At 43.1% G+C, this 72,089-nt stretch overlaps 1 protein-coding gene, 1 long non-coding RNA gene and 1 pseudogene across 3 annotated transcripts; 1 reads left to right on the top strand and 2 right to left on the bottom strand.

Moving 5' to 3' along the window:
• Nucleotides 1-24,025: 24,025 nt before the first annotated feature.
• On the bottom strand, nucleotides 24,026-25,675 carry PCBP1 (poly(rC) binding protein 1). Its single transcript, XM_082852286.1, has one exon. It carries the CDS (start codon nucleotides 25,462-25,464, stop codon nucleotides 24,394-24,396), a length of 1,071 nt encoding a protein of 356 aa, XP_082708412.1. The 5' UTR covers nucleotides 25,465-25,675; the 3' UTR covers nucleotides 24,026-24,393.
• Nucleotides 25,676-26,992: 1,317 nt separating this feature from the next.
• Nucleotides 26,993-47,480, top strand: LOC309969932. Its single transcript, XR_014326659.1, has 3 exons — nucleotides 26,993-27,679; nucleotides 32,973-33,086; nucleotides 47,416-47,480. It is a non-coding gene; the product is annotated as an uncharacterized lncRNA (long non-coding RNA).
• Nucleotides 44,430-44,848, bottom strand: LOC309970158 (histone H3.3-like; annotated as a pseudogene). The gene has a single exon. The product of its transcript is annotated as a histone H3.3-like (transcript).
• Nucleotides 47,481-72,089: the final 24,609 nt, after the last annotated feature.

The raw sequence follows: 72,089 nt of genomic DNA, 5'->3' as shown, positions 1-72,089 counted from the left end.
GTGAGAGGAACCGCTTTGCCCTTGCAAGGCCGCAGTTGGTAGCACTTTATCTGTATCTCATCAATGGCACTGACCACTCTGCTTTGTACAGTTGTGCCATACCTGTCCTTCTTCTACTGCTGTCTACCTCTCCCCCCCGACCCCCAGCATAATACTTTGTATATTGTAGAGGATATGGTTTTAGGAGTCCCAAGACCTGGACCCAAGTCTCAGCTCTGACACTCAATAATTGTTATCTTCAACAGGTCACATAGCGTTTCCGAGCGTCAATTTCTCCAAATGTAAAGTGGGAGTAACAACCTGTTTCATAGTGTTGGTGCGTCGATTAGATGACGTGTGAAAAAGTGCTTTGTGAACCGTAAAGCTATATACAGATCTAAATAATAATAGTAAAGATAATATTACTCAGATGCTGGCAAGAGTGATTGCCTTTCTAAAGCAGAAAAAATAAAGTGGGGAAATCTTTGGAAAATGAAAGAGCTTCGTTGCAGTCTGCTCTTGGTTGCAGTCTCAAAATTTGGGGACAGCATTCTAATTCTTCCTTTTAGATCAAATATATGGTATTAAATATTGTAGTAAAAGCTAGAAATAATATAAATTTAAGAAATTTAAGAAATTTAAGAAATAATATAAATTTAAAATTTATAATAAATATAAATTTTATTTATTTCTTTTTCATTTATTTTTTATTTCCCCCCCTCCCAGAATAATCTAAATTTTAAACAATGGAGGAATGACTAAAGGATGGTTAGGTAGTGGGAATAATATGTAGTCATCAAAATTACATTTCTGAAGAATGTTTAATGACATGGGAAACTAGTCATAATTTGACATGAAAGTTTAAAAAGCAGGATACTAAATAGTGCATGTGGAGAAGAGGTGTAAGAGGGTAAGAGGCTTTCCCTACCTCTTTTCTTAGCCTTTTACTAGGCCTCCAAATTGGGTGCCTGGTGCCGGAGAACTTGGGATACATTCCAGGGCCAGAGTCTTACACAAATAGCTCACTCCCTGCCTCCCCAGAGTTAGGGATTCAGGACAGATGAACCTGGAGCCAAGTGCCTCAGGGGAGGCCACAGCCTGTCCCAGATCCAGGGCCGGCCTTCAGCCTGCCTGTGTCCCCCTGCTGATATTCCAGGTCATCTCTCCACCACTTCTTCCAGTTGGATTGTGGCCTTCAGACAAATAGAACCCCTCAGGGCCTGCTTTCACAGCTTCCAGACTGGGTTTACAAGACCACTCCCTCTAGCCAAAACGCAGACTCCCGCGCACAAACACTAGTGAACTAAGCTCCAAGAGGAAGGGCCACGGGCCACAGGAATGGGCAAAATGTAGCCGTCACAGGGGATTGGGGAAGCTCAAGGGACTCTAGAGAGAAGGGAGCATTTATGTTGGTCGTGGAAGGGTGGTAGGAATTTGGCAAATGGAGATATCATTAAAATAAAGCCCTATGGTTGTTATTTGACCCACATTTTATATCCCAGAGTGGGGCAAGAGAGATGTTTTGTTTAAAATATCTTACCCCCTTATTACAACTTTTATTGTAGAAAATAAAGATTAAAAAAGAACAAAAGTCTCCTATTACCTATACCAACTTAGAGCAGTGGTTTTCAACCCTGGTTAGAATCTCCTGGGGAACTTTCAGGAAATATCATGAACTGTCTGCATGCAGACGATCTGATTCACTTGAGATGAGGGGGGGTCCCAATGTAGACACACACACGCACACACAGACACACATAAGCCCACATGTCTCACCCCATCCATTAGCAAATCCTGCCAGTCTACCTTCAAAATATATCTAGGATATGAATACTTCTTACCACCTCCGCTGCCATCACCCTGGTCCAAGCCACTGCCTTCTGCCTGGGTTATTGCTGTAGCCTCCTAACTAGTTTTCAGCTTCTATCTTTAGCCCTCACACCTGACCCCTAAGTCTATTATCTACATTGTATTCTCTAGAGCGATCCTTTAAAAGCGTAAGTCAGGTCATGACCCTTCTCTACCCAAAATCCCACCGTAGCTCCCCAACTCACTCAGAGTAAAAGGCAAATCCTTAGAATAGCTACAATGTCCTACTCTCTCACTCTCCCCTTGGCTCACTGCACTCCAGCCATACTGCCTCTTTGCTGGTCCTCAAACACAGCAAGTGTGTTGCTGCCTCAGGGACTTTGCACTTGCTGTTCCCTCTGCCTAGACTCCTTTGGTAGTTCTCACCTTTCCTTCAGGTCTCTGACAAATGTCAATCCATTAGAGGGGTCTTCCCTGACCACCCTAAATAAACCTGCAAAGTCCCGCATCGCCCATACTCCCTATACTCTCTTATCTGCTTTACTTTTTTCCAGAAGAGTTTTCACCACCACACCTATGATATCTTTTTCGTTCATCCCAGGAAACAGTTTAAAGTCTCACAAAGTCCCTCATGAAAACAGCTTTTCTGCTTCTGTCTCAAATCTCTCTTTCCATTGATATTCAACAGTCCCATTGTCTGCCTTTCCTGGTCCCCAATCCTGTGTTCCCCAAACTCCTCCTTCCTCCTGCCTTCACCTGTCAGCTCAGGAAAATGAACTCCCAGAGGAGTTACCAGCCTTCCAGCCCCACAAATGGCCCAAACTCTAAGCCCAGGCTGGGCTTAGCTAGGAGTCTCTGCTATGTGTGTATTTATTTATTTATTTATTCAATTTTTACACAAGGGAGATCATAACATTCCTATTATTGGATAGTTAGGGTGTTTTCCCAGTTTTTACTATTGTCGGTAACCTTGAACACACCCATGATTGTTTCCTTGAGATAAATTATTTGAAGAGGAATTATTGAGTCAAAGGGTACACGATTTTGAAGGCTTCTGTTGTGGATTGCCAATTTTTCCTCCGGTTTATCTAATTATAGTCCCACCAGCTGTATGTGATGCCTTTTATCTTCTTACATCTTTGACAAAACTGGCTATTTAAAAAACACTGGGAGGTGAAAAAATGATATTTTGTTTTAATTAACATTATTGGTGAAGTTGTACATATTTTCATTTATTTCCCTTTTTTAAATGATTTGCCTCTGCCCTTTTTCCTTCTATTGGGTATTTAGACTTTTTTTTTTGATTTATAATCATTTTTAAACATTTATTTTATTGAAGTATAGTTGATTTGCAATGTTGTGTTAGTATAGTCATTTTTATATTAAGAACATTTACTCTGAAATTTGTGTGCAAGTATTTTTTTTTCAGTTTGTTTTTTACCTTTCAATTCTGTTTTACACCTTTTAATGTAGAAAATTTAGAAATATTTTCAAAACCAAGTTTCTAAACCTTTTCTTTGCAGCTTTTGGTTTTGGTTTCATGCTTCTAGGTGGCAGATTTTAAATAGCCCCCATGATGTTCCCTGACAGCTGAGACCTGGTATTAAGTGGAGAGGATTATAAACCTAGGCATTCCAGCTCAGTCCGCCTAGCCAGTGGCTTTCAAACTTTTTTTTTTAACCGTGACTCGTAAAAAATAAATTTTACATTGCAAGCCACTACCCACAAAAATGTTTATTTTAAAAAATTATTTTAGTGAATTCCCTGACAGTCCAGTGGTTAGGACTTGGTGCTTTCACTGCTAGGGCCCAGGTTGGATCCCTGGTCGGCGAACTAAGATCCCACAAGCCGCAAGCCACAGCCAAAAAAAAAAACTTAATTAATTTAAAAAAAAATTGGTTTTTAAAAAAAGTATATATTTTAAAATGTTTCATGAAACATTACTTACCCTGACTACATGTGATATAGTCTATTTCCTGTTTGACTAATTCTATTCTATTTCATTTAAAAAAGGTGTCGGTCTTGACTCAGTAAATTGACTTAATCCATCAGTGGAGCCTGACCTAGAGTTTGCAAAACACAGACCAGAACCATGAAGAGGCTGATTTTCACTCTCCCCAAATCTTACCGACTTCCATGCCACTTTCACTCATCTCCCACACCCAGGGGTGATGGAGAGGCCAGACAATCATCAATCCATAGAGAACACTGAAGACCTTGTATTTAAGCACTGAAGCTGAACTAAGCTTTGATTGACATCTAACAGGCAAAAGCAAAAACTGGTTTTGGATTTCAATCCTGAGGTTTAGAATAAAGTTCTTTCTAGTTCCATGGTCCTGAAATCCTCACCCTAACGATACTCACTTTAGTCCTAGAAAACTCCTCTTGTCTACAGTGTAATCCGGGATTTGGCAACAAATGGTCAACAGGATCTGCTCCAGCTCAGCTGTTCTTGCAATTAGAGCCCAAGAAAAGGGTGACACTATTTTCTTGGGCAGAGAAACTAATCCAATGCATTCTTTAAAGGTACACTGGCATGGAGAAGCCAGTCCCTCTGTGTTAAGGTGAAGAATCATTAGGTAACATACTCTGGTGTTAGAAGACCTGAATTCAAGTCCTCAGTCTATCTGGGGTTCCCCAATACGCTGTTCTAGGGCCAAGTCAAAACTCCTCTGTGCCTCCTCATTTTTCTCATCCATAAATAGTTGTAATAATAGCTTTCTCAGGATTGCAGAGACATGAAATTGAACTAGCAGTAAGGTGCTGTGCAATGGTAGTTGCTGCTGCTGTGTATTCACATACAGGCCTTCCTGACTTTGAAAGTCTGGCTGAACTACTGGCCATTTAATGTGGTTACTGGTTTGTGCCTATAAGCTGAACTTGAGTTAGAGCTAATGGTTTTAATAGCCTTAAATGAGTTTTAGAATTTAGGCCAGGCTTGGTTATTGCTTGATGAGACTGTCTGTGTGGGGCAGGTTTCTATGCAATGAGCCCAAACACACAGTTAAATGGAGTCAGAAGCATGACATACATATTAATTGTCTTTTTTAGAGAGCCCTCAGGGGGTCCTGGAGAGTGAGCACAGCCTGCCACCCAGGCAGCTCTGAGCTTTCTGGATTGTAGACCTTCATTTCTTCCTGCCCTGAACAGCTCTCTGACCCACTAAACCCCCTACGGTTACTTTGGAAGGCAAGCTCCAGAACAGCCACCTTGGCACAGGTAAGATGAATTTTAACACTTTAAATCCGCTGAGGTCAAAATTGCAGATATGCTGCCAAAGTCTGTAACTCCGGATAATGATGAAACTGTGAATGGAATGATATGCAAAGCTTAGGCTAAATGTATAGCTCAGAGCATTTCCACAGGGGCCTCTCGGGGTGCCAGGGTACTCCTGTTGCCTTCTTACCTCCCCCAGGAAATTTCCTTCTGAAGACACACCTCGGGGTCTGCCTGGCCCACAGGGACTCCCCCCGTTCTCTGAGAAGAGCCAATACCCAGGATGAGCCCCAGTGGCCAAGACTGGTGTCCAGTCCTCCACTTCCCTGGGCAGAGCTGATTAATAGGGCTGTAGACACCTAACCCAGGCAGGCAAACCGATTCTCCCTCCTGGGAATTTGAAACCTGAACAGAGAGTCTCTGAGCCCGGCAAGCTCAGGTGTGTGTCACATGAACTGCCACATTCTAGAGAGAAGGTCCCCCAGCTGCCCGGTTCCTGCCAGTCTGGCCCCGTTTGCTAACTGTTCCTTCAGTTCTCTGAGCCCACAGTCTCCTTCCAATAAAGTCCCATTTGGAGCAGGTAGTCAAAGTTATTTTGGGAGGACTCAAAACAAAAACAAAAATAAAAACCACACAAACTCCTATGTATAAAATAAATAAGCTACAAGGATATATTGTACAGGGAATGTAGCCAATATTTTATAATAACTTAATTTATTTATTTTATTTTTGGCTGCGTTGGGTCTTCGTTGCTGCACGCGGGCTTTCTCTAGTTACTGCGAACGGGGGCTGCTCTTTGTTGCGGTGCGCGGGCTTCTCATTTCCGTGGCTTCTCTTCTTCCCGGACCAGGGATCGAACCCATGTCCCATGAATTGGCAAGTGGATTCTTAACCACTGCGCCACCAGGGAAGTCCTTATGATAAGTTTAAATGGAATATAATTGGCAAACATTTTGAATCACTATGTTGTACACGTGAAACTAATATAATATTGTAAATCAACTATATCTCAATAAAAACGACACAAAACAAAACAAAAACCAAACCAAGCGAAACAAGAAAGACATTATAAATATTATAGCATCCAAGAAGTAGAGGCATGGTGAAGTGGAAAGAGCATGAACTTGGGGTTTTTTTCTTTTTAAAATCTTTCCACATCCAGAGTAGTCTTGAATCATGGTTCTTCAACTGGCCAGCTGTATAAATGTAGGCAAGTTACCCTTTCTAAGCCCCAATTTCCTTGATCATGAAGTGGAGATCATCACCTACCTCATAAAATCGGTTCTTTAATTAGTCTAGTGACATTTACTGTGGCCGCTCAGACGCTATTTTTGCTTATTTCTTAGTCCTGGGCCCCGTGATAGATAGTTGAAGCTTCTGGAAATGTGTGATATTAGGGTACTTTGAGTATCACTGTATTTGAACATTTTATTAAACCAGGAATCCTCTCTTTCTCCATTTTCGTTAAGAATAAAAGTTTTAATACCTTTCCTACTCAAAGGGGTTTTTGTTTGATCACCTTGAAATCTCACTAGACAGAAGGGCTAGGGGCATTGTGGTAGAAACTGAACATTCAGAGAGGTCCTTTTTAAAAGTGGTGGTGAAAAACACGTAACATAAAGTTTACTGTCTTAACCATTTTTAGTAGAGTTCAGTGGCATTAAGTACTTTCACGTTGTTATGCAACCATAGGACTTACTAAAAATTTTTATGATTTACTAAAAATAAACAAAAACTTTTAAACCCTTTGTCAGACCACTTGTCTCTATTTTTCTGGATTGGAAACTGCAGTGACCGTTATTGAGCTCGGCCCCGAGGAACAGTTCTCAGAAGCTAGTGCCAGAAGAGAATTCAGGAATTGTCCAGTACAAGGGCCTTAATTTACATGGTTGCTCATTTAGTTGGTCATTCAGGCATCAAACCTTAACTGAGCCCATGTCCCAGGAACTGGGATGGGTGCTGGAGGATGGACATGGCCAGAGGGCCCAGCCACTGCCCTTCCTGGTGGAGCTCATGGCTGTACAGAGGCGGATATGACACACAGGATGGTAGGGCAACAGGTTCAGTGGTCTGGAGAGCAGGAGGAAGGGCGCAGATCTGCAGATGAGATAAAAAATGCATCCTGGGACCGGATTTTGAAGGGCTTCAAAGGACATAGAGAAGAGTTTAGATTTTTTTTTCCTACTGGTCATGGAGGCCGCAGGGTAGGAGTCGAGCTGGAGACTGATCCTAAACTAGGGAGGAACATGGTCAGATGTGCATTTCAGAGCAAGCACTGGCAGCCGTGCAGACAGATGGTGGGCTGGAGGGACTCAGGGGCTCAGTGAGAGACCTGTTGCAGTTAGTAGCTTGGAAACTTGAAATGTCTTTTTTTAATGATACAGTGAGAGAGCCAAGTCCATAGCCCAGTCCCAGGTTCTTCCTGAGTGACTGATGTAAAGGATTTTTTAAATCTTTGCATATCAGAACTCGCTGATGTTTCCTTTCAAAGAAGACTCCCTCCTACCCTGTCCTTGTTCTTCCGTACATTCCATCACCAGGTTCCCCAGGGCCTTGCTCAAGCAGGAAGGTCCCTTCTCTGAGAATACAGTAGCAGTGAAACTTGCTAGAAGAATGTGAAGCATTCCGAACCATGCCACCTCCACACCAGCATCAGGCTTTGCAATGCTATCTTTGTGCCTTCAGATAAAGAGATCAAAGTTTCTCCAAGATCTGATTCCCCAGGCTGATTTACATGAGGAGGGTGGGAGTGGGGAGGGTGGGAATAAGCAAGATAGGATGCAGAAGAAAATTTCTTTTTCAAAAGTTAAATCTCGGGGCTTCCCTGGTGGCGCAGTGGTTTAGAGTCCGCCTGCCGACGCAGGGGACGCGGGTTCGTGCCCGGGTCCGGGAAGATCCCAGATGCCGCGGAGCATCTGGGCCCGTGAGCCATGGCCGCTGAGCCTGCGCGTCCGGAGCCTGTGCTCCACAACGGGAGAGGCCACAACAGTGAGAGACCTACCGCAAAAAAGAAATAATAATAATAATAAAAAAACAAAATAAAATATGCTCAGCCTTTAAGAAGCTCTATGATCTTGTCCCCTTCCTTGTACTGAGCTCTGTTCACCCCAGCAGCCCCTCGTAATGAGTTCGGGACATGAGCACACCTTCAGAAGAGAGCAAATGAGGGAGTCTGGGGTTGGGGGATCCAATCTCCATATGGACCAAAACACTTCAATGATTCTCATCCATGACTGCACATTAGAACCACCCCCTCCCTGGTTTAAAAATCCCCAAACCCAGGCCCCAAACCAGACTAATTACATCAGAATCTCTAAGGATGGGGCCCAGACGTCAGCATTTCCCCAAGCTCCCCAGCTGATTACGCTGGGTAGCCGAGGTGGAGAACCACTGTTCTCTCCCCAGGTCACATCCTGAACCTCAGAGAAACTGACCAGCATGTCAAAAAAGTTTGGCAATCTTTGTAAAAAACATTGGGAAAGAGAATGCAGATAGATGGCTGTGTGTTTCAATCATGTTAAAAAAACATTTAAAGTGTATGTGTTCCTGAGGGTTGGTTTTTAACTTGGGTGTTCTCGGCTTCACAGAGCCCTTCTATTATGTTGGGGCAGGCATCTGTGATGCACCCCAACTATACCCCAAGGTCTTTGCCACCAGGAAGGCAGTTTGGCCAATTGGTTAATAATGGGGATTTGGGAAGCCAGTGTACTTTCTTAACTAGGGCAAGTTACTAAATCAGTGCAAAGTGCCTGGCAAGTAGTCAGCCTGATAAAAACTGGAGCCATTATTAATATTATATGGCTTCCTTGGGCAAAGTGGGTGTCCAATAAAAGTTCACTGGGTGAAGGGCATATGGCAACACTGTCCAACAGAAATATCATGGAAGCCACAGATGTGATTTCAACTTTTCTAATAGCAACAATTTAAAAAGTAAAATGAAACAGATGAAATTAATTTTAATAAAAGAGGTTACTTCATACGTTCAAGTATTATAATTTCAATGTGTAGTCAGTATAAAAAAAAGTATCAATACGTTATTAATGAGCTATTTTACACTTTTTTCTCCCCCTGTATTATATCTTTGAAATCTGTTGTGCTTTTTACATCTAATTCAGACCAGTCACGTTTCACGTGCTCAACAGCCACACGTGGCAAGGGGCTCTGTGTTGAGCAGTTTCCTTCATGTCCCAAAACCTGCACATTGAAAATGTCCATTAAATGTGCTCCTCTAGGGACTTCCCTGGTGGCGCAGTGGTTAAGAATCCGCCTGTCAATGCCGGGGACACGGGTTTGATCCATGGACTGGGAAGATCCCACATGCCGCGGAGCAACTAAGCCCGTGCGCCACAACTACTGAGCCTGAGCTCTAGAGCCCATGAGCCATAGCTACTGAGCCCACGTGCCACAACTACTGAAGCCTGTGCACCTCGAGCCCGTGCTCCGCAACAAGGGAAGCCACTGCAATGAGAAGCCCGTGCACGGCAATGAAGAGTAGCCTCTACTCGCCGCAACTAGAGAAAGCCCGTGCACAGCAATGAAGACCCAACGCAGCCAAAAATAAATAAATAAACAAATTTATTTTTTTTTAAAAAAAGGACTCCTCTGGGCCATTTCTACCTCCTGACCCCTCCTCACAGGGGCATCCATGCCCTGCAGCCCTTCTCTTGTTCCAACCTGAGCCTGTTTTGAAAAGGTCACAGTTTTCGGCCTGATATTGTAAACCCGACCCTTGTGCGAACATCCCAGGGCTTTGCAAGATCACTGGCCTCACCCTTGCTTCAGCTTGTCTGCTTGCACCAGAAATTTGTGGCCATAAGCAGAAAGTTACATCTTCTGTCTTAGTTTTTACAAAAATATTTGCTTGACCCAAAAGGCAGCCTGCCCAGGGGCAGGGTGGAAAGTTCACAGGAACTGCTGTATCTGCTGCTCTTCCCACCCAGGCCCCACCCCACTGGGAGTGGCAGCCTCCTGGTCTTTGCAGCCAAGCAGCATGACTCATCCTGGTCACTTGTTCAACCTCCCCTCCAGTCTCAGAGCCGCTTTTGTATTTCAGTTGAATAGGACGCCTGAAACACAGACACACATACAGGCACACACACTAGCAGTGAGCCTGGCCGAGGGCTTGGTTCTTAAGTGGGAAAGCGTATTGTTTGCCATAATTACCGTCATATTCCTCAACCTGGCCCTCCACTGCCATTCCAGGGCTCCCTGGGTCTCTCTGTCAGGGAAACTTTCTGTGGTTTAACTTCAGGCAAGAGGTTGGAGAGGAATTCAGATCCTGACCAAAGGGCAGAACAAGTCAGGAATCTGTCCTCTTGTGACTGGGGGGATGCCCGCAGCCCCACAGGACATTGAGGCTTCAGCCAGGGTAGCTGAGCCTCTCCTTGTCCTCCCTGCTAGGTTTGGAGTCTCTATATGCACAAAGGTACATTTTTGCCATGCCGCGTGGCTTGCAGGATCTTAGTTCCCAGACTAGGTATTGAACCCTTGCCCCCTGCAATGGAAGTGCAGACTCCTAACCACTGGACTGACAGGGAATTCCCACAAATGTACTTTTTGACCCCAGCGTTTCTCAACCATGGTTGCATGTTAAAATCATTGGAGCAGCTTTTCATTTTTAAGTTATTATTTTTCTTTTATTTATAAATTTTTAATTTTTATTCTATTGAAGTATAGTTGATTTACAATGTGCTACTTTCTGCTGTTCGGCAAAGTGACTCAATTATATATATATATATATATATATATATATATATATATATATATATATATATAATTTAAATTTTTAAAAAAATTTATTTTTGTCTGCATTGGGTCTTCGTTGCTGCGCACGGGCTTTCTCTAGTTGCAGCAAGCGGGGGCTACTCTTTGCTGTGGTGTGCAGGCTTCTCATTGCGGTGGCTTCTCTTGTTGCAGAGCACAGGCTCTAGGCACGCAGGCTTCAGTAGTTGTGGTGCTCGGGCTCAGTAGTTATGGCTCGCGGGCTTTAGAGCACAGGCTCAGTAGTTGTGGCACATGGGCTCAGTATTTGTGGTTCATGGGCTCTAGAGCACAGGCTTAGTAGCTGTGGTGCACGGGCTTAGTTGTCCCGTGGCATGTGGGATCTTTCCGGGCCAGGGATCGAACCCATGTCCCCTGAATTGGCAGGCAGATTCTTAACCACTGCGCCACCAGGGAAGTCTCTATACTTTCTTTTTTATATTGTTTTCCATTATGGTTTATCTCAGGATATTGAATATAGCTCCCTGTGCCTCTTTATGTATTTTTTGGCCGTGCCGCACAGCATGTGGGATCTTAGTTCCCTGACCAGGGATCGAACCCGTGCCCCCTGCATTGGAAGGGCAGAGTCTTAACCACTGGATGGCCAGGGAAGTCCCTCTAACCCAGATTTCTTTTTTTTTTTTTTAATTTTTAAATTTTTTTGGCTGCGTTGGATCTTTGTTGCTGCATGTGGGCTTTCTCTAGTTGCGGTGAGCTGGGGCTACTCTTCGTTGTGGTACGTGGGCTTCTCATTGCGGTGGCTTCTCTCGTTGCAGAGCATGGGCCCTAGAATGTGCGGACTTCCATAGTTGTGGCACGTGGGCTCAGTAGTTGTGGTGCGCGGGCTGTAAGGCATGTGGGCTTCAGTAGTTGTGGCACACGGGTTTAGCTGCTCTGCAGCATGTGGGATATTCCCAGATCAGGGACCGAACCTGTGTCCCCTGCATTGGCAGACAGATTCTTAACCACTGCACCACTAGGGAAGTCCCTAGCCCAGATTTCTTTTCTTCTTCTTTTTTTTTTTCTTTTGCGGTGCACGGGCCTCTCACTGTTGTGGCCTCTCCCGTTGCGGAGCACAGGCTCCGGATGCGCAGGTTCAGCAGCCGTGGCTCACGGGCCCAGCAGCTCCACGGCATGTGGGATCTTCCCGGACCGGGGCATGAACCTGCATCCCCTGCATTGGCAGGAGGACTCTCAACCACCGCGCCACCAGGGAAGCCCCCAGATTTCTTATATGTCCAGCTGTCTACTGGGCATCTCCACACTAATACACCTCTGAACACGTCCAGAATGGGACTCATTATATTCTTTCCATCAAATTTGCTTTTACTCTAGTAGTCATACTTAACAGTGAAATACTAGAAGTATTACCATAAAAGTTAGGAACACAAAAAAAGGTGCCCACCGCCATCACTATTATTTAGTATTGTTCTGAAAGAACAATAGAAACCTGAATAGAAAGATCTATTCAGTTCAATAAGTCTTAGAAGAAAAGTCAATAAGAACAATACAGGTTGGAAAGAAAACAATTATCAATATTTGCAAATGTGGAAAATTCCAGAGAATCACTTGGAAAACAAAGCTAATCAATAATTCAGCAAAGTTCCTGTTACAAATTAATGACACACTAAGACAATAGCATTGCTTTATGTTCACTTACTTAGAAACGTATAGAGCCTTCAATGTGGAGCCACTGTTTCTTAAGCTGTAGCGCTACAGTTATGAATGAAAGATATGTAGTCTCTGCTCCCATGAAGTTTTCATTCAGGTAATAAGAAGTTAGATATTGTATTAGAAAAAAGGTCTGACCACAAATCTAAAATATCTAGGAATAAACTTAATCAGTAATGTGTAGGACTTAGAATAAAACTATTCAGAAACATAAAGGGAGTCTTTAAAAATGGAATGAAATACTATGTATCTAGATTGGAAAATCTAACATGAATTTTAAGTTTTAATTAATTTATTTTGGAGGTACTTTGATTCAATAAACTTACAAGTTTAAAGGAGAGAAAATATTCAAGAATGTGTTGCAAAGGGTGTAAGCCTTGTGCTACCAGTTATTACCATTTAGTGCATAGAAGTAATAAGCAAAGAGGGTGGAGAAGGCACAGGAAAAGACAGGCATATAGATAAGGCAGAAAGGAAAGTCTAGAATAAAAAAGAATGTATTTTCTAATAAAGGCCTCTCGCATCAATGGGGAAGAGGAAGGATTAGTCTAGAGAATGATAGAGTTTCATCTTGATACCAAATGTCACAGGTAGGAGTAGGAGGTGGCTGCCTGAAGTTCTAGGAGGGCTGTGAGGCCTAGTCTAGGCTTAGCCAGGAGTTCTGCGTTTGATTAGAAATGTCTTCCAGGGGCCCAGGAACAGAAGACTACACTCAGGCCACATATTTGTCATTCCTGGATTATTCAAGAAATATCATTGGGACAACTAGCCAGCAATTTTGGGGAAAAAAATCGTTAGCTTTTCCTACCATATATACCAAAATAAATTTCAGATGGATTAGATTTAAATGTAAAAAATGAAAACATAAAATACTAGAAGAAAAAAGAGGATTTTTTTTTTTATAATTGTGGTGAGGAAAGGACTTCCGAAGCGTGACGCTAAAGACAGAAACCATAAAGTTAAAGATTGACAGATTTAGCTTCTTAGTCATTAGGAACTTCTGCAGAGCAGAAGCTGAAAGGAAACTGACAAACTGAGGGAAAAAATGCAGTATATATGATGAAGTGTTAATATTTTACTATATAATGAGCTCCTCAGTCAATAAGAAAAATACGAACACCCCAACAGAAAAAGGTGAAAAATGTGTTTAATAGGTAATTCACCAAAGGAGAAATGCAAACAGCTGAGAAATGTATAATTTTTTTTTTTTTTTTACTCACCAGTAATCTAAGGAATGAAAATTAACACAATGCCATGACCTTTGTTTTCACCTGCCAGATTGGCAAAGAAAAATCTCTAGTGTGCTTAAGAACATGGGAAACAATCCTGGGAAAATCCCTGCTCACTGGGCTTAGTCATCTTGGATGCAAAAATCCACTTTGTAATGGTTTCTGATTACTTTTTTCAGAGAGCAGTCAAGCTCTAGAAGGTAGCATTTACTGGAGAGATTTGCAAAAAGTTGCGAAAGGAGATCTCTGTAGCTAAGCTATAATTCTGTAAATTTGTGGTTAGCTAGAATATCCTGTCAGACTGTTAAGTTCTAGTTTCCTTTTCTTATTTTCAAATGGCTCTTCCTAAGAAATGGGTCATGAGTGCTTTGGCTATTGTCCCCTAATAAAGCTTTAACTTCTGGAGACCCAAATCCCTTGCTAAATTTTTGGGTATAAATTGGCCCCATCTCAGGTACGTTGAGACAGCCCCCTGCTGGGCACCACAGCGTTGGCATGAGGCCAGGAGCCCACCCAGATGGGCCACCTCCTCCCCTGGGAGGAACAGGAGACTCACAAGTCTCCAGACTTCTGAGCAGGTGAGACCCACCTTATTAGACACGCAAACAATAAAACTTATTTCTGTCACCTTGTTCTGGGTGAGCAGGAATTTTCTCCCCAAGGACACTTGGTTGGGAGATGTCCTGGCATGATGACATCAAAGGTCATCTTCATTCTGGCTCAAATGTGATTTCACGTTCATTGTGTAATACCCACATAATCAATAGAATAAAAATAAGAAGATGCTATTAATACTATAAAAGTGCTAATCTGGTACTTCCTGATGCCTTCCTAGGCCAAACAGGCACATTCACACTGCTGGTGGGAAATTAAATTAGAGGATAATTTATTTGACTTTAGGTAGGGCAAAAGGAGAGGACAAAACCATGAAAAATACTGGTAAGTTTGCCTATATAAAACAAAACAAAACAAAACAAAACTCAGGCACATCAAAAACACTTCCAACTTTCATGACAAGGGGCTAATATCCTAAATATATAGAATGCTCTTACAATCATTAAGATAGAAGATGTTCATCTCAGGAAGAAAACGTGCAAAGGATATGAAAAGGCAATCTATAAAAGAAAAATATAAATTATAAAAATCATGAAAAGAGTTTCAACATTATGAGAAATTACAGAGTGCAAATTCAAATCATAAAGACAGCCTGCTTTTTGCTTAACAAATTAGCAAATGTTAAAAAAAAATGTGTAAAACAATTATACTCCAGTAAAGATATTTTAAAAAATGATGTAAAATAGATAACTAACGAGGACCTACTGTATAGCACAAGGAACTCTACTCAATATTCTGTAATACCCTAAATGGGAAAAGGATTTGAAAAAGAATAGATACATGTGTGTGCATAACTGCATCACTCTGCTGTACACCTGAAACTAACACACAAAATAAAAATTAAAAAAAGAATAAATAAAAAAAAAAAGTGATGATGCCCACTGTTGGTGGAGGTGCAGGGAAAAGGGTACAGTCATAAGAATATACTTGGTAAAATCTTTCCACAGAGCAGCATTTCTCAAAGAGTGGTCAGAGACACCTAGCACTCCTTGAGACTCTTTAGGGATCTAAGAGGTCAAAACTATTTTTATGATATTACTGAGATATTATTTGCCCTTTTCATTATCATTCTCTCATTAGTGTGGAGTGCAGTTTTCCAGAGGCTAGATGATGTGTGATATCTCAGCCAGCCTGAGGCAGAAACAGATAATGAGACTCCAGCATATTCTATTAAACCGTTTGCACAAATGTCAAACAGCCGCTTTTCTCACTAAATGTTTTTTGTTGTGGAAAATACTATTTTTAATTAAAAAAGTATCATTTATGTTAGCACTTAATGGGTTCATGATAGTTATTTTGAAATGAATATATAAATGTTTAAATCTGTTTAATGTTTTAATTTCTAAGACAGTTAATATGAATAGAATAACACACACAAACAAAAGCCTGTTGGGAAACGCAATAATCTTTGAGTGTAAAGGGATCCCCAGACCAAAAAGTTTGAGAACTGCTGCTCTAAAGTAAGGTGATGGTATGCATCTAAAGCCTTGAAAATAAAGCTGCCCTTTAATCCAGCCTTTCCTCTTTTGAATAATTTATCCTAAGAAAATAATCAGAGATGTATCTCAAGATACTTTTCTAAGTATATTCACCACTTTATTTAAGACAGTAAAATGTAAAAACAACTTAAATGTCTGTAAATAAGAGATTAGTTAAATAAATTACATGAGTGTAATGGAGCACATATGGCTAATAAAAAAATGCTGCTACAAAATAGTATTTATTGATTTATCACAGTGGAAAATATGCACAGTTTATTAAGTTAAAAAATAGGATATAATGAAAAAGTTTTTCAACCAGTGGTGCTGGGACAACTGGATATCCATACACAAAAGAATGAATTTGGATCCCTACTCAGACCATAAATAAGAATTAGTTCAAAATGGATCAAAGGCTTAAATCTAAGGTCATGAAGATTTATACTTATGTTCTAAGAGTTTTATAGTGTAAGAGGTAGAACTATAAAACTCTTAGAAGAAAACATTAGTATAATTCTTTATGACCTTAGATTAAGCAATGGTTTCTTAGATATGACACCCAAAAGCACAACAAAGAAAAAAATAAACTGGACTTCATCAAAATTAAAAACGTTTTGGGAATTCCCTGGAGGTCCAGTGGTTAGGACTCGGAGTTTTCACTGCCAGGGCCTGGGTTCGAGCCCTGGAACTAAGATCCCACAAGCCATGTGAGGTGCGGCCTAAAAAAAAAAATTAAACAAAATTAAAAACTTTTATGTTTCAAAGGACACTATCAAGAAAGTTAAGAGACAACCCACAGAATGGGAGAAAATATTTGTGGTCATCTATGAGATAAGAACCTAGTATATAAAATATATAAAGAACTCTTACCGGACATCCCTGGTGGTGCAGTGGTTAAGAATCTGCCTGCCAATGCAGGGGGCACGGGTTTGTGCCCCGGTCCGGGAAGATCCCACATGCTGTGGAGCAACTAAGCCCGAACACTGCAACTACTGAGCCTGTGCTTTAGAGCCCGCGAGCCACAACTACGGAAGCCCGTGTGCCACAACTACTGAAGCCTGCACGCCTAGAGCCCGTGCTCAGCAACAAGAGAAGACACCGTAGTGAGAAGCCCGTGCACCACAATGAAGAGTAGCCCCCGCTCACCGCAACTAGCGAAAAAGCCCGCACACAGCAACAAAGACCCAACACAGCCAAAAAAAAAAAAGAAATCTTACAACTCAACAAGAAGATAACCTAACTTTTTAAATGCACAAAGTATTTGAATAAACATTTCTCCAAAGAAGATATTCAAATGACTGATAAGCACAAGAAAAAATTCTCAGTGAAGGAAATGCAAATCATTAAGGAAATCCAAACCAAAATCACAATGAGGTATCACTTCATGTCCACTAGGATGACTCAAAAAAAAAAAAATGAAACTAACAAGCATTAGCAAGAAGGTAGAAAAACTGGAACCCTCATACACTGCTGGCGGGAACGTAAAATGGTGCAGCCCCCATGGAAAACTATTTGGCAGTGCCTCAAAAAGTTAAACAGATTTACCACATAACCCACCAGTTCTACTCCTAGGTATATACTCAAGAGGAATGAAAACCTATGTCCACACAAAAACTTATACAGGAATGTTCATGACAGCATTATTAATAATAGCCAAAAAGTGGAAACAACTCAAATGCCTATCAACTGATGAATGGATAAACAACTTGTGCTATAGCCATACAGTGGAATATATTCAGTCATAAAAAGGAACAAAGTTTTTTTTTTTTTTTTTTCCGGTACGCGGGCCTCTCACTGCTGTGGCCTCTCCTGCTGCGGAGCACAGGCTCCGGACGCGCAGGCTCAGCGGCCACGGCTCATGGGCCCAGCTGCTACGCGGCACGCGGGATCCTGCCGGAACCGGGGCACGAACACATGTCCTCTGCATAGGCAGGCGGACTCTCCACCACTGCGCCACCAGGGAAGCCCAGGAACAAAGTATTGATATGTGTGACAACATGGACGAAGCTTGAAATCATCATGCTAAGTGAAAGAAGCTAGACACAAAAGGTCACATATTATATAATTCTATCTATATGAAATGTCCAGAATAAGCAAATCCACAGAGTCAGAAAGTAGATTACTGGTTGCCCGGGAATGGGGTAGATGGGGTGTGTGAGGAATGAGGAGTGTCTGGTAACAGGTATGGGTTTCTTTTTGAGGTGGTGAGACGTCTGGCATGAGATAGTGGTGATGAATGCACAGCCTTGTGAACATACTAAAACCCACGAAACCGTACACTTTAAAATGGTGAATTTTATGGTATACGAATGATATCTCAATTTAATAAAAAGGAAAATAGCATACAAGTTAGTGTGTAGAGTATATCCATTTTTAAAAGGGTAGTATATATATGCTACTTTATTTTTTTTATTTTTTAAATAAATTTATTTTATTTATTTTTTGGCTGCGTTGGGTCGTCACTGCTGTGCGCGGGCTTTCTCTGATTGAGGTGAGCGGGCTTATTGCGGTGGCTTCTCTTGTTGCGGAGCACAGGCTCTAGGCGCACGGGCTTCAGTAGCTGTGGTTCACAGGCTCTAGAGCGCAGGCTCAGTAGTTGTGGCGTACGGGCTTAGTTGCCCTATGGCATGTGGGATCTTCCTGGACTGGGGCTTGAACCTGTGTCCCCTGCATTGGCAGGCGGATTCTTAACCACTGAGCCACCAGGGAAACCCTATATTTGCTACTTTAAAAGAGTAGTATGTAAAACAAAAGACTACAGGATGGTAACTTCTAGTTAGCAATATGTAACAATATGGATTTTCATATGTACTATCTATTTATGTATGTTCTACAAAAATATGTATTGCTGTGTTAACTGAAAGATTGGGCAATAAAAGTTATTAAAGACAAAATGAAACAATTAGGTTCTCCCAGGGCAGTTTTTCTGGCCTAGTGGGACAGTCCAGAATGGTGGTTAGAAAGCAGCTTGGGAGCTACATTACTCATGCTCAAATACTGTCTCTGCCTCCCACTGGCTCTGTAAGCTCGGACAAGTCACCTCACTGCAGTGTGCCTGTTTTCTCACCTGTAAAATGGCATCAGAATAACTGTACCTCATAGGGCCCTGTGGATTCAAGGAGTTAATTCATTTAAAGTGCTTAGAACGGTGCTTTGCGCATAGCAAGCTCTTGATAAATGTTAGCCAGTCCTGGAGATGTTGCTCGAGTGGCTCAGGTTGCAGGCTGTGGAATGACCACATCTGACCTCCCTGACGTCCTGTCAGGAGCCAGTGGGAGAAGGTTCTCTTAAGGGCTCACTGAGCAAGCCCTGAAAATGTTTTCTGAAATAGAAGTAAACTAACAAATGAAGGCCCGGGTTTTCATCTACATGGAGGCAGGTTTAAGAAAGTTCATCTGTCTCCTTGCTATGGTCGAATGGCTCAGGGAGTAAGCAATTTGGTCTTCCACCACCTGAGTGACTAATTGGGGAATGTGTTTGCTGTCACTGAAGCAGAGTTAGTTGCCTCAACTCCCTACCAGGGTGGACTCAGCCTCGTGGCAGATGTCTGGAGTCTTAATTGGCTGCTGGGAGGAGAAGGGGGCAGCTATAGTTACCCTCTCCCTACTTTAGTGGACATGGGTCCAGGGGGCACTCAGGGGAGCCAGAGCCATCTCACAGAGCCCTCACTGTTAGGGCCTAAGAGCAGGGGAAGGAGGGGGACGGGGCCTGGGTCTGCTTGGAGGCCTAGCTCCGCCTGCCCGCATGTAACCTTCTCTGGCATGCCCCCTTCGCCTTTTCCTCTACTGCCCTCTCCTCTTCCCCAGAAAGTCTAAAGCGGACAGCACCTTCAGGGATATTCATAGCAAATCTCTCTGGTAGTTCCTTTCTGCTTCTTCCTCAATCAAGCCCTGGTTGAATAGTTACCCAAAATGCCAAGCTGGGGTTTGCTGCGCCAGTTTTTTGTTAACTTCCGTTTTTCTCTCTTAGAGTGTTTACAGAGGGCCTGTGTGTCAAAAGTCAGCCCTGTCGCAGGAGGCAGAAGCAGGGTTGGGTGCCCACGAAGGCAGTATTTCCCAAGCAGCCATGGATATTATCTTACCCAGTTAGCTCCGAGGGAAGACTGTGACCCGGGAAGGGGGAGCAATTTGTCCCCGGTCACTTAGAGCCAGGACTAGAACTCAGGTCTCTGAACCAAGAACCAGCAGAGTATAACTTTCCTTGCAGAATTTTGATGCTCAAGAGCAGGAACCCCAGAACCCCAGGCAGGTAATGAAGAAGAGGACAGCCAGGGTCAGAATTACGAAGAAACAATGATTTCTCAAATGCAAGGATGCCCAAACAGAATGACTTTGGGGAACTGCAAGAGACTAGCAGTCTTTGCACTCGTGAGGCTGGTGGGAACAGATCCTGAAGGGTCTGGAAACTCTGCTGAGAAGTTTGGATTTTCTTTTGTAGACCACGGGTAGAGGTGAGACTTGATGGCCTTTGAGCAGGGGAGTGATGTGATCAGATTGGAATCCTCAGGTGGCCAGGCCAAGCAAGGTGGCCAGAGGACTCAGCAGTGGACAGCTTCTCCGGTGGTGACTGCCTATGTATATGTTTGGCTGGGTGCTGCCTTTTCGCAGATAACAGGCCCAGCGATGCTGGACCGTATGTGGTTCACTACTTGGGGTAGCCAAGAGAAAGGGGAGGAGTCTTGAAGTGCAAGTCCCCATAAGAGAGGGGACAAAGTGAATTTAACTCTAGTAGTCAAACTGGCCTGGCAACTGATAGTCACTGCTCCAATGCCCTCTTCTATTTACAGTCTTCTTAAACCTGTAGCTTTTATTTTTAGCTTTCTATTGCTTCCTTATTACTCTGCCTTTAGTGAGATTCCTTTCAAAAACAACAAAACAACAAAAAACCTTTCCCCCAGTTCTCCCCCAAAGTCACTGTCCTGTTTCTTTCTCTCCTTTGTACCACGTATTTGAGCCATCTATACTCCTGTCTCCATTCCTCAGCCCCCAGGCCCTCCCCTCCTGCTGCAGTCCGGCTTCTCCCCATATTTCTGAAATTCTGCTCCCTAAGGATACTCAGGACGTTGAAATTGTCTTCTCCGGTATCCCCTTTAATCTCTAAAATGAATGGGGGGAAAGGGAGTAAAAAAAAAACTATTAGAAATTAGATTTCAGTTTGTTTTTATCTTAACTGTTAACATTTAAGTTTTAAGTTGTTTATGTTCTCTAATATACATAATATTTAGAATTATGCTTTATATTATGTATATAGTTTATAAAAAAGCATGACTATAGACATATGCGTAATTTATAAATAAATTAGCATGTAATAAGGGTATATGCTAAAGACTTTTTACAGAAGGGGTACACTTTAAGAAAATGTTTGGAGACGACTGGTTTTCAAGATAAAGCTCAAACCCTTATTTTGGCATTCAAAGCTGTTTATAATTTAGCCTCAAATGATTCTGCGGCTTCCTCCCCCTCCCCTTCCCTCCCTTTACCAAGTAACATGCTCTAACTACAATGGACTATTACACATCTCCCAACTGTACCAAAACTTCAAGTTTTAGTTCAAATCTATGTTTGCACATAGATGTTCAATCAAACCTGTTAAATCTCACAATTGCTGCATTATTGTCATTCCACTGGCCTTGAAACTTTCCTCCTTGACTACTCTCAAGGGTGCTATCCTGGTTTTTCTTCTGCTGCTTTGACTATTCCTTCTTCATTGGCTGCTTCCTCTATATTTATTCCACAAATACTTATTGAGCCCCTGCTGTATGCCAGGTATGGTGACAGGCACTAGAGATACAGTGAACAATTTGACTAGGTCCCTTTACCCCCAGCTTATACCCCAAAGCTCAATCTCTAGCCCTCTCCTCTTGTTACCTGTCTCCCTGTAGCTCTGATTTCTCTTCAGAGTTTGTCTCCTATTTCAAGCTACTTGTTGAATATTTCTGCCTGCAAATACTCCAGTCACCATGTCTGAATTCACTGCTCCCCTTCCTTACAGCTCTTTCTCTGGCCTCCTCATGCAGTTTCAATCTCTCTTGCATTGGTCCCTTTCTATATGCATTTCTATTGATACCGCTTCCCAACCAATATTAGAACCTACTTACCTGAGGTAGTTTTCTAACTGCTGTTCCTGCCTTTATTCTCTCCAAGTTGCCATTCTTCCCATCCTATCCTATCCATCCTTGCTGCCTAAATCATTATTTTACATACTATTGCCGGCTTTGCCTTTTAAGGGGTGGGGATGGGGTTTGAGGAAAATTTGAGGCCTACTTTTTTTTTTGCGGTACGCAGGCCTCTCACTGTTGTGGCCTATCCTGTTGCAGAGCACAGGATCCGGACGCGCAGGCCCAGCCGCTCCGCGGCATGTGGGATCTTCCCAGACCAGGGCACGAACCCGTGTCCCCTGCATCGGCAGGCGGACTCTGAACCACTGCTCCACCAGGGAAGCCCTGAGGCCTACTTTTTATAGGGTATTGGAACCCCTTCCCCCAGCAAGTTTCAAGGATATCTCACAAACCATTCAACGTGGTGTTTGAGGGTCCAACCTAATTATCCCCTCCTGCTCTACTCTACACAAACTTATTTGTGCTCATTATTTCCAGAAGACATCAAACCCATTGCTGGGTCTTCACTAGTGTCTCCCTTACCTATCCTGGCTCCTCAAGACAACTGTCTTCTCTCAGCTTATCATTTAGTACACATTGCTTTCTTTCAATATTTCTCTGCCCGAAGACATTGGGGGCAGAAATGGGCCTTTGGCTTTTTGCAATCTAAAGTATATTGAAGTTTACTGTGTTATAAGCACTGTTCTGTTTTACACATGCTTTTTTTTTCTTTCACAAGCCCAGATGTGTACTTCAACACCTCCATTTTATACAGAACTTAATTTGCCCAAGGCCACAGTGGCAGGATTCAAATTTAAATTCAGGTTTAACTCCAGGACTTGGGCTCCCTTCAGGGACTAACTGCCTGACTCTGCAGTGGGTATAAAGCACATGGTAAACGCCAATCTTACCTCCAGGGACCCTTGGAACTAGGTCTGTACCTCCAAAAAAAGGAGCAGATGCCCTGTGGAGAAGAAACCTCAACAAATATTTATGGTGGCTAATACTCCCCTCCCACAGGAATTTCTGCTGTTGGTGATCTCCCACAGTGCCTGGTTTGAACAACACACTCTGGCACCTAATCGTCTATTGTCCTAATCTGCTGTTTCTAGTGTTTTTGCCTAATGGTGGAAAAATTTTCTTCTCTCATCAGTTTCAGCCTAGACCCACTGGCTGACATGAGGCTGCTAGGCCTTTACAGCAAGATCTTCCTACTCCACTGGTGAAGAGAATCAGTGGCACTCACATCTAAGGACCTTTTGGAGTTTTGCTGAAAATGCAGTCTTCTGATTAGATTTGGGGTGGGACCCAGGAATCTGCATTTTTTAACACTGAGGTCATTCTTAGGCGGTTGTCAATGATCAGCCTACATTCCTGCCTGTGTGGACTGCCCCGTTTAGGCAGAATTATTTCCTGGCACAATGATTTCTCTAAACATTGCACACAGCAGGAGAATTAGAAGCTGGCCTCCTTTGTTTCTGGGTAGCCACTTGGCAGGTGTAATAACATCCTCTTGACAGGCCGCTTGCCACAGGTGCATGCGCGACACATGCGCCCCGCTGCTACCATCCCCCATTCAGTCTTGCTGCCCAACCAAGCCCCCTATCCCTACCACCACCCTGTGGCAGCTACCCTCTCCCAAGCCCTTAGACCCACCCAGCCCCTTTCCCTTCCCCTTCCCCCACCTCAGCCCCTCCCTTCCCCCCCAGCCCAGCCCTTCCCTCCCCCACCTCTTCTCTGGGTCCCCCAGGCTCCTCCCACCTCAGAACCTTTTTTGTTCCTGGCTAAGAGTTTTGCACGTGAGATTGAGGGCGGGGCGGGTGGGACTAGAGGACACACTGCCATTCATCAGAGGTCCTACCGAGTGGGCATACTTTTCCCATCTGAGAAACCCCTTATGTTTTCTACCAGAGAAATGGGCAGAGGCCTCTCTCTGGAACCTGGCTGGAGGGATGTCACTCTCCAAGAGACCCCCACTGTCTCTGCAAACGTCCCAAAGCAGGCCCAGCCTGCCGTGTTCCTTTGTTGGGATGGAAAGGGAATGGAATCTTACCAGTAAGGTGAAAAGGGCTGGAGAAAATACCAGGGACGGGCCCACCCTTCTCCCTACAAAAGCCTAACACTAGAAGGGAAGAAAAGAAATGCACCAACAAAGAGTTTAAGATAGTAGTTCCCAGCTTTTTCAAATATGAAGCATTTTTTAACCAATCCACTTTTTAATTTTTAAATTCTTGACATTACAGAACTAAACTGAAATTTATTAACATTCCACTCTTACATTTCTTATCGACAAACAGAAATAAAATTCATGACCCAAAAACCCAAAACTAAAAACAGGGAAAAGCTTATAAAACTAAATATGGATCCCAGCATTAACAGCTGAACAGAGAATGTGATTTTTAAATTCTTAGCGGATGATAAAGTTGTGTAGAAACCGAACACTTACAAATTATTTAAAACCTGGAATCACTGACCAGAAATTACACAGTTGGATCATGGGAAAACAGCAGAAAGGGGTTATGAGGGAACCTACACTGTTCTAGCTGCACCCCATGCCCTTCTCAGAGGAAAGCCTGGCATTGATTAGATATTGGGCCAGACTAATACTGGCAGCAGAACCAGTGATAGTAACCTGCCTACCAGAAGAGCCTTCCACTGGGTTAGCAATTTTGATCTGGGCCCCGGACATCTGGCGGATCTCATTAATGTTGGCGCCTTGGCGCCCGATTATGCAGCCAATTAAGTTATTTGGAATGGTGAGTTCATGGGTAGTTTGAGTAGATGCATCCAAACTTGCCCAATAGCCTTTCACCTCTGGAGAGCTGGAGTCAATTCCGGCGAATCCGGTCCCGCCGTGCATCATGGCAAAGTGAGACTGTTGTCTTGCCACCTGGTTCAGCTTGGCCAGATCGAGCGGAGAAATGGTGTGTTGTCCTTGAATCGAGTAGGCATCTAGAGGTGGTCCCTCCAGGTCATGGGTGGCGTGAGGGTAGCCAGCAGCGTCGCTGCACCGATCTTGACCGCCCGCGCAGATCACTGGAGAGCTGGCCGGCATGGGCTGGTACGGAATGGTCATGACTCTCCCTTGCGGAGACTGGGAGAGCGTCTCCAGCATGACCAGGCAGATCTGCTTGACACACTCGGTGACAGACTGCGGCACGCCAGCAATGGTGATGGCCCGCTCGGTGGAGTTGGGCAGCATATCCCCCGCCACCTGGACCTGGGCCCCGGTACTCTCGCGGATCTCTTTGATCTTACACCCGCCTTTCCCAATCAGGGAGCCGCACTGGGTGGCCGGCACCACCAGCCTCAGGGTGACCGGGGGCCTGCTGGCCGCCGTGCTGTTGGTCATGGAGCTGTTGATATCTTCTTCCAGCTTGTCGATAATCATAGCGAAGGCCTTAAAGATGGCATTGGTGGGGCCGGTCAGAGTGATGATTCTCTCCGGGCAATTCCCCTCCGAGATGTTGATCCGCGCGCCACTCTCCTCGCGGATCCTCTTAACCGACTCCCCTTTCTTCCCAATGATGCTTCCTACTTCCTTTCCGTGCATAAGCAGCCGAATGGTGAGAGTCACATTTAGTCCACTTTCAGTCACACCGGCATCCATGGCGAGCGGCGGGCGGCGTTCGGGGGAGTTGGGCTCGTTACGTGGTCAAGTCTTTGGTGGCTGGCTGGGGGAGGGGAGGTGTAGGCCCAAAACTGCCGGTGCGAGGCGAGCGAGGGCCGCGGGAGCGAGCGGGCGAGGGCGGGAGGCCGCGGCGTCGTCGCAGGGGCGGGCGGCGGCGGCGGAGGGGGCGAGCGGGGCCGGGAGCGGCGGGCGGGCGGGTGGGCGAGGGCGCGGCGGTGGCGACTCCGGCGGCAGCCTCGGCGGTCTGGGCGGGGCGGGAAGCCCGCTTTCAACCCCGCGTACCCTCTGACCCCGGAAGTGCTTGCTGCGCAGGACCCCTTGAAAAAAAATGAGGACCCATCCTTTTTAGGTCACAAGATTGCGCCAACCCCCATAGAGTAGTTTTTAAAATACACTTTTAACAGTCTAGCATTGAAAAGAAAGCCCCGGCAGGCAGAAGCTGTGAGTCCGGCAAAGTTTTTAAATGAACATGTATTTTATTAACCCCAGAGGCGCCGGCAGATGTTTGGAAACGGTAGTGTTCTGCGCGGAGGCGACACATTATTTTCCCGCCCTACAAAAGCGGTTTAAGCGCGGAGCGACACGGGCAGCCCCGGCGATAACTGCAGGCGGATGCTAGGACGCCGCGGATTTAAAACATGCGCTCGAGGCGGCCAGAGCGCGTGCGTGAGGGTGTGGGGAGGACGGGAGGGGCTGCCGCGGTCTTCCGGGGGGGAGGGGCGGCGAGGCGAGGCTTGCGGGCGGGCGCCCGCCCGGGCGGGCACGTGGGGCCCCTTCATGTTCGGCGTCGGGGCGCCCCACGCCAGCCCCCACCCCCGCCTCGGCCCCGTGGCGGTGGTCGGTTGGGAGAAAGACCAAAACCCACCACGCGCCGCTGTCAAAGTCACGGCTCTGCTCATGGTTTCTGGGAAGTGCTAGAAACATGGCCATAAAGAGAATGGCGTCCATTTACATAATGCTTTGTCTGCATTTTGCAACTCTTTCGTTAAACCTGCAGAACCCCCACCTCCTGCGCGGTGTCGTTTTAGTCGCTGCCGCCTCGTCAGACATTTAACACAATGGCGTGCATTTTGGGGGACCGCATTTACCCCTGCTCTGGGGAGCTCCTGCGGTTTTCCCTGCGCGAGTTACTCTCCCGCTGCTGCTTTTCGGCCCTTTCCCCGCTCGGTGCAGCCACGGCGCCCACGCTCTCCGGGGGCGGCCCCCAACAGGGCCCGCCATCTTGGAGGGCCTTTCTTGCCGTGTGTAGAGCCGCGCGTTCCTCCCGGTAAAGAAAGGTCTCTGGGGCCCTTGGGGCGCCAGTTGTGATTTCTGCCCCTTCTCCTTTTCTTCGGCTGAGCCAGACAGAAAAGGCCGAGTGCACGGGGTGTTTCAGGATCCTTCAGGGAAAGCGGCTAACGTGGCGGTCCTTCCCTCCCCCCCTTTCTTCCCCGTGGGGGTGGCCGCCATGTTTCCTGAACACAAAATGGCGACACGTGGCCTATATTCGTCGCCAACGAGTCGGGCCGAAAGCTCTAGAACGCGGCCGCCCCCCCATTCCCCCCTCCCGTCCGTGAGCCGGGGCCTTCCCCGCGCAGCGAGTGCGCTGACCGGATTGGGATGAAACCCCGCAGGCTGGTCGCAGCCTCAGCGGGGGAATTTTAATACATTTCTCTCAATTTGAAACGGGAACGCAAATAACTGTAAAATGTAGTCATCATACCGAGTCTCTCGCTCATTTCGTTTAATAATGGTTGGGGGGGGCAGTACCAATGCATAATTTGGGCCCTCAGTACCAAAACATTTAGGAATCACTACTTGTAAAGAATGAGATGGGAAATTATTTCTTTCCTAGACTTCTAGAATAGGCTATTGTGCTAAAGAGGTAAAGAAATGGTATTATAAAGCTTCTTTTAAAAGAAGGCAATTTCCATGAAGCGACTGGGATACCTGTGAGCTGGCCAGTGAACCTCAGTTTGCCGTAGTTGTTGACTTGGAGGCTAGAAGGGGCAGACATTTACTGTGCATTTACCAGTGCCAGATCCTGTGTTAGCCATTTTACTGCATAATGTCTTTAATTTTTACAGTGACCCTGTGAGGTACGTCTTATCTCTCTTTTTTTTAGCAGATGAAATCACTTAGGCCAGAGAGATGCAGTGACTAATTCAAGGTCACACAGTGTTGAGGATGGAATCCAGACCTGATACAGTTATTGGTGAGCACATTTCCGAATTTTTCTCTAAGTCAGGGTTTTGAATTTAAATGCTATTTGGACGTTTAGGTGGGCTTGTTATTTCAAGGAACCCCTCAGGTAACTTTTTGTTGCATAGTCACCCCCTATTTGTATCTTTTTGGGGATTCCCAGTTTTTCCTGGTGTGAGCTATGCCTGTGAGGAGCTCAGAGGCTATTTTTTTTTTTATGAGTTGCCTGGGTGAGGATACAGAGAAGTGATTCAGCCTTGCATAAAGGCACAGGTATCTGTCAGTCCAGCCTGGTCTGTGGCGCATTTGAGTCTACCTGGCTCTGTGGGAGTAGGCAATTTCTCTGACTCACTTGCGTCCTTCAGCTACCCATGGGCATGACTTTTGCCTTCCCCATCCCAACCTCCACCCAGGTAAAAATAAATAAATTTACTCTGGCACCATGCCTCTATTTCTCTGCAGATATTGACAGAGCATGACAGAGTGGTAGATAAGTCATGGTCTGTGGACTTTTCAGTTCAATGTAACAAATAACTTGTGGACCAAGCAACAAATATGTGCCGAAACAGGGCTATGCTTGTATGGGTATTAAGAGGTGGAGAGAAGGGCTTTTTGCTTCCTTTAACTTACACTAATATTGTATATTAGACGTTCCAAAGTGCTTTCATATTACCTTAGGTAATCCTACAAACAACTTTAACAGGTAGGTACATAACAGCAACAATGACAGTCATAGCACTAAGTGCTTACTGTGTGCCAGGCACTGTTTGAACCTTTATTTTGTGTGTTAATTCAGTGGTTCTCACATTTTTAAAAGCAAACCACCATGAGAAGTATATTTTATGTAATTGAAACATATATGCACACATATAGATAAAGGAAACAAAATTTTTGCAAAACAGTACTTATTCATGCTACATGCAATGTACTCTGGTAAATTCTGTTGTCTTCTTTACATTAAAAAAAAAAGAGGCACACATCACACTAAAGGATGAAAAACCCATTATTAGGTTGTGACCAGTATGATTAATCTACACATTTAAACCTCACAAATCCTCCTGAGATGGGGGTGATGTTATTTCCATTTAAACAGAGGTACAAAGAGAAGGATTTATCTAAGGTCACACAGCTGTTAAGTGGTAAAAGGAAGATTTGGATCGAGGCAATTTGAGCCCAGAGCCTATATACTTAACCACTAAGGTAGACCGTCTGTGGTCTCTTTAGAGGGCCTTATCTTGTAGAGAGACAGTTGATCTTAGTAAATGTTAAAAACTTAGGAGACAACAAAAGGACTAAATTGCATATAATCAAGAATTATCCTGATTCAAAGCATTCTGGTCCTCTAAATCTGCCACCTGTTTCTTTTCCCTAAAGAAAATTTTACCCACTGGGTCTGTCTTCCCAAGACTGCAATTTTAAGCCTTTTTTGGCAGGCATATTTCTTTTTTTTTTTTTTAACATCTTTATTGGAGTATAATTGCTTTGCAATGGTGTGTTAGTTTCTGCTTTATAACAAAGTGTATCAGCCATACATATACATATATCCCCATATCTCCTCCCTCTTGCGTCTCCCTCCCACCCTCCCTATCCCACCAACTCTAGGTGGTCACAAAGCACCGAGCTGATCTCCCTGTGCTCTGCGGCTTCTTCCCACTAGCTATTGGTATTACATTTGGTAGTGTATATATGTCCATGCCACTCTCTCACTTCATCTCAGCCTGCCCTTCCCCCTCCCCACGTCCTCAAGTCTATTCTCTATGTCTGCGTCTTCATTTCTGTCCTGCCCCTAAGTTCTTCAGAACCTTTTTTTTTTTAGATTCCATATATATGTGTTAGCATACAGTATTTGTTTTTCTCTTTCTGACTTACTTCACTCTGTATGACAGTCTTTAGGTCCATGCACCTCACTACAAATAACTTAGTTTCGTTTCTTTTTATGGGTGAGTAATATTCCATTGTATATATGTGCCACATCGTCTTTATCCATTCATCTGTTGATGGACACATAGGTTGCTTCCATGTCCTGGCTGTTGTAAATAGAGCTTCAGTGAACATTGTGGTACATGACTGTTTTTGAATTATGGTTTTCTCAGGGTATATGCCCAGTAGTGGGATTGCTGGGTCATATGGTAGTTCTATTTTTAGTTCTTTGAGGAACCTCCATACTGTTCTCCATAGTGGCTGTATCAATTTGCATTCCCACCAACAATGCAAGAGGGTTCCCTTTTCTCCACACCCTCTCCAGCATTTATTGTTTGTAGATTGTTTTTAAATTTTTATTTATTTATTTATTTATTTATTTTAGTTTTGGCTGTGTTGGGTCTTCGTTGCTGTGCGCGGGCCTTCTCTAGTTGCAGCGAGTGGGGGCTACTCTTGGTTGCGATGCATGGGCTTCTCCTTGCGGTGGCTCCTCTTGTTGCGGAGCACGGGCTCTAGGCTTATGGGCTTCAGTAGTTGAGGCACACGGGATCAGTAGTTGTGGATCACAGGCTCTAGAGCGCAGGCCCAGTAGTTGTGGCACACGGGCATAATTGCTCCGCGGCATGTGGGATCTTCCTGGACCAAGGCTCAAACCTGTGTCCCCTGCATTGGCAGATGGATTCTTAACCACTGCGCCACCAGGGAAGTCTCTAGATTTTTTTGATGATGGCCATTCTGACTGGTGTGAGGTGGTACCTCATTGTAGTTTTGATTTGCATTTCTCTAATGATTAGTGATGTTGAGCATCCTTTCATGTGTTTGTTGGCAATCTGCATATCTTCTTTGGAGAAATGTCTTTTTAGGTCTTCTGCCCATTTTTGGATTGGGTTGCTTGCTTCTTTAATATTGAGCTGCATGAGCTGCTTGTATATTTTGGAGATTAATCCTTTGTCAGTTGCTTCTTTTCTCCCATTCGGAGGGTTGTCTTTTCGTGTTGTTTATGGTTTTCTTTGCTGTGCAAAAGCTTTTAAGTTTCATTAGGTCCCATTTGTTTATTTTTGTTTTTATTTCCATTTCTCTAGGAGGTGGGTCAAAAAGGATCTTGCTGTGATTTATGTCACAGAGTTTTCTGCCTATGTTTTCCTCTAAGAGTTTTATAGTGTCTGGCCTTACATTTAGGTCTTTAATCCATTTTGAGTTTATTTTTGAGTTTATTTTTGTATGGTGTTAGGGAGTGTTCTAATTTCATTCTTTTACATGGAGCTGTTCAGTTTTCCCAGCACCACTTATTGAAGAGGCTGTCTTTTCTCCATTGTACATTCTTGCCTCCTTTATCAAAGATGAGGTGACCATATGTGCGTGGGTTTATCTCTGGGATTTCTATCCTGTTCCATTGATCTATATTTATGTTTTTTTGCCAATACCATTCTGTCTTCATTACTGTACCTTTGTAGTATAGTCTGAAGTCCGGGAGCCTGATTCCTCCAGCTCCGTTTTTCTTTCTCAAGATTGCTTTGGTTATTTGGGGTCTTTTTGTGTTTACATACAAATTGTGAAATTTTTTTGTTCTAGTTCTGTGAAAAATGCCATTGGTAGTTTGATAGGGATTGCATTGAATCTGTAGATTGCTTTGGGTAGTATAGTCATTTTCACAATCTTGATTCTTCCAATCCAAGAACATGGTATATCTCTCTGTCTGTTTGTATCATCTTTATAATTTCTTTCATCAGTGCCTTATAGTTTTCTGCATACAGGTCTTTTGTGTCCTTAGGTAGGTTTATTCCTAGGTATTTTATTCTTTTTGTTGCAATGGTAAATGGGAGTTTTTCCTTAATTTCTATTTCAGATTTTTCATCATTAGTGTATAGGAATGCAAGAGATTTCTGTGCATTAATTTTGTATCCTGCTACTTTACCGCATTCATTGATTAGCTCTAGTAGTTTTCTGGTAGCATCTTTAGGATTCTCTATGTATAGTATCATGTCATCTGCAAACAGTGACAGTTTTACCTCTTCTTTTCCAATTTGTATTCCTTTTATTTCTTTTTTGTCTCTGATTGCTGTGGCTAAAACTTCCAAAACTATGGTGAATAATAGTGGTGAGAGTGGACAACCTTTTCTTGTTCCTGATCTTGGTGGAAATGGTTTCAGTTTTTCACCATTGAGAATGATGTTTGCTGTGGGTTTGTCATATACGGCCTTTATTATGTTGAGGTAGGTTCCCTCTATGCCCACTTTCTGGAGAGATTTTATCAGAAATGGGTGTTGAATTTTGTTGAAAGCTTTTTCTGCATCTATTGAGATGATCATATGGTTTTTATCCTTCAGTCTGTTAATATGGTGTATCACATTGATTGATTTGTGTATATTGAAGAATCCTTGATTCCCTGGGAAACCCCCCTTGATCATGGTGTATGATCCGTTTAATGTGCTGTTGGATTCTGTTTGCTAGTATTTTGTTGATGATTTTTGCATTTATGTTCATCACTGATATTGGCCTCTAGTTTTCTTTCTTTGTGGCATCTTTATCTGGTTTTGGTGTCAGGGTGATGGTGGCCTTGTAGAATGAGTTTGGGAGTGTTCCTCCCTCTGCTATATTTTGGAAGAGTTTGAGAAGGATAGGCGTTAGCTCTTCTCTAAATGTTTGATAGAATTCGCCTGTGAAGCCATCTGGTCCTTGGCTTTTGTTTGTTGGAAGATTTTTAGTCACAGTTTCAATTTCAGTGCTTGTGATTGGTCTGTTTATATTTTCTATTTCTTCCTGGTTCAGTCTCGGAAGGTTGTGCTTTTCTAAGAATTTGTCCATTTCTTCCAGGTTGTCTATTTTATTGGCATATAGTTGCTTGTAGCAATCTCTCATGATCCTTTGTAATTCTGCAGCAGACATATTTCTTTAATCTCTCTGTGTCTGAGTATCTCCAGGACTCTTCTCACTTTCCCAATGAAGTCTTCTCTTTCCCAGGTCTCAGCACCGCCTGCATCAGTCTTACAGCCCCTCCCTTGGGTAGCCCACATTTAGGCTGTTGATGAAATTGTAATGTGTCTTGGTGTTGATAATGTGTTGTAAGGGCCTCAGGTGCTTTGGGTGACCCTGAGATCTGGCAAAGAGGGTACTGGACTTGAGAATTGGTGGTTCTGGCCCCTAGCTCCAGCTCTGCCACTAACTAGCTTTGAGAGTTCTACAATTCAGTTCATTTATCTGGGCCTCAGTTTTCCCATCTGTAAAACAAGATTAAATGCTCTCTAAGGCCGTTTCTAATTCTGTCCAGGGAGTGATGATATTTGATGATCTTGGTTATTTATCCCTGGGAGGGAGGGTTGGGTAAATGTTTTGCTCACTTATGGTAAATTCTCCACTCCCTTCCTCAGACCTGCCTTATCTTGCAGATATGTGAGTGAATTCCACACCACCCATTTTACAGATGAAGCCACTGAGATACAGAGCAACTGACTAAATAGTCACCACCCCAGTCCTGGATCCTCACATGACACTTCTCCCAGGTTGGTTAAAGGGTTTAACAAGGTTGGGAAGGTGAGTCAGGCTTACACTTTAGAAGTTGAACCACAGGATTTTTGCTTCCTCTTACCACATTGGCATGTTATATAAAACTTTTCAAAGTGTTGTTTAATCATCACAGTCAACTTTGCCAGGGAGATATTATTATGCCCATTTTATGAAAGAACCGTCTTTGGATCAGAGTAGTAGAATGACTTGCCCAAGGTTACACAGCTTGTAAGGACCTGAGCTAGGCCTCTTGACTCCTAGTTGTGGATTGTTCCTTTCCTTGGCTTCTGATGTTTGTGGCACTGGCTTTAACACATGGAATAACTTTATCTTAAATTCAAAGAGCTTTCTATCCAGTATTTATTTTTCTGTCCCTGAACATCCAATTCACTTATGTTAGGTTACTGACTCTTTTGGTTCAGGAGAATCTCCTCTCTCTGGTTCTTTAATGTTTACATTTATGGGTTTGGGAAGTGGTAGGAATGAGACTAGGTTCCCTGGGGGCAGGAACCACCTTTTTTTTTCCCCCCAACCCTACCTGGCCCAGCAATTATCCTGTAGCTTTTGAAATTTGTCCCATCAGCATGCAGCATTTTTCCCCAAAACATGGTTTCTTTTCCTCTTTGCCCTTCATATTTAGCTTCCCATTTCTCTTTTATTTAAAATTATTGTAAATTAAGAGGACCTTTACCCTATTTCCAGGATACTAGAGAGTGAAGTTTAGAAACATGTCTTACCCACTGTGGATAGTAACAATTTGACCTCATATGCTGATAACCCTGTGCTGCTGTTAGGGGGTCGCTACTTGGTTTCCTCAGAAACAGCAGAAATATGTTGGTGTGCTTTACAGAAGTGACCAGGATATACAGCAACATCCTTGGCCTAAGTTCTCCCAGTTGGGCAAAGCATTGCTCATGTATTCCTCAGGGTCATTTTAACTAAAATAAGGCCTGGAGAACAGAGTGCAAAGAAAAGTTAAAAGGAAAATGAGAACAGAATGCAAATGCAAAGTATAAAATGAGAAGAAGTGGGAAAAGGTAAGTAAAGCAAAGAGAGAAAAGGATAGGGCAGAGGGGACTTCCCTGGTGGTCCAGTGGTTAAGAATCCACCTTCCAATGCAGGGGACCAGGGCTCGATCCCTGGTCAGGGAACTAAGAGCCTATATACCGCAGGCCAACTAAGCCCATGTACCATAACTGGAGAGCCTGTGTGCTGCAACTACAGAGCCCACACGTTCTGGAACCTGCGTGCCACAATTAGAAGCCTGTGGGCCACAACGAAGTATCCCATGTGCCACAACTAAGACCCGAAGTAGCCAAAAGTAAATAAATAGATATTAAAACAAAACAAACAAAAGAAGAATAGGGCAAAGACGAGAATACAGAATCAGTGGAAGGGAGGTGAAGAGAGCAATCCAGAGGTCCATTAGCCTCTCGTATGGTGTGGGACAAATCAAGGAAGAGCAGCTAGTATGATAACTCCTCCTGGTCTGATTTTGACCAGCACATATCTTTTCTTATCCTCTATTTCCAGTGTCAGGTAGGGGAAATTTCTGTTTCTGCTATCAATTGGGGATGTGAAGAGATGCCAGTAATTTTATTTTATTTTATTTTATTTTATTTTATTTTTTTGTATTTTGGCCATGCTGAATGGCATTGTGAGATGGTTCCCTGACCAGGGATCAAACCCAGGCCTCTGCAGTGAAAGCACTGAATCCTAACCCCTAGGCCGCCAGGGCACTCCCTGTTTTATTTTTATTAACGTATAGTTGATTTACAATGTTGTGTTAGTAAGAAACTGGTATAAATATGTATACATTCTTTTTTATATTCTTTTTCATTATGGTTTATCACAGGTATTGAATATAGTTCCCTGCGCTATACAGTAGGACCTTGTAGTTTACCCATTCTATATGTAATAGTTGGCATCTGCTAACCGCAAACTCCCAATCCATCCCTCCCCCACCCCCCCCCCTTGGCAACCACAAGCCTGTTTTCTGTGTCTGAGTCTGTTCCTGTTTTGTAGATAGGTTCATTTGTGTCATATTTTAGATTCCACATATAAGTGGTATCATATGGTATTTTTCTTTCTCTTTCTGGCTTACTTCACTTAGTATGATAATCTCTGAGTCCATCCATGTTGCTGCAAATGGCATTATTTCATTCTTTTTTTATTGCTGTGTAGTATTCCATTGTGTATATGTACCACGTCTTCTTTATCCATTCAGCTGTCGATGGATAGTGACGTTGTTTCCACGTCTTGGCTATTGTGAGCAGTGCTGTTGTGAACATAGGGGTGCGTGTATCTTTTCGAATTACAGTTTTGTGTGTGGATATATGCCCAGGAGTGTGATTGCTGGATCATATAGACGCCAGTAATTTTAATATTAGCTTCAGTTCACCTGATTTATCAAGGAAAATATGCTACAAAAATCACGTAAGGTATTCTGGGTCAAGTTTCATGTTATTCTTTCATTCAGTAGACACTTGATTGTTTGATGTGTTTCAGACACTGAGGCTATAAAAATTAATGAGATATTGTCCTTGCCCTCAAGATGTCTATGGTCTGGAGAGGTAGACAGAGAAGTAAACAGATTCACAGTATAATGTGTTAAAGTATTGGGATATGAGTAAGCTGTGGTGCTTACCAACCTGTGGTGTTACGGGTTCAGAGGAGGGCCCTTGATTCAGCCTTGGAGGGGATCTGGGAAGGCCGCCTAGAGAAGTTGTCATTCAGGCTGAGTCCCAAGTTTGCAAATTGCACGGTGGAGGGCAGGGAAGGTTATTCCTCCCAAAGGCAGAGAGCTCAGACCTTTCAGAAGTTGTAGCCGTTTCATGAAGACATGAAGGATGTTTGCATGATCCAGTTTTTGGTGATTATTGTTCTGCTTCAGAAGTGTAGATTATTGAGACATGACTCTGTTCGGTAGAGCACTGGTCCCCAACCTTTTTGGCACCAGGGACTGGTCTCGTGGAAGACAGTTTTTCTACGGATGGGGTGGGGGGGAATGGTTTCGGGATGATTCAAAAGCATTACATTTATCATGCACTTTATTTCTATTATTATTATATTGAAATATGTAATGAAATAATTATACAACTCACAATAATGCTGACAGGAGGCAGAGCTCAGGCGGTAATGCGAGCGATAGGGAACGGCTGTAGATACAGGTGAAGCTTCGCTCTCTTGCCCGCCACTCACCTCCTGCTGTGCTGCCTGGTTCCTAACCAGTACTGGTCTGTGGCCCGGGGGTTGGGGACCCCTGCGCTAGAGCACGGAAAGTTAAAGTACTTATTTTGTAGCAATAATTCTCTTTTAAGGTGAAGACACTAGAAATCGCACTTCCTATCTAGAGATTTTAAGGACAAAATGTAAACAAAGTACAGCCTATGAATTAGCAAATGATTACTAACCCTTTGTACAGTAAAAGCAGCTACGATAGGCAGCATATCCCTTTCTCATCCAACTTTTGGATTTTATTGTGTTCTGCTTTGTTTATAAGGGGGTGTGTGTGGAAATTTAGGGTCTTTGTTTAGCTGCTTAGGATGTTTGAGTTAGGAAGGAGGAAAATGAGTTGAAGAATAATTGCTACTTTATGGCAGAACAAAAGAAATACATTTAAATAGCTCATTTCTCTGATCCCACCTACTGAACACAAGTAAGACTTGGTCGGGGACATTGTTTCAGAGAGACAGTTACTTCAGCCAGATAAAGCATTTACTCAACATTATTCACTGTGTAAAGTCTGCTGTGTCCATATTAAGAGCATTGATTTTGTTTTTTGAGATGCAGATATAGCTGCATTAAACAGAAACCTTATGTGTATTCGTTGGACAATACTGGGATTTTACCTAGATTAAAAGAAAAAGTGTTATGTGTGGATTAGGGAGGAATGCTTAGAAAATAGTACATAGATTCAGTGGTCATTTCTTAGTCATCTTCTTGATCTCTCAGTAGTATTTGACACTTCCTCCTCACACACTAGTTTCACTTGGCTTCCGGGATGCCACTCCCTTGGTTCTCCTTCTACCTCAGGAGCCCCTTCTTCTCAAACTCCCACGTACCGCTCCGCCCTTTTGGCTGTTTTCTTATCTCCTCAGCCTCCAATGATGGAGTACTCAAATCAGTCCTTGGATCACTTCTCTGTCTACACTCATTTACTAAGTGCTCTCTTTTAAGAATTTAAATATCATTTATACCCTGAGAATTCTCAAGTATATATTACCAGCTTGAATGTCTTCCTGTGAACTCAGGACTCTTCTATTCAGCTGCCTACGGGATATCTCCACTTGTGTATGTAATAGCTTCTTTTTTTTAATTAATTAATTTATTTTTGGCTGTGTTGGGTCTTCGTTGCTACATGCGGGCTTTCTCTAGTTGTGGTGAACAGGGGCTCCTCTTCGTTGCAGTGCGTGGGCTTCTCATTGCGGTGGCTTCTCTTGTTGAAGAGCATGGGCTCTAGGCACACAGGCTTCAGTAGTTGTGGCTCGCGAGCTCTAGAGCGCAGGCTTGGTAGTTGTGGCACAAGGGCTTAGTTGCTCTGCGGCCTGGGGGATCTTCCTGGACCAGGGCTCAAACTCGTGTCCCCTGCATTGGCAGGCGGATTCTTAACCACTGCGCCATCAGGGAAGTCCTGTAATAGCTTCTTGAACTTAAAATATTCAAAACATTAATCCTGGAACTTCTCCTCTCAAACCTGTACCTCTGGCAGTTTCTCCCCGTCTCAGTTTCAGTTATATTGAGGACTCTTCCTTGACTCTGTTTTTTCCCTTTCTCTCATCATCCAATCCACCAGCCAGTCCTGTGAGCTCTACCTTAAAATGCACCCAGGGTTTGAACACTTCTTACCCCCTTCCCTGCTACTATTGGAATAGCCTTCTAAGTGTTCTTCCTCCTTTTGCTCTTGGTCTCCCCCAGTCTGATCTTTTTTTTTTTAACATCTTTATTGGACTATAATTGCTTTACAATGGTGTGTTAATTTCTGCTTTATAGCAAAGTGAATCAGCTATACATATACATATATCCCCATATCTCTTCCCTCTTGCGTCTCCCTCCCTCCCACCCTCCCTATCCCACCCCTCTAGGTGGTCACAAAGCACGGAGCTGATCTCCCTGTGCTATGCGGCTTCTTCCCACTAGCTATTGGTATTACATTTGGTAGTGTATATATGTCCATGTCACTCTCTCTCACTTTGTCCCAGCTTACCCTTCCCCCTCCCCGTGTCCTCAAGTCCCTTCTCTAGTAGGTCTGTGTCTTTATTCCCATCCTGCCTCTAGGTTCTTCATGACCTTTTTTTTTAAGATTCCATATATATGTTTTAGCATATGGTATTTGTTTTTCTCTTTCTGACTTACTTCACTCTCCATGACAGACTCTAGGTCCATCCACCTCACTACAAATAACTCAATTTCGTTTCTTTTTATGGCTGAGTAATATTCCATTGTATATATGTGCCACATCTTCTTTATCCATTCATCTGTCGTTGGACACTTAAGTTGCTTCCATGTCCTGGCTATTGTAAATAGAGCTGCAGTGAACATTGTGGTACATGACTCTTTTTGAATTATGGTTTTCTCAGGGGCCCCAGTCTAATCTTAACAGTGACCAGTATAATCTTGTTACGTGTATATCACATCATACTACTCTGCTGAAAACTATCCACAGGGTCCCAACCAGATTAAAAACTAAAGTCCTTCAAGTGATCTACTAGGCTGCATGGGATCTTCAGCATCACCCTCTCCCAGCTGCTCTGACCTCATCATCTATCACTTTCCCTTTGTGCTCTGGCCACACTGGTCTCCTTGCAATTGCTCCAACATGCCAAGCCTTGGGGCCTTTGTAGTTGTTTCTTCTGGAACACTTATTCCAGATGTCAATGTGGCCTCCTCTGTTACCTCCTTCAGGTTTCTGCCCAACTGTCACCTAATCTAAGCATTCCTTGGCCATACTATTTAAAGTAAAAGCCATCTCCTGCTCTCTGCCTTCCTTGTTTCCCTTCCCTGCTTTATTTTTCTCCACAGAACTTATTACTATTTGACATACTATTCATTCATTCATTCATTCATTATTTAGATATTTTGAGTGCTGCCTACTGTGTGCCAGGCACTGTTCTAGGAACTCTCTACTATAGTTTATTATTTGTCACCCATGACTAGAATGTAAATTTCATCCACTTTGTTTTGCTCATTGCTATATCCCCACCTCCTAGAACAATACCTAGCACGTAGGAGTTGAATGAATAAATTTATTCTTTTTTTAAAATTTATTTATTTTTTGGCTGTGTTGGGTCTTAGTGGCAGCATGTGGGATCTTTCTTTGTGGCGAGTGGACTCTTCATTGTGGCGCACAGGCTTTTCCCTAGTTGTGGCACATGGGCTCCAGAGCGCGTGGGCTCAGTAGTTGCAGCATGTGGGCTTAGTTGCCCTGTGGCATGTGGGATCTTAGTTCCCCTACCAGAGATCGAACCCACGTCCCCTGCATTGGAAGGCGGATTCTTAACCAGTGGACCACCAGGGAAGTCCCAAATTTATTCATTTTTAAACAAAAATGTATTGAATAAATAGAAGGTTGTGTACCAGTTAATGAGGGAAAGATCTGTATGAACAAGACATTGTTCCTGCCCTCAAGTTGCTCATTCTAGAAAACACTTACTTTGAACTGTGCTCTCTAGCAGGATAAAGTGATACATCATTTTGGAATTGGGGAGGTAAGAACTGGTGTGCAGGGGTATGGTATGGATATCTTCAGAGATGAAGTCCTGCTTTGTTAGGCTTATCAATAATTTGCACTGTTTCTGGGAGGGCAGGATTGATGATAGCTCACTGCATTGCTGGCTTTTTGGGTTACAACATCTCTTCTTACCTTGTTAGAGCAAGAGTTTCTTAAAAATCCCATTATCAGTCTTGGTTCTTTTTAACCTTCAAGGAACCATCTGTCATAACCACTTCCTCTCAGGCTTAGAGAAGGAGTTTACTATCTTTACCTTCCTCCATATCTGAAAGTTCTTTTCCAGAGACCCTGGACATCCACTTACCAGCTGTACGGTCGTGAACCTCTCTGAACCTCAATTTCTGTGCTTGTCAAATGGAGATAATGATGAATGATACCAATCTTACTTCTTGTGAGGATTAAGTGACTAAATAATCTACTGGTTTTGAGAACAGCAGAGTGGAAAGGGGAAGGAGGTAGAGAACAATTTTTAAAAAATAGTATATATCTGTGCTTTATTTATTTTTAAAAATACTTATTTTTCTTTTTGGCTGCGTCAGGTCTTAGTTGCAGCATGCGGGATCTTTGTTGCAGCGTGTGAGCTCTTTAGCTGTGGCGTGTGGGCTCTGTAGTTGTGGCACGTGGGTTCCAGAGCGTGTGGGCTCTGTAGTTGGGGCACGTGGGCTCTCTAGTTGTGGCGCGTGGGCTTAGTTGCCCTGCGCCATGTGGGATCTTAGTTCCCCAACCAGGGATCTAACCTGTGTCTCCTGCATTGGAAGGCAGATTCTTTTTTTTTTTTTTGGAAGGCAGGACCACCAGGGAAGTCCGATCTGTGCTTTATTTTGAAAAATACAATAAGCGTGTGTTTCTTTTCTAATGAGAGTAGTGAAGATTTTAGTTTTTAAAAACAGACTTTAATATATATTTTTTTATAGAGTAGCAGGTTTATAGAAAATATTTCCTTGCCTCTCCACCCAGATACTTACGGCTGTATTACATGAGGGAAATGAAATACTAGAACCTCACTGCAGGCTGCCCAGTGAGCTGGTTGGTATCTAGGTAGGAAAGCAACCATTTCCCTTTAGGTGAAATTAGAACTCGGGAGGTAGTAGTATTTGAGAGTCTCAAAGGGATTGATGATGATGATAATGACAACAACAGTAATAATGGTAATGGGGAACCTTGATGAACAAGGCCCTGCGCTAAGCACCGTATATGGATTGGCTTATTTTAACAACATAACCATATGAAGCTGGTACTGTGGAGAAGTAGAGTAGCGTAGGAGGAGGGAGCATAGACTCTGAGGTCAGACCTCCTGTATTGACATCTCAGCTTTGCCAGTAACTAGCCATGTGGCCTTGAATAAGAAGACTGTGCCTCATTTTCCTCATCTGTAAAATGGGGGTAATAAGGTACCAGCCTCATAAGGTGTTTGTGATGATTAAGTAATGTAAGCCACGTAAAGTGCTTAATGTTGCGCTTGGCACATAGAAAGTGCTCACCAGATGTCAGCTGTTATCATAATCAAAATACCTGTTATTCTCATTTAACGGATGGAGAAATAAAGGCTTAGAGAGAGGTAAGGTAATTTGCTTAAGTGATACAGCAAATAAATGATGGAACAGGAATTTGCATTTCAGGCCGTCAAACTCCAGAGCTCTTGTTCTTAACCTTTACACTATACCACCCGTCATGGGTTAAGAGGAGGAGACTGGACCCACAAGAATTGCATTTTGGGTTTGGACCTCCCTAACCTTTATTTGTGATCTTAAATATCTTATCACTATAGCATGTACTTGGTTATTCTCTGAGTTGACTCTTTCCTAGATCCAAAGAAACGAATGAGTGATGGGTTAGTTGTAGTCTTCCCCTGCTAGGGATTGGGTGTTCCTGGCCAGGACTAGGAAATGGAGCTAAACAAATACGCTTGTTCTTCCCAGTGCTCTTTGGACCAGAAGTAGGGGCTTGTCTGGTCTCATTTGTTATTATGATTGTTTCTTCTTAATGCAACTGGTAATGATGAGAAACAGAGGAAGCAGTATACACATCGAGCACTTTCTGTGTGCCATGCATTTTACATGGATTATCTCATCATATCCTTAAAATAACTATAAAGTAGTAACTCTTATCCCTATTTTATAGAAACAGAGAGGTTAGGAAACTTGCTTAAAGTCACGGTAAGTGGTAGAGCTGGTATTTGAATAAGCAGTCTGGCTCCAGAGTCCATGCTCTTAACCTCCGCACTCTACTGCTTCTATTTCTCTTTCACCTGTGTAAAGTACGTAGTGTGGGTCAGTAGCATGGGACTTAGGAGGGCCAGTCCTACTGAAAAATTGGAAAACTTTACTGGGCTAGGAATGAGGAGGCCTGCGATCTTGTCTTGACCCTGCCACCAACTTGCCACATCTAGGACTTCACTTTTCTCAGCCTGTTGTCCTCATTTATTAAACAAAGGGGTCGCTCTACATGGTCTCTGAGATGGTCCTTCTAACTCTGATATTCTGTAATTGATCATATGAAGTGACGAGGATAATACCTGCTCAGCTCCTTGATCTGGAGCATTGGTATTTGTGAGGTTTTAGGGAGCCTGCTTTGTGCAAAGGAAGATGATAGGTTTCAGGGCAGAGAATGAGCTGCCTTCCTGAAGAAGGTAGATCTGGGCTTTTTTTTTTGAGGCTGGTTGCCAAGGGAACCTAGCCTCTGGCCAGCAGCAGCCAGGAATGCTTTGGTTGAGGGTTGGGAACAGATAACTAAAACAAGCAGCACATTTAGGTTTCACTTTCCACCCCCACTCCCATTCGCCACAGCTACCTGCTAGTTGTATACACTTTCTTTGTTAGGCACTGTTTTAAGTACTTTATAAAGTATCATATTATTTAATCTTCATAGTAATCTTATGAGATGGGTACTATTATTGTTCTAAATTTACAGACAATAAGAGTGAGGCAAATAGAGTTAACTAATTTGTCCACATTTACTTAAGTGGAAAGTGGTATCAAACCCACTAAGTTGTACTGGCTTCTTGGTCGGAGCTTGAAAAAAAATGCAGAGGGAAAACTCTTTAGTTATTTATTAGTGGTTTTTGTTTTGTTTATTTGTTTGCATTTTATTTAATAGAATGACAGACACTTGGAATTGGAAAGGGCCTTTGAGGTAATACAATCAATCTCCTTGTCTCCAGACTTCCGTTCAGTTACAGAATTGCTTTATATAGTCCCCTGACAGATGATCATTTAAATCAGGGGTCCCCAACCCCCAGGTTGCGGACTGGTACCAGTCCTCGACCTGCTAGGAGCCGGGCTGCACAGCAGGAGGTGAGCAGCGGGCAAGCAAGCGAGCGAACCTTCATCTGCTGCTCCCCATCGCTTGCGTTACTGCCTGAACTAGCCCTCTGCCACCTTCCTTTCGTGGAAAACTTGTCTTCCATGAAACTGGTCCCTGGTGCCAAAAAGGTTGGGGACAGCTGATTTAAATTATTTTTGAATACTTCCATTGCTGGGAAGCTCATCATTTCTTGAGGAATCCCATTATAGTTGTTTTTCTTTTTCTTTTCCATTATGGTTTATTACAGGATACTGAGTATAGTTCCGTGTGCTATACAGTAGGACCGTGTTGTTTATCTGTTTGTTTGTTTGTTTTTAAATTTGGCTGCGTCAGGTTTAAGTTGTGGCACGCAGGAGCTTTCGTTGCAGTGAGTGGCTTTTCATTGTGGCATGCGAGCTTCTCTCTAGTTGTGGCGCGTGGGCTCCAGAGTGCGCGGGCTCAGTAGTTGCACCACACGGGCTTAGTTAACCCGCGGCCCCTGGGATATTATTAGTTCCCCAACCAGGGATCGAACCCGTGCCCCCTGCATTGGAAGGTAGATTCTCAACCACTGGACCACCAGGGAAGTACCCTGTGTATCTGTTTTATATATAGTAGTTTGTATCTGCTAATCCCAAACTCCTTATTTATCCCCCTCCACCACCTTTCCCTTTTGGTAACCATGAATTTGTTTTCTATATCTGTGAGTCTTTTTCTGTTTTGTAAATAAGTTCATTGGTATCATATTTTAGATTCCATGTGTAAGTGATATCATGTGGTATTTGTCTTTCTCTTTTTGACTTCACTTAGTATGATAATCTCTAGGTCCATCCATGTTGCCAAAAATGGCATTATTTCTTTTTTTTTTTTTACAGCTGAGTAATATTCCATTGTGTGTATATGTACCACATCTTCTTTATCTATTCATCTGTGGATGGACATTTAGGTTGCTCCCATGTCTTCGCTACTGTAAATAATGCTGCTATGAACTTTGGGGTGCCTGTATTTTTTTTTCATGTCCAGAAAAATTTAACAGGTTTATATATAATTGTTATAAAATTGAACTGCTGAAACTTGTTTACTGAAACATTTTGACTTGCATTAATGCTTTATGTCCCCGCATTTATATTAAAAATTCACACACAAATGAAAATGGAAAAATTGCCAGTACCTGATTTCTGCCCCCTATTTTTCCACTTGCAATCATATACTTAGGTACCTTTTGACACCATGGGGGAAAAAAAATCTAATGTTCAGAACTACCAATAACAGGAAGAAGAGAAATTCTTTTTTTAAAGAAAGAAGTATTTCCCATCAGAGTGAATTCTTAAGGGTGTTTTCCACGTATGCGGCGTGCTAGCTGGATGTCGCTTGGCATAATTGTTACACGTTTGGCATGGATAGCACACAGGTTGGTGTCTTCAAAAAGCCCAGCCAGATAGATCTCACTTTCCTCCTGCAAAGCACCAGTAGCTGCACTCTGGAAGCGCAGATCTGTTTTGAAGTCTTGAGCAATTTTCCGTGCCAGATGCTGGAAGGGAAGTTTGTGAATCAGAAGTTCAGTAGACTTCTGACAACGTCTGTCTGATTTCACTGAGTGCCACGGTACCAGGCCTGTAACGCTGAGGTTTCTTCAGCCTTCCAGTAGAGGGCACACTCTTGCAAGCGGCTTTTGTAGCCAGTTTCTTTCTTCCTTGGTGCTTTACCACGGGTCGATTTGTAGGCAGCCCGCTTTGTACAAGCCATGTTGTAGAGACCTCCTTACTTACCCCACTTCTCCTTCAGCTGGAGCTTGGCTGCCTGTATCTTTTCAAATTAGAGTTTTCTCCGGATATATACCCAGGAGTGAGATTGCTGAATCATATGGCAACTCGATATTTTTAGTTTTTTAAGGAACCTCCATACTGACTTCCATAGTGGCTGCACCAATTTACATTCCCACCAACAATGTAGGAGGGTTCCCTTTTCTTCATACCCTCTCCAGCATTTGTTATTTGTAGACCTTATTAGTGATGGCCATTCTGGCTGGTGTGAGGTGATACTTCATCGCAGCTTTGATTTGCATTTCTCTAAATAATTAGCGACGTTGAGCATCTTTTCATGTGCCTGTTGGCCATCTGTATGTCATCTTTGGAGAAATGTCTGTTTAGGTCTTCTGCCCATTTTTTGATTGGGTTGTTTGTTTTTCTGTTATCGAATTGTATGAGCTGTTTGTGTATTTTGGCAATTAAGCCCTTGTTGATTGTATTGTTTGCAAATATTTTCTCCCATTCTGTAGATTGTCTTTTCATTTTGTTTATGGTTTCTCCCATTATACTGTTGAGTAGCTCTCACTAATAGAAAATTATTTCTTGTTTTGAATTGAAATCTAATTGAGGTATCTTCTCATCAGTTATAGGCCTGTCTCCTGGAACCATACAGGGTAAATGTAATCCATCTTCCACATCCAATCTTGTGAATGTTTGGAGACGTTCTTCCTGTTTATAAGGAGTATTTGCAGTTTTCTCATAGCATCTAAACTTGGCTTTCAGTTCAGATTGGTCTGCACAAAAGCATTCTCTGTCTCTCACTATTTGTAAGTGCAGCCTTGCAACAAATTATGCTTCACTTCTTGTGATTAGTTAGCACAAAGTGTGGACCCTTCCCACATCCTTGGAGAATGGATGGTTAGTGAGCTGAATCTATACAGTTCTATATGAGCCTGGTGGGTTTGCAGTTCCTTGCTCAGAATCTCTAAGACATCAGGCTGCTGCCCCGTACACACTGTCAGAGATCACAAAATGGCTGGAAGTTTATCCGGGCACTTGATGAAACTGCATTTACTTCATCAGGCCACTAGGTGATGTACAACTCGCAAACCCAGACTGCCAGGGAGGGTTGTGTATAGGACAGTTTCTGTTTGTACGTGGAAATGCCATCAGAAGTCACTTGGTACAATTTCACGAAAAGGTTTTCTTAGGGGGAGGGGAAACATGTCTTGTGTATACTTTGTCTTTCTCAGCTTTGTTCCAGTTTTAAATATTAATTTGACTAGGATACTTTGAGTGATTTTCTTAGACAAAGGGGCATGGATGGTCCATTTATTTATTTACTTATTTATTTGTGTGTGTGTGTGTGTGTGTGTGTGTGTGTGTGTGTGTGTGTGTATCTTCATGTATGAATGATATCTTGGCTGGGTTTAGGATTTTTTCTTTTTTTTCCTTTTTGGCTGCGCCACACGGCTTGTGGGATCTTAGTTCCCCAACCAGGGCTGGAAGCTGGGCCCTCGGCAGTGAAAACACAGAGTCCTAACCACTGCACCGCCAGGGAATTCCCAAGGATTCTTGAATAGTAGTCCTAGTCTCTACAAAGTATGCAGCCTTGTACTGTCCAGTTTCTAGTAATACAGATGAAAAGTCCACTGCCAATAGGTTTCTCTTTCCTCTGTAAGTAATAACCATTTCTCTTTGAAAGTTTGTAAATTTTTTCTTCATGCTTAGTGTTTCATCATGATAGGCTTAGGTTTGATTTAAAAAAAACCAAAACTCTGCTTGTCACTTGATAAACCTTTTAGACTTAAAAACTTAAGTCTTTTCTCAGTTCAGGGAAGTTTTATTGCTTTCCTTCTGTCTGTTTCCAACCTCCTTACTTTATAGATGAGGAAACTGAGCCCAGAAAGATTAAGTGACTTACCTAAGGGTCACTCAGGTAGTTAAAATGAACCTCAAGCAAATAACCTGACTCCTTTAATGAGGTACACTTTCATTGTATTGAATATTGCTCTAGTGAGAGAGCCATTATGAACTAATTAGAAATTTTTTAGTGAGACAGGAATTTTTCCAAGGGGTCATGAAGAAATGAAGAAGGAAGAGGAGATGATAGAATTCGTTAGGATTAAAATATGGCCCATATGAAGGACTGCAAAATTCAGAAGTTCACCCCCCCACCCAGTATCCCAGTTATTGGAGATACCCCAAAGCTCTAAAACTTAATAAAGCCAGGAAGTTGATTGAACATTTGGAGAATTAGATATTTAGTTGTCAGAAGTTGGATAAGTGTGGTCATGCCCTGTTGTAAATATTGGAAAATATGTGAATGGCATCTGAAGGCTTGGAGACAGATACCATAAACTGTCTTATCAGTGGTCTGGTTTCTGTTCTGAGTTCCAGCTTGGGACCCTTTTCTGCTGGGAACCACCTGTTCCTGGCTCTGTTGATCTTTGGATTTCCCTAGCCCTTCAGTCCCTTTCAGTTTTGAAATGAAACCTACCCCAGAGGGTGAGGTCAGGTACCGAGAGGACTTTGACAGCTCACACCAGATTGTTTTCTTTCCAGAGCCGCCCAGTATGTGACTGTGTGAGGCATGAGGCGCAGCAGGCTGTGATACAGACTGATGGTGAGTCAGCTGTTGGGTAAGACCTCAGCTAGGCAGTGTCATCTCTTTGGGTAACCAGGAAAACATGTAGACCAAATATGTTGTCTTTCAGGCTCAGAAAGTTGAAAGTTAAGAGCACGGTCACCAGAGATCTACCATGATCTCTCTGCCTTTGGTTTACTGAAGAAGGAAAGGCTTTATTTCAGTGTCTTTTCTCCTCTTTTATAGAACCTTCTTTTCAGAAAGAAGCCAAGTCCCTGGCCTCTTTCTGCTGCTCCAGAAAGTTTCTAAACTTTTATACTGTGCCTCCTGGAATTGCTGCTTTGATGTGGAGTGATTCCTCTAGATATCCCTAGACAACCCCCCACCATGCCCCCAACCCCTTCACAGAATGCAGCTTCCCCTCTTCCTTTTGTTGTAAATGTGGTTTCCACCATATTATGGCACTTCACTTGGAATCTTTATAAGTGGAACTGGCTGTTTCTTCAACTTGCCCGTACCACTTCGCCCAGTTTTGCCTGACTGCCCCCCAGCCTCATCCCCCAGCACTGCAGAGCTGCTTCCAGATCTTTAAATACTTTTTCCCCTTTGAGACTGCTGCTGGCCTGTAAGGCCACCTGATCCCTGTCCTTGAAGCTGGCATCTGTACTTATTCTCCCATATTTGTTTAGGACTTTGGTATTTGACCCCCCTTCCTGGGGTTCTGGCCCAGTCTAGGGGATCTGTGGCCAAACTTGGCCTGGGGCCAAGGATTCAGGATGGAGCATGGAATTAGGGGGCTTGGTGTTAACTTCTCAGACATGGGCAGATGGCAAGCCAGAAGATCTAAACATCAAGCCAGTCGGGGATGGAAGGAACAGAGAAAATTTACTATCTGAAGTAAAGGATGTCCTTTGTAGCCTCCCTCTTTTCCCACTTTTCAAAATTGAGTTATTTTTTAAAACAGTTTTAGGTTCACAACAAAACTGAGTAGAAGGTACAGAAATTCCCACTATTTTTTGAAAAATTCATCTTTAATTTTACAGAGAATATAGTAATCTAAAAAAATCAAAACACTGTAGATTTTTTTTTTAAAGTTCTTGAATGTATTTTACTTCAGATTGAAAAATGAACAGCTTCCACACTGTTCGTTGCAAGATACACAGTATCTTGTACAATGCTGGTCATTTGATGAAATGTACACACCTCAGTTTCTCCTTCATGCTTCTCTTTTAGAAAGTACTGTTTACCAAAAAGAAACTTCAGCAGTACAGGAAAAACTATTTTCCCAATGTATGAGAAAACCTAAGATTCCCAACGGAATCAAGATTATCTTCCTGCTACCACTACCTTAATATAATCACATGTTTTTTGGAACACTAATATCTGCACCCTAAGAGTCCATTTACTTTCAGCAGTGAGGGTGATTCTTTTTTTTTTAAATAAACTTATTTATTTATTTATTTATTTATTTATTTTTGGCTGCATTGGGTCTTCGTTGCTGTGTGCGGGCTTTCTCTAGTTGTGGCAAGCGGGGGCTACTCTTCGTTGCGGGTGCAGGCTTCTCATTGCGGTGGCTTCTCTTGTTGTGCAGCGCAGGCTCTAGGCACGCGGGCTTCAGTAATTGTGGCACAGGGGCTCAGTAGTTGTGGCTCATAGGCTCTAGAGTCAGTAGCTGTGGCTCACGGGCTTAGTTGCTCCACGGCATGTGGGATCTTCCCGGACCAGGGCTCGACCCGTGTCCCCTGCATTGGCAGGTGGAGCCTTTTTTTTTTTTTTTTTTGCAGTACGCGGGCCTCTCATTGTTGTGGCCTCTCCCGTTTCAGAGCACAGGCTCTGGATGCGCAGGCTCAGCGGCCATGGCTCATGGGCCCAGCCGCTCCGCGGCGCTCCGCGGCATGTGGGATCTTCCCGGACCGGGCACAAACCCATGTCCCCTGCATCTGCAGGCGGACTCTCAACCACTGCGCCACCAGGGAAGCCCAGCAGGTGGAGTCTTAACCACTGCGCCACCAGGGAAGTCCTGAAGTTTTTTTTTTTTTAAAGACTCACCCTTGGGACTTTCCTGGTGGCGCAGTGGTTAAGAATCCGCCTGCCAATACAGGAGACACAGGTTTGATCCCTGGTCCGGGAAGATCCCACATGCCGTGGAGTAACTAAGCCCGTGCGCCACAGCTACGGAACTTTTGCTCTAGAGCCTGCGTGTCACAACTACTGAGCCCGTGCGCCACAACTACTGAAGCCCGTGCGCCACAGCTACTGAAGCCTGTGCACCTAGAGCCCGTGCTCCGCAGCAAGAGAAGCCACCGCAATGAGAAGCCCACGCACCACAACGAAGAGTAGCCCCCACTTGCCATAACTAGAGAAAGCCCGTGCGCAGCAACCAAGACCCAACACAGCCAAATAAATTTTTAAAAAAAAGCAAACAACCAAAAACTTCAGTGTAGTAAGTGTAACATGGGTCTCTGCAAGTATTAAGTGTCTGAAATAGGCAGCTAATACTGGATTTAATATTATTTTATAAATAATTGTTCCCGTAACAATAAGCATAAGTCTACACATTCACAATAGTCCCAGAAAATAAATACTATGATTATGCACAGTATGTATGACAAACTAGTTTCAAACAAACCAGTTTTAGCATCTTGATAAAAATTCAGATCAGAATAAAATGTGACTCTAAAATTTAAAACATTGTCAAAGTAACATCACATTTAATCTTCCACGGTTTACACAAGTATTATGAATTTTCAGTTTTGGAACACATTTTTCTGTTGTGAATTAAAATACGAACATACTGACAACTGTTAATTTCAGAACATTGTAGATACTTTGAATACTCCTGCTCCCCGCTCCCCTGTTTCAATTATTTCTGTATTTCCAGAGGCAACCTGTTAGTGGTTTAGAGTGTACCTCCCACACTCTGTGTGTGTTTGCATATATACGTATGAACCCAGAAATTTTTTTTTTTTTTATTTTGGCCACACCATACGGCATGTGGAACTTCCCCGACCAGGGGTTGAACCTGTGCCCCCTGCAGTGAAAGCGTGGAGTCTTACCACTGGACCACCAGGGAAGTTCCAGAAAATATTTAAAATGCTATTGCCATGTTTTATTTATTTACACAAATGGGGTCACATTTTATGTATCATTTTTATATTTCTTTCTTTGATTCAGTAATGTGCCTTGACAGTATTCCATGTTGGTACATAAAGATACTTCTCATTCTTTTTGGCTACTGTATAATATTTCATAGACTAGATATACTGTATTTTATTTATCTGTTTTCCTATTGAGGGACATTAAGGTATTTCCAGTTTTTTGTTGTTGTTAATGATTCTTTTTGTGTTAAAAATTTTTTTAAAATTTTCCTTATGTATTTAAAAAATTTATTTGTTTATTCAACTTCTTGTGTTTTAAATATCAGCAATCTGTTCCTAGGCTTTTTTTCTTTCTTTTCTTCCTGCTCCCCGTAGGTGATCTCAACTTCTGTGACAGCTTCAGTTACCATCTATACGTGGATGATGACCAAATCTCTCTCCAGACCAGAATATCCAACTGTTCACATGGACAGCTCCACTGGGATGTTTTTGAAGACTCAGCAAAATGCAGCCTTCTGCTCTTCCCCTCTTGCTCTTCCTCCAGTGTCCTGTCACGTGGTAAATAGCACCACCACCCATGCAGTTGCTGGGCCCAAGGCCTAGTAGTCATTCTAAGTCCTACCCCTTCCCTTCCCACAGCCAACAACCAGCCTATCATAGGATTTGTCCTCCCCAATATTTCTTGGATCCAGCTGCTTTTTTCTTCTTCTTCTTCTTTTTATAAATTTATTTATTTATTTTTGGCTGTGTTGGGTCTTCCTCTAGTTGTGGCAACTGGGGGCTACTCTTTCTTGCAGTGTGCGGGCTTCTCTTGTTGTGGAGCGCAGGCTTCAGTAGTTGTGGCATGTGGGCTCAGTAGTTATGGCTCTCGGGTTCTAGAGCACAGGCTCAGTAGTTGTGGTGCATGGGCTTAGTTGCCCCGCAGCATATGGGATCTTCCCGGACTAGGGCTCGAACCATGTCCCCTGCATTGGCAGGTGGATTCCGTGCCACCAGGGAAGTCCCCAGTTGCTTTCTTCTTCATTGCCACTATCCTCTACCTTAGTTTCCTAATTTATAAGTTATAGTATTTGTGAGGTTTAAATGAATTAATATATAAAAAATGCTTAGAACAATGGCTCGGCAGCTGGTATGTGCTATGTGAGTATTAGCTATTATCATCATCCTTGTTACTGTCCCCTTCTTCCTCTTCTTCACGTTAGTCTACATAATCCACTCTCATCTCTGTCTCCAGTCTTAATCTTATTCTCCCCTACCTCCATTCTGTTCTCTACATTGTAGCCAGAGTGATCTTTATAAAATGCAAGAATGATCATGATCTAACTCCTCTGCTTAAAAAAGCTTCAGTGATCTTACCATTGGGCTTTTGTATGTGTGTATTGTTAACCCCGCTTAGAATGCTTTTTCCCTTGGTCTTTGAATGGCTGGTTCCTTTTTATTTAGATACCTACTTTTAAATGTCATCTCCTCAGAGAGGCTTTCCCCTGACCACCTAATGATTATAAAGTAACCACCCATATACATACTTTCTAGCATATCACCTATTTTAGTTCTTTGCATAGCACTTATCAATAAGTGATATTTTTCTAGTTTAGTCACATACTTGTTTATAGTCTCCTCCAATTAGAACGGGAATTCTCTGAGAACAGGGATATTGTCTGTTTCATTTACTGTTATAAAAACATAGGACAATGCCTGGCATATTGTAAGCACTCAGTGAATACTTGTTAAGTGAGTGATAAAACAGCTTCATATCTTATGAGACCCTTCTTGGTCTCTCCAGCATCATCTGTGCTGGTATTCTCTCTACCTTGACCTCCCCAGCTCATCTCATCTCTTCAGATATGCTTTCTTGCTGCAGGGCCTTTACATACTCTGTTTCTTCTGCCTAGAACATGCTTCCTTAAATGCTCTGCCACTGCTTGGGTATCTCCTGTTGATCCTTCAAGTTTCATCTTAGATGTAACTTCACCTGACTAGCCGCCTTAATCTTACAGCTCCGCATGCATTGCCTTTAACTATCATACATGTTGGGATTATTTAATTGTCTTTCTCCTTCATTAAACTGTAAGTTCTATCAGACAAAGGCTTATGTGTTGCTCACCGTGTATTCTTAGTCCTAGCTGCTGTGGGATAGAAGGATCCCTTGAGGTGGAGGTGGTGGGCAGGAGGGATGGAATACTAGGGATATCACCTGAGGGCTTAGAAGGTGTGCCTTAGAATGTCAGGGGGAGGTCTAGACATTTGACCTGGCTCATTGTCATTCTCCTTATTCCACCTTTGGTGATTCCAGTGTTTGCCTGGATGAACCAACTAACATACTTGGGATGAACCATCTAACATGCTTGTCTCTCTCCGGGACATCTTCATAAAGTAAGGGTAAGCCTGGCAGGGGACTTGGCCATGAAGGGGGCATGAGTGCCTAGGATCAAGGTTGAGGATCTGGATAGGCAGATTATTTGTTCTGAGTGGCTGATGGGAGAATAACTGAGTGGAGTGCAGTCCTAAGCAAGGAAGGAAGCAAAAAACCTTAGGGATAAGGTGAGGGAAAGATGAAACAGGAAGCTAAATCATTAGGTCAAAAACCTAGAGAACCAGGATAGTGGGTGGAGTGTAAGAAGGGACAGACAAGCAGTTCAGGATTTTAAGGCCATAAATAATCTTTGGGATTACTAAAATCATCTGCCAGCAGTCTTATTTCTTTAGTGTAGAACCAGCTTTTGGATTATAGGAACAATCAGGTAGTTGACATATAAGGGTTTGAGCTAAATGTTGTATTGCTTTGTATTTTATGTGCTATTTAAAGTCAAATCCCAAGAAATCGTACCTTACCTCCCCCAATAACCCAATTTAATTTCTGCTCTGAAGAGCCTCCCTTCCCTCCTTTTAAATATACTGGGTTCAACTTGCTCATATTTTTAAAAAGTCTCCTGTACAGAGGCCTGTAGCAGTCTTGGTGCTCCCTTCAGGTAGGCTGAGGATATTCCCTTCAGGTAGGGTAGGCACTCCTTCAGGTTACCTCCTCCCACCAAACTAGGCATGGGAGCTAGCCTCAGAAGTTCAGGACTCCCTGCCTAACCTGAATTTGTGGAATTTCTCTCTGAATTTTGGGGAGGGACATGGGAGTGTAGAATATAGGTCGGGACTCTCTTGGTGAGGCATAGTAAGGAGTAGTAGAAGACTGGCTGGGTATGCATGGATGGTAGGATCTGAAGTTTCTGACCTGGAATTGTCCTAGAGTTTATGGCAGCATTAGGGGTCTCTGATGTGCCAAGCAGAGAATCTTGGTGAGTAGGGCCGGTCATTACCCCTTAGAGGTGTTCTGTATGTTTTTCTACTTAGCCTGGCGCTCTTCTACAGACTGACCAGTAGCTGGCATCATGGTGGATGCTGAAGGGGAATCATTGGGATAGAAACAGTACTTACTGAGGAGGAGTGTCATTCTCTTTTTGATGGTTGGATGGAGTGATTGTGTGCACATACTGGGCAGTCAAAGGCCCGGTTACCTGGCCTGTGTGAGGTGAAGCATCTGCACTCCCTTCCTAGTGCTCCACTGGGGAAACCAACCTAAGGCAGCCGGAGATCATGGCCATTGTTAGTGATTTCCCCAGGAGTGCTCCCTGTCTTTGATTCCTCTGCTCTCTAATCCCCATGCTCTGATGTCCTGCCTTCTATTTTCTGCTTTGGGGGCCTTCAAATTTCATAATCCCTTCGGACTCCTTTTTCTAGTTTATTTCATGCCCAGCTTGACTCTTGGTTCTATGTAGTCCCCTAATTTCGACGTTGCCATTCACCCTTAAGTGAGGGCCTTCCTCCATTAGCCCTATTCCTGGAGCTATGATTTTGAAGCTTTAATACATCAGAATTACCCATGGGGGCAAGTATTGAGGGGCTGGCTACTTATTTAAAATTCAGATTCCTGGTCTTTACTCCTGCTCTCCTGACTGATTAGGTATGGGTGGTAACCAGGAATCTGCATTTTGATTGGCCTCCAGGTGACTCTCACACCAGTCATCATCTGCAGACCATATTTGAAGAAACTCTGACTTAGAGGACTGTGTTGACCCCCTGCTTCCCTAGAGGGGAAGGAAAGGTTTTTTTTTTTTAAAAATAATTTATTTATTTTGGGCTGCGTTGGGTCTTTGTTGATGTGCACGGGCTTTCTCTAGTTGTGGTGAGTGGGGGCTACTCTTCATTGCAGTGCGCATGCTTGTTGTGGTGGCTTCTCTTGTTGCGGAGCACGGGCTCTAGGCTCACGGGCTTCAGTAGTTGTGGCACGCGGGCTCAGTGGTCGTGGCACAGGGGCTTAGTTGCTCCGCGGCATGTGGGATCTTCCTGGACCAGGGCTCGAACCCGTGTCTCCTGCATTGGCAGGTAGATTCTTCTTTTTTTTTTTTTGTTTTTTTGTTTTTTTGTTTTTGCGGTACACGGACCTCTCTCTGTTGTGGCCTCTCCCGTTGCAGAGCACAGGCTCCGGACGCACAGGCTCAGCGGCCATGGCTCACAGGCCCAGCCACTCCGCGGCATGTAGGATCTTCCCGGACCGGGGCACGAACCCATGTCCCCTGTATCGGCAGGTGGACTCTCAACCACTGTGCCACCAGGGAAGCCCAGGAGGCAGATTCTTAACCACTGCACCACCAGGGAAGCCCCAAGGAAAGGGTTTTGAACCCTTTACTTGGATCCTAAGGTCGCAGGAACCTTAATCTGTCACCTGTCTTCCAGTGAGGACAGTGGATAACTGTCCCTGTGTACTGACACCTCATCTTCTCATTGCCATAGAAGGCAAAGATCCCAGATGAGGTAGAGGGCCTTAATGATTCCCCCTGGCAGGTCAGTACTTCTGGAGTATACTGCAGACTTTGATTTTGGACTCAGAAAGCAGGGTAGAACACAGTCTTTGAAGGCTGCCGATTGCACTTCAGATTTGCCTCTGGGATGCCTCTTTTTCTGTACACAGTGACCCTGCCCTAAAGTAGGCTGTTTTTTGGTCTCCAAGCTGTCGTCACTCCCTATTGCAGCTGTCCTCTAAACAACTTCCACTAACCTTCTATAAAACAACCCAGCCTTGTCTCTCTCCTTTTCACATCCTCTCTTGTATTCCTGTTACCTGTACAATCAAGTCCAAATGTCTCAGGTTGGAATAAACAGTCTTGCACAATTTGACCCAAATTGTGGCCTACAAGGCCTAGCAAGATCTGGCCCCTGCCTGTATTTTAAGTCTCATTTCAAGCCCCTTTCCTCCTTATCTCCTGCATGCACCCTCACCTGCTTGCAGTTCTTTCAGTTCTCTGGCTTCATGGACTTGGCCTAGAATACTCTCTACCCTGCTCTTCACTTCATTAATTATCACTTGCCTTTAAGTTTCAGTTGAGCATTATCTTGTTTTGGAGGTATTTTCTGGCCTCTCCATACAAAGCAACACCATGTTATTATCTTAGCATCTGTTTGTTTCCGTTAGACCACTTAATGCTTTTTACTGGTTTATCTTTCCCTCTTATTGGATTATAAGCTCCATGAGGGCAGGGACCTTCTTGCTCATAGTTTTGTCTTCAGTGCCTAGTGAGTACATAGAGGTACTCGATAAGGATTTGTTGACTAAATTGCCTTTCACCTTCTTGTCCGTAAGTGTGTTGGTGCTTTGTGGCTCTGCAGAACTCTCACCCTCTGTGCATGTGTTACCTCTGCCAGAGCACCCTTTCTCTCATTGACTGGTCCGATTCCTTCTTGTCCTTTACCACTTCTCTAAGCAATTCTTTGACTTCCCCAGGCAGTGCTAGTTCAACAGAGATAGCACTTTGGTCCTCTTGAATGGACTTTTCACCCTGTGTGGCGATCTTCCCTATGCAAGAGATAGATGGTATTGCCCTTGGTTTACAGATGACAAGCCAGAGGCTCTGGGAGATGGATTAACTTGGAAATGGCAGAAACGGGATTCAAACCCTGATTCAGGTGGTCTGTACAGCCCTCACTCATTCTATTTCACTGTGCTTTCTCTAAAAGAAACCAAATAGCAGACCCAGAGACATTGGGTGAAAGAGGTGTTTTTTATATTTTTGTTATTATTTTTTTGCGGTACGTGGGCCTCTCACTGCTGTGGCCTCTCCCGTTGCGGAGCACGCAGGCTCAGCGGCCATGGCTCACGGGCCCAGCCGCTCCGCGGCATGTGGGATCTTCCCGGACCGGGGCACGAACCCGTGTCCCTTGCATCGGCAGGCGGGCTCTCAACCACTGCGCCACCAGGGAAGCCCGAAAGAGGTGTTTTTTTAAAAAAATTTCTTAAATAATGAAAGTATGTGTGTGTGTGTGTATATTTTTAATTTTCTCAGAGTTAAACACAGTAAAGGGTAGACAGTAGTTCCTCCTTATCTGAGGTTTTGCTTTCCACAGTTTCAATTACTTGAGGTCTGAAAATATTAAATGGAAAATTCCAGGAATAAACAATTCATAAGTTTTAAATTGCACACTGTTCTGAGCAGTGTGATGAAATCTTGTGCCATCCTGCTCCTTCCCATCCAGGACGTGAATCATCCTTTGTTCAGCATACCCATGCTGTGCATGCTATAGGAAAAAACAGTATATATAGGTTTCAGTACTATCCATGGTTCCAGGATTTGGAACGTATCCCACATGGATAAAGGAGGACGGCTGTACTATTGACAAACCATTTATAAGGATGATGGAGTAAAGGGTGACCATAATATTCAGAGGATGGTGTGTATTTCATGTGCTCCCTTGATCATACTGTTGGTGACTCCTTGTGACAATGACAAATCAACATACAACCTAGTAGAAATGAGCCAAGGCGAAACACTATTAAATTCAAACTAAAGCAAATGTCAGTCATCATTTATAGTTGCTTGGAGGTATTATGAAGAGTGAAATCTAAACATTTTTGTTGAGGGGGAAAAATGTGCAAAATCAGTGTGCAAAGCCTTTAACACATTTTGCTTAAAAATACATCTTACTATATTGATAAGGGACTAGTTGAGTAAATTATGGTGGATAGCACCGTATTAATACAGCAGTTAAAAAGAATGAGACAGGTACACCCACCCTCACACACACACACTCACACAGTGATATGGAACAATCTCTAAGATCTATTGTTAAGAGAAAACTAAAGCAAGCAAAATAGAGTTTGTGGCATGCTAGTATTAGTATTTGAATGAAAAAAGGGGAGGACTCTATATACTTGTTATACCCAGACTACCCCTGGAGGTTTGTTTTTGTTTTTTTGATATCTTTTTGTGTTGCTGAAATTTTTTTTAACCCATGTGTGCATTGCCTTTTTTAAAAATTGTGATTAAAAAACACATAAAATTTACTGTCTTAACCATTTTTAAGTTCACAGTCCAGTAGTGTTAAGTATATTCATATTGTTGTCCAACAGATCACCAGAACTTTTTCATCTTGGACAGCTGAAACTCTTATACTCATTAAACAGCAATTCCTCATTTTTCCTTCCCCTTTGCCCCTGAACCACTCTTCTACTTTCTGTTTCTAGGAATTTGACTGTTTTAGATACCTCATATAAGTAGAATCATATACTATTTGTCTTCTTGTGTCTAGCTTATTTCACTTAGCAGAAAGTCCTTGAGGTTCTTGTATGTTGTACCATGTGATAGGACTTCCTCCTCTTTTAGGCTAAATAATATTTCATTTTTTGTTTGTACCACATTTTGTTTATATCTGTTCATCTGTCAATATATTGCCTTTTATAATCTATTTTAAAAAGTACTTTGCTTTACCCTGTGAACCTGAAAAGTTGAATGTAAACGTTGTGTGTATATGGGGCAACAGGAACATGGGTTGGGGGCAGGTTAAATGGTATCTCCCTAAACTTGACAGCAAAGAGATCGTTTTTTTCTAGTGAATGATTGCCAACTTTATGTATTGAATTTTTGTATTTGAGATTTTTCTTGAAGTGAAACATATTTCTACTAAGAATAGAACAAAAAAAGAGGAGATTGTGTTGAAATTGAAGATACCTATGTGTACCATGTGTCTAACATCATTTATCCCTCCATTTGTGTTACTAGCACCACTCTTGCACTAGAAATCTTAGAGCCCCTCCACCTTTATTGAAGTATAATTGATTTACAATATTATATTAGTTTCAGGTGTATAGCAAAGTGATTCAGTGATTTTTGCAGATTATACTCCGTTGTAAGATAGCCATTGTAAGATAATGTCTATAATTCCCTGTGCTATGCAATATATCCTTGTTGCTTATCTATTTTATACATGGTAGTTTGTATCTGTAATCCCTAATTTGTCCCTCTCCTCTTTGGTAATCACTAGTTTGTCTTCTGTATCTGTGAGTCTGTTTCAGTTTTACATATACATTGGAGTCCCCCTTTTCAATAACATGTTTCCTGTGCGTTGATTTTGTCTTCCTAAACAGAGTAAATTCTTGAGGGCAGGAGGCATGTCTTATGATTATATCCTATAGTGATAAGCATAATAGAAGTTGCTCAATAACTACATATTCAAGAAAGACAAGAGAGAAATGGATAAAGAGAGAAAGAGACTTCTCTGCCGAAGAGATGATTGCTTTGGTTTTTCTCTGATTCACCTTGTACTCTTCCCTAGTGAAGAATTTCTTCCACTTGCAGACTAAGGGCATTGGAGGATTTGTGTGTGTGTGTGTGTGTGTGTGTGTGTGTGTGTGTGTCTGTTTGTGTGTGTTTGTGTGTGATGTTCCCTGCTGAAAGCCCAGGAGAGAAAGCAGAAGCTGGAATGGGGCCTTGAGGCTGTGGCCTGATAGTATGCAGTGAGACTTGTGTTGTAGCCTCAAGGGAAGTCTTAGATTTCTACCCTCTACCTAATTTCAAGCTTGGGTATTCAGCTGTCAGCAGGGCAGCTGGACCTGTACGTGCCTTAGGTGTCTTAAATTCAGTAGCACATAATAGGAATGTTTGATAAAAGTAATTTGTCAATTTTGGTGTAAGTATATGAAAGCACTTAACACGAGGCCTGGCATATAGTAGGTATCCAAGAGGTGACAGAGAGTGTTTGAGAAATATTTTGACATAGTCAAATCTTTCCCTAGGTCCCCTACCTCTATTTGTGTGCCTCCACTGCTCCCTCAGGCTAAAGAAATAGGGAATAGCAACATGGATTCCACCTTTATGAAGTTGCCAATTTCTTGTGTGTGGCTTTATGCTCAAGCAAGAAGTGTATTCTGCTCCCACATATTTGAGAGCAAATATATCTGGATCTAGGGATCTACTTGAAACTGCGTCGCAGCTGAAAATGTTTCAGTGTACACTAGCATGGCTGGTCACTTTGGGCAACTTTCTTGGTAGGGACCTAGCCTGAGAATCTTAGTGGGGAAATCTGAATCTCTAGGGTAGTCATGGTATAGCCAAGGACAGCTTGTTGGGTGCAGGCATGGAGGAAGGGATAAGGTAAGGGGCAAAAAGGGCTCATCTCTGTGTCATTTTCTGCTCAAAGGAAGATGTAGGCACTCATGTACCAGGGGTAGTGTTCTGGCCTGCTGTAGCTTGTCACCTCCCTGTGAATGAGTCAGTCTTGCTCCTGGCTGCCCTGTAAGGCATTTGGGGTTTAGTAGGAGATATAATAGGGAATCTAAATCAGATAGCCTTGCTTCAAATCTTACAGATGTGCATGGAGGAAATATGCCTCCCAGGATGTTTCCCATGTGCTGCAATAAGAGGAATCCCATCCAGATCTGTGGGGGTGTCCCTCCATCCGTCTTATGTCCACTCAGCTTATCATGATCTTAAGCTTTTATCCCTTTCACCCTGTCACTGTCCTGCCTTCTGGGAAGAGCAGGGAAAAGGGTGAGGGAGGATGGGAAGAGTTAAAGAACTTGCGGTGTATGTAGATTTGCTGTCGTTAAATCCTTTCTGGAACAAAGTGTAGATGTGGAGAGGGGGATGAGTGAGCAGGTAGGAGAACAAACACATGCTGCCTGTACCACTTATCTGGCACTCAGCCTGGACCCTTGCTTGGTATTACCAGTCTCTTTCTGTGTTGTTTCTCTTTCCCATGTAAAGCATAAGCATGTATACACATGTAATTTCAAATCAATGGACCCATAACTTAATACTGTTTTTTTAAAAATAAATTTATTTATTTTATTTTTATTTATTTTTGGCTGCGTTGGGTCTTTGTTGCTGCACGCAGGCTTTCTCTAGTTGCGGCGAGCAGGGGCTGCTGTTTGTTGTGGTGCGTGGGCTTCTCATTGCGGTGGCTCCTCTTGTTGCAGAGCACGGGCTCTAGGAGTGCAGGCTTCAGTAATTATGGTGTGCAGGCTGAGTAGTTGTGGTGCAGGGGCTTAGTTGCTCCGCAGCATGTGGGATCTTCCTGGACCAAGGCTTGAACCTGTGTCCCCTGCATTGGCAGGCAGATTCTTAACTGCTGTGCCACCAGGGAAGCCCTGGTTTTTTTCTTTAATACTGTTTTGTAATCTTTTTTCACCTTTTTTCCCAGCTTCATTGAGATATAATTGATGTGAACATTGTGTAAGTTTAAGGTGTACAGTGTGATGATTTGATACATATATGTATTGTTAACTGATTACCACAATGTGGTTAACACATCCGTTACCTCACATAGTTACCTATTTTTTGTGTGTAGTGAGAATCCTTTTTCATTGGATTATGTGTTATAGACATCTTTTCAGTAAATACAGAATTAATGGCTGAATTATACTTCCATATGTGGATATACCATAATGCATTTTATTCTCTTAGTGTATAATCTGTTTATCTCATCTCTAATCAATGATGCCTTCCCCGACCCTCTTACTTAAAGTTGTGACAACCTTCCTTTCCTATCTTCCTTCTCTCCTTTACTTTTCTTTATAGCATTTAGCCCCACATGCCATACTACATATTTTTCTTATTTGTTTATTGCCTAACATGCTTCATTAGAATGTAGGCTCCATGAAAATAGGGATTTCTTTTTTTTTTTTTTTTTACTCTGCTTCTCTGTAACTAGAGCTTAGTACCAGTTCCTGGTACCTAGGTGGTGCTCAATAAATATTTGTTGAATGAATGAATTTGTTGGATTTTTGGTGTGCCTGTTGGGGTTTTTATTTGTAACATATTTGTTATTATGTATATTCTATAGTAAATACCTTGGTAAATAATCTTTATACACTTGTCTATGTATCTCCTTAGGATAAGTTTCAAGAAATGGAATGGCTGAGATAAAGGATATATGCACAGTTAGAATGTTGATTCATGGAGCCAAACTACCCTTAAGAATGTTAACTTATACTAACAGTGCATGAGATTGCCTGTTTCTCCATATCATCAGTAACACTGGCTTGTGTGTTTTTTGTGTTCCTCATCTGACAGGTGAAACGTTGTCTTGTCACTGTATAACATGGTAGTTGAGAATGTGACTCTGGAGCTAGCCTGATGGGACCTGAATTCTGACTCAGCCACTTACTATGTGACCTTGGGTACGTCATTTAACTTCTCTGTACCTCAGTTTCATCTTTGGTAAAGTAGGGATAATGATAGCACCTATTTCATGAGAAATAAATCAGTTAATCCAAGTAAAATGCTTTGAATAGTAACTGAGACATGGCAATTATGATTTAATTTACATCATATTTAATCATTAAATATGATTTAATTTACATTTATTTGAATATTAAAGATTAAACATCTTTTCAAATGTATTTTGGACAGATGTATATATTTTTTGAATCACTTATTCATGTCATGTCCTTCGCACATTTTCCCAGTAATATTTTCTTAATAATTTGTAAGAACTAAAGTGTTGACGGTTGTATATAGTGCAGAATTGTTCCCAGTTTGTCATTTGTTTTTCACCTTCGTTTATACAGTTTTTTATCTGTCTGCAAGTTTGACATTTTTAAGTAGTCAAGATAATCTTTTCCGTTATAGTTTTTGCTACTAGTTCAATGTTTAGAAAAGGCATTCTTCCCTACCTCAAAATTATAAAAATAGTTACCCATTCTTGTTGAGTACTTTGCGTGGGTGTGTATTTTTAAATCTTTAAATTTAAATCTTTGATTCATCTGGAATTTATTTCGATATGAAGATAGCAGTTGAGATCTGGTTCTGTTTCTCTTTAGTATGTCCCAAACCCCTTTATTGAAGGAGCAAGAGCAGGAGCCTTGAATCTATTCTCCCCTCCCCCAATTTGAAAGTAAGCTATCCTAGCTATAGCAAGTAGCAAATCTCCATTTTAGAGAATGAACTTAATATTTGGACTCAGTCAGTAGTCATTCATTTGTTAAACTATGGGATGAATATGCTGTGTAAAGCAGTTTGGAATCAGAACTCACAGTTGATTCTAAATGATGAGACTGCTGGGCTCACTGGTGCAGCTTCTCTCCTGGCTCTGGAAGCCCCTCCTAAGTGGGTCCTAATTTGAGGACTTCTTTGATGGGGCCATTGTTAGTTTGGAATGATAAGTTCTCTGTTGTTCAAAAAACAAATGATGTGACTGTAGCAGATATTTCCTCACTCCAGCCTAGGTGTATTGATAGGGTATTGGTAGAGGAAGTGTTGAATGGTAATAAACCCATTGTGTTCTAGCTCTGTCCTCATCTTCTCTTTTTGGAACTCTAGTCCCACCCAGTTTTTTGCCTCTGACTCAAGATGGAGGGAGGATGATTCTTATACAACAGAGCATCCACATATTTCATGGCAGCTACTATCTGCCAGAGATAATGAAGAAAGGTAGCTAACTCATACATGGCATATATTATCTACCAGGAACTGTTCTAAGCATCTTATATATATAAACTCTTTATGTGGTAGGTGCTCTGTACTGGGTTGCATAGTGTCCCCCTAAAAATTCATATCCACCTAGAATCTATGAATGTGATCGTATTTGGAAATAAGGTCTTTGTAAGATATAATCAAATTATGAGAAGTCATAACTTGATTGGGCCCTAATCCAATGCCTGGTGTTCTTATAAGAAGGGGGAGACACTCACAGAGGAAAGATGACCATGTAGAGATGGAGGCAGAGATAGGAGATATGCTGCCATATACAAAGAATGGCAGGGATTACTGGCGACCACCAGAAGCTGGAAGAGGCAAGGAAGGGTTCTTTCCTAGAACTTTCAGAGGGAGCATAGCCCTGCTGACACCTTTATTTTGGAATTCTAGCTTCCAGAACTGTGAGAGAGTAAATTTCTGTTGTTTAAAGCCACCTAGTTTGTAGTATTTGCTACAGCAACCCTAGGAAACCAGTGCATGCTATTATTATCATCTCTGTTTTCAGATAAGGAAACTGAGGCCCAGAGAGGTCAAATACTTGGAAAGCTCTTTAGGCCACTGCTCTGCTGGCTGGGCACTCACTCTGAAGCTCTTGCTATTATTCTTATCAGCTCTTCACCTTTACCACAGCCTTCCCACTTCTGGTAGTGCTGAGGCTGAGCTGCTCAAATAGCTCCTTTCTCTAACACAGCAGGCTGCAGCATTTCCCCATCCTTGCCCACTTTACACCCTAAAGCAGAAATGTCTCTCAGGAGGCTTCTGGTTGTAGCCCGATCATTTCAGCAGGTCTCTTCCTGACCCCACCCCTCCAGGTGAAATCAGGCGTTTTTTTTCATTCCCTTGTAATGTCAGAAGTGTCAGTGACAATTCAGGGGAGGGTCACCAAGTTTCTTCTGGCGACTGTTTTTATGCTTCCCATTTCTGGCCCACTATATTTCCTAGAATTCCTGTCAGTAGACAGCGCAAGTCTTGTTTTCCTTTGGAGATTTCAGGATCTCACACATAGCTCACATGGCACATGTCACAGTTCATGGCTGTGAGCAGAGAAGGAACACCTTCATGGTAGCATTGGCTGCGAGGGCCCTGGTCACTTGTTCTCGATTAACTCAACCCACAGCAGTGGCTCTCTCCCCTGCCAAAAAGAATGGGAGGATAAGGGTATTATTTGACCCAGCTCATCTCCCTGAACAGCACCTTGTCAGCCGTGATCTCTTCTGCTGGCATCCCAGAAGAGGTTTCCTCCCTCTGCATCCCATTGCTGGCTACAGAATCTTGCCTGTTTTCTAATATAGACCTTTTGCTTTGGATCCTGATCTTATTCTCAACTCCTCTCACTAAACTGTAGCTCCGGGAACTCAGGAACCATATCTGTTTTGTTTGCTGCTGTATCCCAGGACTGAGTAAAGACTTGGCATTTATTGGCCCCTGAAGAAATGTTTATTGAATGAAAAAATGAATATTGATCGTGAAGCTTTGGAATCCTGGTTTTTCTTGCTTCACACTGAAGTCAAGAACCAGATTAAGAACTTTAGAGGCCTCGGGACTTCCCTGGTGGCGCAGTGGTTAAGAGTCCACCCGCCAGTGCGGGGGACACAGGTTCGTGCCCTGATCCGGGAAGATCCCACATGCCGCGGAGCAACTAAGCCCGTGCGCCACAACTGCTGAGCCTGCGCTCTAGAGCCCACGAGCCACGGCTACTGAGCCCACGTGCCACAACTACTGAAGCCCGCGCGCCTAGAGCCTATGCTCCACAACAAGAGAAGCCACCGGAACGAGAAGCCCACACACCACAACCAAGAGTATCCCCTGCTCGCCACAACTAGAGAAAGCCTGCGCACAGCAACGAAGACCCAACGCAGCCAAAAATAAATAATAAATAAATAAATTTATTAAAAAAAACAGAAAAGAACTTTAGAGGCCTAAGCAATAGGAAGATTATGATGTTCCTCGTAATTTTAGCCCTCAGTATATATTTCAAAAACAATATTAAACACAAAATAAGTGTAAGGAAATCTAGCAAAGTATAAGGAAAACCCAGCAAAATTTTGATATTTACCATGGTGACTACCTGGATAAATATAAAATAATTTAAAACATTTGTTATTATTGTTTCTGCCTTGCCAGTTCCCTGAGCATGTGCTGTCAGATAATCCTGCCTGGACCAGCCCCTTCCTTACCTTGGACTTCACCTTCATTTCCTCTTAACTCCATCTGCTGAAGCTGCCAGCCAGCCCCTTTCACCCCGCAGTGGTGTCCAGACTACTGAGAGCCCAGCCTGGGCTATGCTCCGGGCTCCCTGGGGCCTTGCCAAGAAGGTCAAGTAGAACATGCGCACTGCTAAAGAGTCCCTCACAATGAGAACTCCCATGCTGAGCTGTGATTTATAGTCAGCATAGCATTTTGTGCCACGTGATTACACTTAAGCCGTTTTTAGTTGTAGTAATCTGCTTCAGTGATCCTGGATGTGGAAAGTCCAGAAATTTTCCTGTGTTCCTCCTTCCTAGATCACTGAGAGAGAAGTCAAGATGCAGGCCCACTTTGCTTCCTGTATTAACATGGGCCTTGTTGAGACCATTCAGTGAGGTAAGGTATGATTCTGGAAGTGAGCCCAGGCCTCAAATAGGCTGTTCCAAGGCTGTGACCCATAATTAAATCCTATTACTGCTTGTTTCCATAGAGTTTAAAATAGTGTTGGAAACCTCCTAGGGAAAAAAGCACCACCGTAACTTCTTGGCTAAGGAAGTAGTGTGTGCTGGCCAGAGCAGAAGAGGTAGCCAAGGCTCCCAGGTTCTATTCTGGACCTGTTGATCTGAGGTGTGACATTCAGCAATCTGAGATGGTGTCCTGTATCTCTGATGGTTTCTCATCTTTACCACAGAGACTGTGCTTGCAGGGAGAGAGGCCAACACACGGATCCCCTGTCCTGTAGGAGAGTCTCATCATTAGAAGTCTTTTCTTTCATTTGAATTTCCACACACACCCCTTCCCCCCCCCTTTTTTGTTAAATGAAGAAATATCTCCCACAGAGTTAATATAGGAACCCAGCAATATCGTACACGTTTTACTTGACTTCATTTTATCAGAATTGCTTTCCTTTTAGCAGTGTGATTAGATTAGCTTTTGTAAGGGATGGGAACTTTGATAGGGTTTAGGAAAAGGAAGGGAAAGTTTGTGTGTGGCACACACCTTGGACAACCAGAGCGTAACATGAGGAGACCAGGTACACGATAAACTAGATTGGGAAGAACAAACTTACATCCCTGGAGAGCCAGGCATATATTAGATGTCTTTGCATATTTTCTTATTTAATATCATAATACAAATCAATAAGTTATCATCTCCATTTTTGCACATGGGCAAGCTGAAAAAGAAATTATGTAACTTGCCCAAGGTCAGACAGCTAATACAAGGCTGAGCTATGATTTAGTTCTCCTCAGGTCGGTCCAATTCCAAAGCCCATGCTGTTTTTATAGAGCTCTTCTGTCTCTGACAAGATGTAAGAAAGGAGGGTGGGGAAAGAAGAGAAGATGGGGAGATACCATCTTTCTTTATCTCACAGTTTTGCTTGTTTAGACGTGTTTAGCCAGAGCATCCTGTTTATAGACTAGTACTAGGTTCTATATATAGATATGGTGCAACAACATATGTGGGAAAGATAACCAATTGACTGTAGGGGAGGATTAAAAAAAGTCTTTGTTCTTTACCTCTAGGTCTTCATTGCAGTGTAACTCACACTATCAAAACACCACTGGTAACTCTGGTGTACTGTTTAAGAGGCCCTGTCATATCATCCAAATAAAACCTGTTGATGTGTTCCAAGGAATAAGCCATGATGGCGGCAGAGGTGAGGGTGTGGTGTGGCCTTACTGCGCGAACTGGGAGGTGGTGGCACCTGTTATGTGGCTATTACAGTGAATTATTACTGAGTAAACAAGAGATGTCTCCCTTTTGCTTTTTCAAGGGAGACCAGATGGCGGTGGGTGTTGGCCCAGATCCAGGGGAGCCTGGCCTCTGGCTGGCAGAGGAGACAGCTTAAGGGTGTCAGGTGATGGAATAAGAAGAGACAGGGCTGGTCTGTTAAGTGGTATAATTTCAGGGGGCACCAAGAATACGTCTTGACCCTCAAAGACTTGCCTCAGCTATTTGCTGTTGCTTGGAATTCCACAAGTGAAATTTCTTTCCCTTAAGTCTTTTGAGACCCTATTAAAAATGAAGAAACTCCAGGAAAGGGTTTGATTATGAAGCGTCTTGGTCATGTAAGTAGAAGTATGAATGAGTTTATGAGATTGATTTCTGAGAACTAGACTAAGGCAGGGACAGAGAGGAGAAGGCATTGTGCCCCCAGTCATAGTGACGGGAAGGAGACACCACTGAGATTGAGATAATGGCCCTGAGAAGAGAAGTTGGGTTCCTAAAGAAACACCTTGGTTTTTTTTTGTTTTTATTTATTTTATTTTTTTTTTTTTGCGGTACGCAGGCCTCTCAGTGTTGTGGCCTCTCCCGTTGTGGAGCACAGACTCCGGACGCGCACGCTCAACGGCCATGGCTCACGGGCCCAGCCGCTCCACGGCATGTGGGATCTTCCCGGACCGGGGCACAAACCCGTGTCCCCTGCATTGGCAGGCGGACTCTCAACCACTGCGCCACCAGGGAAGCCACAGAAACACCTTGTTTTCTTCACAGTTTTGCCTGAGGAAAGATAAGGAGCTGAGAGTGGGGGGAATGGAGGCTCTTGAACTCCAGAGGGGGTGCTGGGTAGAGAGATTTCCCCACCAGTGTGCTGGATATGCAGTCAGGGTGTTATCTGGAGAAGAGCTGACAGGCAGAATGTAATAAGGAGTGTAGAACCTTTGAGTCTGTGGTTTGCTCTGATGTCCTCAGACAAGACCATCACAGATCTTAGGAAGCAGGAGGCAGCTTCCCATAAATGATGTAAAATGGTGGCGCAAAAGAGGCCACCGATGACAACATGGGCAGGGTACTTCCTCAGTGGCCGCTGGTCACAGACAGCTTTTGGTCTTGATTTCCCAATGAGCTGTGCTGCGATAGGGCTTTACCAGAAAGTAAATAAGCCTTGTCCAAAGCAGTGACAAAGCACTTGGGGTATCCATGCAAAGTGCAGTTCCCTCTTGTTCTCTAACTTTGTGGAGCCAAAATAACTAAGCCAGAGGTGCCAGCATAGCACCTGGGATTCAATCTTCAACTTTTGTGGATTGAGTTCGCTACTGGTTGACTGTTCATCTTTCATTTAGCAGTGCTCCCAAACTGCCTTTGTGATCTGAATTCTCACATCTCTCCTCCCTCAGGGAGTCTGACAGAGACAGCTCAAATCTCAGTGCCTTTCCCAGCTCCTCACAGTTGGGTTCATGGATGCCCTTTACCCTCAGGCTTCAACTTCTACTTTGTCCACATTTCTACCCTAAGTCTGGAGCATTTTCTTTGGATCAGACTTTCGGCTTCATTCAGGCCTCTAAGGCTCTCACTTCTTTCAGCACATTTTCCTAGAGAACTACCTGAAGAATGGTCTCTACCCCTCACCTCCTAAAGTTTGACATAATGTGGACCTCCTTCCTTACTGGAATCAGCACAGTTCTTTGGAAATTTCTGGATATACCACACCCCTACCTCTCTTCCCAACCACCTTAGCCTCATACACAAGATCTAGTGATGTAGCTGGATCTGCTGATCACCAGGATTTTGGAGCCAGTGCCCCCAGCAGGGAGGAACTCCTGGGCATGTGCCCTGAGTGACAGTTCTGTCCACCAGTCTCTGCCTCTCCTCCATCTCACCTTTTTTTTGGCTTTTCCCTGAGAGGACCCCCTAGCCCTGTCCAGGAGTGTAACCCTGCTGTCAACCCCTTATCAGGGGCTGTGACCTTTGCTTTCCAATCTCTTCTGGGCCAGGTCCCTTCTCCGATACTAGAGACTTTTCCTACAGCTACGCTTTGGTAAGTAGAGTTCTGCCCATGCACTGATATCCCAGTGTTGACCACCTTGAACTCTGTCTACTGCTCTTTGGGCTGATTGGCTGTCTTGCTGGTCTGTACAGCTATGCTTCTGGAACAAGGCTCTTAGGCTTAGTTGAGCCCCTGTCCTGAATTTCATGTTAGCTCTCCAACTGCCTCTGCCTCAAAAAGAGCTTTTAATATGCATTTATAAAGCTCTAAAAGGGAGATAGAGAATATAACATTTCCTAGACTTATTTAACTAGAAAACCTTTTTTTTTTCTGGCTGAAGAAAATTGTTAAAATCTGACAGAGTATGGTGCTTGGTGGAGCACAGTTTTGGGAAGTACAAGGCTTTATCCTAAAGGAATGGACATCAAATGGAGGAATTCCAGGTAAAGGTAATGTGACAGTCAGTGAAAAAAATTCTTTGGGGATAGGAAATGTCTCCTGGGGCTCCTCATTCAACAAGTGCCCACTGAGCGCCTGCTGTTTATGTCTCTGCTGGAATCACACCATGTGTGTGACTACTTAACTGTGTGTCTGCAGAAGGCCGGCTCTGATCTGGAGTGGAGCCCAAGGTGGAGAAGGAGGTAGGGTTGCTACATTCTTTCTCCCATGTTTAGGTCCTCTTCCCCTTTCCTCCAGTGGAAACAGGAAATGGTGAATGGGGTGATGCCATCATGGCCACAGATACATCAGCTTTTGGATCCAAGGAAGGAGGGCTTCTCTGAGGCTTCTTTCCCTAGGTTTGACCTCTTCCAGGATTTCTCTAGTACTTTTGGGCACCCCATCTCTCCCACTCTGGGACTGTTCATCTCCACATTAGTCCCAGTTCTCACTGCTGGTTCAAGATTTTGATTTTACATATGGGCATCAGTGCCAAGTGGTATGGAGGTCATTTTTATGGAATGGGTGTGACATTATAAATTTTCTACTTTGCCTATGAAATCCCTCTTCTTTTATAGCTCATGGGCAGTCCAGACTATAATAATTTTTTTCAGTCCTTCAGTGAAGATAAACCCATGTCTGGGAAGGGCAGTCTTGCAGCCATTTAAATCTGTCAGGGTGGGTGACTAAGTGCCAAGGGCATAGCGGGTAACCAAAGTGGAAGTCATCACTTCCTCTGAATGTCATTCTCAACCAGGACAGGAAAAGATCCCTTGAAGCAGATAGAAGTCACTAAGGCTCTTGACTAAGGCCTTTTGAGACCCTGGTATATGGATCTTTCCTGTCATGAGTGAGATCTTTGTTTGGCTGATCTTAACTCAGTTGGCTTGAGCTAATCATAGAACAAACTAGATGGAAAGGCTCAGCGTTGAACTTTCCCTTAGGTATGGTGTTCTCTGAACATCAGCAAATAGCATCCTCCCACCTTAGGGGCCTTGGCCTGTGACAATTGTCCATTTCTGCTACTTCCTCTGAAAGACCATGGTTTTAACTGTGAAGATCAGTGAGTGAGTTCACTTGCAGGAAGGTGGAAAGAGGGCTTGAAATGGGCATTTAGAGATCTTAAATAGAGCCAGCCAGTTACTTGTTCATTCTATAGGTGTTTATAATTATTAGTTTGTCTATAACTGCAGAAGGCTTACTTTCCCCAACTAGTCTTTCCTAACAGGCTCCCTACATGAAGACATTTCCTAAGATTCTTTCCTTAGACCTGTTCTCTCCTCCCTCTATAAACTGTCCCTGGGTGATGTCATCTGTGCTTATCAAAAGCTCTCAGATCTCTATCTCCAACCTAAATCTCTCTTCTAGTTCTATTGATATTATAACCTGGCTGTCTTAAGCCAGATTACATTCTTCATCAACCCATCCTCTTCTCCCTATTCCTGCATTCCTTCCTATTTTTATTCCTCTTACTTTGTTCCTTGATTCAGGAGCATCACCATCTAGGTTGATTAGTAAACTTGCTTCTGCATCCGTGTCTTGCACTGTTCCACCACCAAGAATTTAATAGGCTCTGAGTGTAATATAAGATGTTTAGGATGTGTGTAGGTGGTTTGTTTCTTTTCTTTTCTTTTTCTTTTCCTTTTCTTTCATGTAATTCTCATCTGCATGGCATGTACAGTTGAATTCCACAGAGAAATTAACAGATAGAAAAAATAAAGGTTAATCTGAGGTTTAGATTTTAAGTAAACTGGAAATTCTGGAAAGGAAACATCTGAGGGCTAAAACCTTGGGAGAAAGCTTCGTGGAAGAGGTGAGAGTCGACTGAGGACACCTTAGGTGGGGTAGGGACCGCAAGACCCCTTTGGGAGCATGTGCAATGGTGAAGCGACAATCCTCAGCTTGTTTCTTGTGCAAGCAGAGTGATCAGCACCTCCTCTACCAGCTACTTCTGTTCATCACTGTTGTACCTCATGCAGTTTGATTCTGTTTAAAAGGTTCTGAGAATTGAATATCATAGTGTAACACATTAGTTAGCTGGAACCATCTTTTCCCTTAAACTTTTGGCTCAAGGTGTCATTCTGCAACTTGTGGAAACTCTGATTCCTTCACCCGGAATTCACCAGTTTCTTGGGAGCTCATGTATTTATAGTCACTGATTTTGATCTCTTGCTCCCATTAAATTAGTTCAGATTATAGACAGTCTTATTGTCTCAAGCATGCTGTTCCTGTTTCCATCCACATTGAACCAGATGGTAGAACTCAAATATCTCACAGCTCAAAGCCTTTTGTGTGTAGCGGACTTTATTAAAGTTTGGGGTAATGGAGAGTATTTTACATTGCAGCAAAGTAAGCAACTTGAATTCTCACACTGGCTATCCCTTTCCCTTAAAGTAATTTGCCCACCTTTCCATTAGGGATTCATTAATATCACCCATATATGTGGCCTTGGTGTCTCTTACAATCTTATCTTTCTTTCCTTT

This window comes from Leucopleurus acutus (assembly GCF_964270905.1).
Source record: "Leucopleurus acutus genome assembly, chromosome: 12".
Classification (NCBI taxonomy): Eukaryota; Metazoa; Chordata; class Mammalia; order Artiodactyla; family Delphinidae; genus Leucopleurus; species Leucopleurus acutus.
This window is presented reverse-complemented; position numbering and strand designations above follow the sequence as displayed.

Excerpts from the sequence above, each read along its gene's own strand:
- PCBP1 (XM_082852286.1), bottom strand. The coding sequence starts at position 25,464 with ATGGATGCCGGTGTGACTGAAAGTGGACTAAATGTGACTCTCACCATT.